This window comes from Lolium rigidum, chromosome 6 (assembly GCF_022539505.1).
Source record: "Lolium rigidum isolate FL_2022 chromosome 6, APGP_CSIRO_Lrig_0.1, whole genome shotgun sequence".
Classification (NCBI taxonomy): Eukaryota; Viridiplantae; Streptophyta; class Magnoliopsida; order Poales; family Poaceae; genus Lolium; species Lolium rigidum.
In genome coordinates, this window is record NC_061513.1 from 297,035,854 (window position 1) to 297,107,942 (window position 72,089).

The 72,089-nt window shown below is 45.1% G+C and overlaps 1 protein-coding gene and 1 pseudogene across 1 annotated transcript; both read left to right on the forward strand.

Moving 5' to 3' along the window:
• The first annotated feature begins 19,592 nt into the window (after positions 1 to 19,592).
• LOC124666930 (LEAF RUST 10 DISEASE-RESISTANCE LOCUS RECEPTOR-LIKE PROTEIN KINASE-like 1.2) lies at positions 19,593 to 24,008 on the forward strand. Its single transcript, XM_047204261.1, has 4 exons — positions 19,593 to 20,401; positions 22,215 to 22,250; positions 22,410 to 22,673; positions 22,938 to 24,008. Exons 1-4 carry the CDS (start codon positions 19,651 to 19,653, stop codon positions 23,858 to 23,860), a joined length of 1,974 nt encoding a protein of 657 aa, XP_047060217.1. The 5' UTR covers positions 19,593 to 19,650; the 3' UTR covers positions 23,861 to 24,008.
• A 2,827-nt stretch (positions 24,009 to 26,835) lies between these two features.
• LOC124658849 lies at positions 26,836 to 43,032 on the forward strand (annotated as a pseudogene).
• Positions 43,033 to 72,089: the final 29,057 nt, after the last annotated feature.

Here is a 72,089-nt window from a genome sequence, read left to right on the forward strand (position 1 = left end):
AAAGATCTCTCATATTTTTGTTGCTTTCCATTATGCTTAACTAGTGAAATAAAAACATGCATGATATTAAGTAAAGTAAAACAAGTAACTAATTTTTTTTTTTTGTGTTTTTGATATAAGTGCAGCAAACAAAGTAGTAAATAAAATAAAGCAAGACAAAAACAAAGTAAAGAGGTTGGGAAGTGGAGACTCCCCTTGCAGCGTGTCTTGATCTCCCCGGCAACGGCGCCAGAAAAGAGCTTGATGGCGTGTATTTCACACGTTCGTTGGGCAACCCCAAGAGGAAGGTATGATGCGCACAGCAGCAAGTTTTCCCTCGAAAAGAAACCAAGGTTTATCGAACCGAGGAGGAGCCAAGAAGCACGTTGAAGGTTGATGGCGGCGGGATGTAGTGCGGCGCAACACCGGAGATTCCGGCGCCAACGTGGAACCCGCACAACACAACCGAAGTACTTTGCCCCAACGAAACAGATGAGGTTGTCAATCTCACCGGCTTGCTGTAACAAAGGATTAACCGTATTGTGTGGAAGATGATTGTTTGCAGAGAAAACGAGTAAAACAAGTATTGCAGACAGATTTGTATTTCAGGTATTAAAGAATGGACCGGGGTCCACAGTTCACTAGAGGTGTCTCTCCCATAAGATAAAAGCATGTTGGGTGAACAAATTACAGTCGGGCAATTGACAAATAGAGAGGGCATAACAATGCACATACATGACATGATAAGTATAGTGAGATTTAATTGGGCATTACGACAAAGTACATAGACCGCCATCCAACCGCATCTATGCCTAAAAAGTCCACCTTCGAGTTATCGTCCGAACCCCTCCAAGTATTAAGTTGCAAAGCAACGAGACAATTGCATTAAGTATGGTGCGTAATGTAATCAACAACTACATCCTCGGACATAGCGCCAATGTTTTATCCCTAGTGGCAACAACACAACACAACCTTAGAACTTTTCGTCATCTGTCCCAGTGTCAATGCGAGCATGAACCCACTATCGAGCATAAGTACTCCCTCTTGGAGTTAAAAGTAAAAACTTGGCCGAGCCTCTACTAGAAACGGAGAGCATGCAAGATCATAAACAACACATGTATAATAACTTGATAATTAACATGGCATAGTATTCTCTATCCATCGGATCCCGACAAACACAACATATAGAATTACAGATAGATGATCTTGATCATGTTAGGCAGCTCACAAGATCCGACAATGATAGCACAATGGGGAGAAGACAACCATCTAGCTACCGCTATGGACCCATAGTCCAGGGGTAGACTACTCACTCATCACTCCGGAGGCAACCATGGCGGTGTAGAGTCCTCCGGGAGATGATTCCCCTCTCCGGCAGGGTGCCGGAGGCGATCTCCAGGATCCCCCGAGATGGGATCGGCGGCGACGGCGTCTCAGTAAGGTTTTCCGTATCGTGGCTCTCGGTACTGGGGGTTTCGTCACGGAGGCTTTAAGTAGGCGGAAGGGTAGGTCAAGAGGCGGCACGGGGGCCCCACACCACAGGGCCGCGCGGCCAAGGGGGCCGCGCCGCCCTATAGTGTGGCCCCTCCGTGGCCCCTCTTCGTCTCTCCTTCGGACTTCCGGAAGCTTCGTGAGAAAATAGGCCCCCGGGCTTTTATTTCGTCCAATTCGAGAATATTTCGTTACTAGGATTTCTGAAACCAAAAACAGCAGAAAACGAGCAAGCGGCACTTCGGCATCTTGTTAATAGGTTAGTTCCAGAAAATGCACGAATATGACATAAAGTGTGCATAAAACATGTAGGTATCATCAATAATATGGCATAGAACATAAGAAATTATCGATACGTCGGAGACGTATCAGGTGCCGAAAGGAAGTGATGTTTTTTATGGAGTGGCTCAAACCCCCGTCGAGTATGGCGGAGGTCGGCGACTGGGCTGTGCGCCAGTGGGGGAAAGTTGGGAGGTGTCGAACAGCAGTTGCAGAGGAGGACCAAGTAAGTTTTGTGCCTTCCGCTTCCACGATTATTGTAACAATGTTTAGATGATACACTTTATGCATCCAGATTATGAAATTTTTAGGCTCTGAATTAGAGCCCAAATCCCCTCCGGCATTATAGGAACTTTCAGTCTTCGAGGTCTTTGTAATAATGGCAGTTTCCTGCCTCTGGCATTAGACCCAGTTCCTTTTAGCAGCTGAAACTTGGAAGAAAAAACTCATCACACACCCTGACAAATTTTATTTTGTTTTCCGCCGTAACTTATGGATGCCGGCGTGCGGATTCTCCTGCCTCTAGGCCATGGATACATGGAATATGTTCGGGCGGCCCTAGCTGGCGCTTGGCCGCCAGGTTTTTATCGAGCGATCGGTTTTCGACAGCTTAAGTAGAAGGCATGCAAGGGATGGACCACCTTTTCTTCTCTCTCCTCACGTCACGTGCATTCCTAATTAATGTGGCTAATCACCGCATGCAAATTTAGGGTCACCCATCGAATATATGTAGCAGAAACCATTGTTTAAAATGATTTATCTTTCAAACGACAACTCCAAATTAAGATTCACTTTCACCAATAAACCCGTCTCGACGAGATCTTCAAAACTAGCACCCATTTTAATATCTTTCGACAAACTTTTTTTCTGGCTAAAAGTTATCAAACCTCTCTATTCGAATAATCAACCCCTCCGTACTTGAGTGATCAACGGTAAATGTATAAAATTATCAACCTCGTGCAGGGTATTGAGGGAAAGTTCTGCATGCAAGCACAAATAGACGAATCCGCTGATGTCAGCGGAATCATTTCCAAATTTCAAATTTCAAAATGTTTTAACTTTCAAACGACAACTCTAAATTAAGATCCGTTTTCACCAATAAATCTGTCTCGACGAGATCTTCAAAACTAGCACCCATGTTAATATGTTTAGAGAAACTTTTTTTTCTGGCTAAAAGTTATCAAGCCTCTCTATTTGAATAATCAACCCCTCGGTACTGGAGTGATCAACGGTAAATGTATAAAATTATCAACCTGGTGCAGGGTATTAAGGGAAAGTTCCGCATGCAAGCACAAATAGACGAATCTGCTGATGTCAGCGGAATCTTTTCAAAATTTGAAAATTTAAAATGTTTTAACTTTCAAACGACAACTCCAAATTAAAATCCGCTTTCATCAATAAATCCGTCTCGACGAGATCTTCAACACTAACACACATGTTAATATGTTTCGAGAAACTTTTTTTCTGGCTAAAAGTTATCAAGCCTCTCTATTTGAATAATCAACCCCTCCATACTTGAGTGATCAACGGTAAATGTATAAAATTATCAACCTGGTGCAGGGTATTGAGTGAAAGTTTTGCATGCATGCACAAAAAGACGAATCTGCTAATGTCAGCGGAATCTTTTCCAAATTTGAAAATTCAAAACGTTTTAACTTTCAAATGACAACTCCAAATTAAGATTCGCTTTCACCAATAAATCCGTCTCAACGAGACCTTCAAAACTAGCACCCATGTTGATATGTTTCGAGAAACTTTTTTCGGGCTAAAAGTTATCAAGCCTCTCTGTTTTGAATAATCAACCCTTCCGCACTTGAGTGATCAAACGGTAAATATAAAATTATCAACCCCAAATTTAATTTTATTTTAAACATTTTAGCGAATATTTTTTAGTTTAGAAGGTATCAACCCGATGTCCTGTTATTTATCAACAGTAAAAATAATAACTACCAACCCTAAAAATCTAACTTCATTTTGAATATTTTGGAGACTCTTTTTAGTTCACAAGTTATCAACCCGGTGCTCCGTTATTTATCAATGGTAATTATAAAAAAACTACCAACCCTAAAAAGTATTTCATTTCGATATTTAGCGAACATTTTTTTATTTTACAAGCTATCAACCTGGTGCCTCATTATTTATCAACTGTAAAAATAAATAAATAATAACCCTAAAAATTATTTCATTTGGAATATTTTAGCGACTCTCTTTTAGTTTACAAGCAATCAACCCGGTGACCCGCTATTTATCAATGGTAAATATAAATAAATATCAACCCTAAATTTTTTATTTAATTTAAAATATGTAGCGACTCTTTTTTTGTTTACAAGTTATCAACCCGGTGCCCCATTATTTATCAACGGTAAATATAAATACCTAGCAACCCTAAAAAGTAAATTTCATTTAGAAATTTTAGCAACTTTTGTTAACTTACAACTTAAAAACGGTACTTAATTTGAGTAGCAAGTGGTAGTTCATTTGAGTTGCAAGTGGATCTTTGATACGTCTCCGACGTATCGATAATTTCTTATGTTCTATGCCATATTATTGATGATACCTACATGTTTTATGCACACTTTATGTCATATTCGTGCATTTTCTGGAACTAACCTATTAACAAGATGCCGAAGTGCCGCTTCCTGTTTTCTCGCTGTTTTTGGTTTCGTAAATCCTAGTAACAAAATATTCTCGAAATCGGACGAAATCAAGACCCGTGTTCCTATTTTCACCGGAAGCATCCGGAACACCCGGGAAGGACCGGAGGGGGACATCGGGCCCCAGACCATAGGCCGGCGCGGCCCAGGCCCTGGCCGCGCCGCCATATGGTGTGGCCACCCCTTCGACCCTCCTGCGCTGCCTCTTCGCCTACTTAAAGCCTCCGTCGCAAAACCCCTGAGACGAAAAACCACGATACGGAAAACCTTCCAGAGCCGCCGCCATCGCGAAGCCAAGATCTGGGGGACAGGAGTCTCTGTTCCGGCACCCTGCCGGTGCGGGGAAGTGCCCCCGGAAGGCTTCCCCATCGACACCGCTGCCATCTCCACCGCCATCTTCATCACCGCTGCTGCTCCCATGAGGAGGGAGTAGTTCTCCATCGAGGCTCGGGGCTGTACCGGTAGCTATGTGGTTCATCTCTCTCCTATGTGCTTCAATACAATAATCTCATGAGCTGCCTTACATGATTGAGATTCATATGATGATGCTTGTAATCTAGATGTCACTATGTTAGTCAAGTGAGTTTTACTTATGTGATCTCCGGAGACTCCTTGTCCCACGTGTGTAAAGGTGACAGTGTGTGCACCGTGTGGGTCTCTTAGGCTATATTTCACAGAATACTTATTCACTGTTGAATGGCATAGTGAAGTGCTTATTTATATCTCTTTATGATTGCAATGTGTTTTGTATCACAATTTATCTATGTGCTACTCTAGCAATGTTATTAAAGTAGTTTTATTCCTCCTGCACGTGTGCAAAGGTGACAGTGTGTGCACCGTGTTAGTACTTGGTTTATGCTATGATCATGATCTCTTGTAGATTGGGAAGTTAACTATTGCTATGATAATATTGATGTGATCTATTCCTCCTACATATGCATGAAGGTGACAAGTGTGCATGCTATGTTAGTACTTGGTTTAGTCTTTTGATCTATCTTACACTAAAGGTTACTAAAATATGAGCATTATTGTGGAGCTTGTTAACTCCGGCATTGAGGGTTCGTGTAATCCTACGCAATGTGTTCATCATCCAACAAGAGTGTAGAGTATGCATTTATCTATTCTCGTTATGTGATCAATGTTGAGAGTGTCCACTAGTGAAAGTCTAATCCCTAGGCCTTGTTCCTAAATATCGCTATCGCTCGCTTGTTTACCTGTTTTACTCGCGTTACTACTTCGCTGCGTTACTACCGCTTGTTTACTCGTCCCGGGCAAAGCACTTTTCCGGTGCCGTTGCTACTACTTATTCATACCACCCGTATTTCACTATCTCTTCGCCGAACTAGTGCACCTATTAGGTGTGTTGGGGACACAAGAGACTTCTTGCTTTGTGGTTGCGGGGTTGCATGAGAGGCATATCTTTGACCTCTTCCTCCCCGAGTTCGATAAACCTTGGGTGATCCACTTAAGGGAAACTTGCTGCTCTTCTACAAACCTCTCGCTCTTGGAGGCCCAACACTCGTCTACAAGAATAGAAGCTCCCGTAGACATCAAGCTATTTTCTCGGCGCCGTTGCTCAGGAGGAAAGGTAAAAAGGCACTCATACTCCGGTTCCGTGTAGCAGTACTTTTCCGGCGCCATTGTGTTTGTGCTCGAAGCTATTTCCTTTAGATCCTGCAATTGCATCTTTTTGTTTCTTGTTTACACTAGTTTGGCATAATGGACAACAATGAGCTTCTTATTCTATTTCCTGATTTAAAACATGGATTGTTTGATGCGAAAATTAAAAAACCTATGGAATCTTATTTGCATGTCGGTAGTAATATTAGTATGAACGCTTTGAACACCATTGTTGATAATAATGTAGAAAGTTCTAAGCTTGGGGAAGCTGGTTTTTATGATCTTTTTAGTCCCCCAAGCATTGAGGAGAAAATTTACTTTGATGATACTTTGCCTCCTACACTTGATGAGAATAATAATGATAGCTACTTTGTTGAATTTGCTCCCGCTATTACTAATAAAATTGACTATGCCTATGTGGAGAGTAATAATTTTATGCATGAGACTCATGATAAGAATGCTTTATGTGATAGTTATATTGTTGAGTTTACTCATGATGCTACTGAAAGTTATTATGAGAGAGGAAAATATGGTTGTAGAAATTTTCATGTTACTAAAACACCTCTCTATGTGCTGAAATTTTTGATGCTACACTTGTTTTATCTTCCTATGCTTGTTACTTTGCTCTTCATGAACTTGTTTATTTACAAGATTCCTATGCATAGGAAGCATGTTAGACTTAAATGTGTTTTGAATTTGCCTCTTGATGCTCTCTTTTGCTTCAACTACTATTTCTTGCGAGTGCATCATTAAAACTGCTGAGCCCATCTTAATGGCTATAAAGAAAGAACTTCTTGGGAGATAACCCATGTGTTTATTTTGCTACAGTACTTTGTTTTATATTTGTGTCTTGGAAGTTGTTTACTACTGTAGCAACCTCTCCTTATCTTAGTTTTATGTTTTGTTGTGCCAAGTAAAGTCTTTGATAGTAAAGTAAATACTAGATTTGGATTACTCGCGCAGTTCCGCATTTCTTTGTCTGTCACGAATCTGGGTCTAATTCTCTGTAGGTAACTCAGAAAATTATGCCAATTTACGTGAGTGATCCTCAGATATGTACGCAAATTTCATTCAATTTGGGCATTTTCATTTGAGCAAGCTGGTGCCCTTTTAAAATTCGTCTTTACGGACTGTTCTGTTTTGACAGATTCTGCCTTTTATTTCGCATTGCTTCTTTCGCTGTGTTGGGTGGATTTCTTTGTTCCATTACCTTCCAAGTAGCTTTGAGCAATGTCCGAAGTGTTAAGAATGATTGTGTCACCTCCGAACATGTGATTTTTGATTATGCACTAACCATCTAATGAGTTTGTTTCGAGTTTGGTGTGGAGGAAGTTTTCAAGGGTCAAGAGAGGAGGATGATATACTATGATCAAGGAGAGTGAAAGCTCTAAGCTTGGGGATGCCCCGGTGGTTCACCCTCGCATATTCTAAGAAGACTCAAGCGTCTAAGCTTGGGGATGCCCAAGGCATCCCCTTCTTCATCGATAAATTATCGAGTTCCTTCTCTTGAAACTATATTTTTATTCGGCCACATCTTATGTACTTTACTTGGAGCGTCTCGTGTGCTTTTGTTTTTGTTTTTGTTTGAATAAATGCTTGTGTGGGAGAGAGACACGCTCCGCTGGTTCATATGAACACATGTGTTCTTCGCTTTATCTTTTAGTGTTCATGGCGAAGGTTAAAATTGCTTCGTTCATTTTTATATGGTTGGAAACGGAAAATGCTACATGTAGTAATTGGTAGAATGTCTTGAATAATTTGATACTTGGCAATTGTTGTGCTCATGTTTAAGCTCTTGCATCATATACTTTGCACCTATTAATGAAGAAATACATAGAGCTTGCTAAAATTTGGTTTGCATAATTGGTCTCTCTAAAGTCTAGATAATTTCTAGTATTGAGTTTGAACAACAAGGAAGACGGTGTAGAGTCTTATAATGTTTACAATATGTCTTTTATGTGAGTTTTGCTGCACCGGTTCATCCTTGTGTTTGTTTCAAATAACCTTGCTAGCCTAAACCTTGTATCGAGAGGGAATACTTCTCATGCATCCAAAATCCTTGAGCCAACCACTATGCCATTTGTGTCCACCATATCTACCTACTACATGGTATTTCTCCGCCATTCCAAAGTAAATTGCTTGAGTGCTACCTTTAAATAATTCAAAATTTATCACCTCTTATTTGTGTCAATGTTTTATAGCTCATGAGGAAGTATGTGGTGTTTTATCTTTCGATCTTGTCATTTACTTTTGACTGACTTTCACAATGGACTAGTGGCACATCCGCTTATCCAATAATTTTGCAAAAAGAGCTGGCAATGGGGTTCCCAGTCCCAATTAATTAACTTTCATTGATAATTCTCTTCGCATGTTTTGCTCTGATTCATCGATAAGCAACTTAATTTTGCAAATAGACACTCCTCCATGGTATGTGAATGTTGGAAGGCACCCGAGGATTCGGTTAGCCATGGCTTGTGTAAGCAAAAGGTTGGGAGGAGTGTCATCCATAAATAAAGAAAAACTAAACTAAAGTACATGTGTAAACAAAAGAGAAGAGGGATGATCTACCTTGCTGGTAGAGATAACGTCCTTCATGGGAGCCGCTCTTGAAAGTCTCGGTTGATGAGGTAGTTAGAGTGCCCACTACCATTCGTTGACAACAACAAACACCTCTCAAAATTTTACTTTTATGCTCTCTTTATATTTTCAAAACCAAAGCTCTAGCACAAATATAGCAATCGATGCTTTCCTCTTTGAAGGACCATTCTTTTTACTTTTATGTTGAGTCAGTTCACCTATTTCTCTCCACCTCAAAAGCAAACACTTGTGTGAACTGTGCATTGATTCCTACATACTTGCATATTGCACTTGTTATATTACTCTATGTTGACAATTATCCATGAGATATGCATGTTACAAGTTGAAAGCAACCGCTGAAACTTAATCTTCCATTGTGTTGCTTCAATGTCTTTACTTTAAATTATTGCTTTATGAGTTAACTCTTATGCAAGACTTATTGATGCTTGTCTTGAAGTACTATTCATGAAAAGTCTTTGCTTTATTATTCACTTGTTTACTCATGTCATTACCATTGTTTTGATCGCTGCATTCACTACATATGTTTACAAATAGTATGATCAAGGTTATGATGGCATATCACTTCAGAAATTATCTTTGTTATCGTTTTACCTGCTCGGGACGAGCGTAACTAAGCTTGGGGATGCTTGATACGTCTCCGACGTATCGATAATTTCTTATGTTCTATGCCATATTATTGATGATACCTACATGTTTTATGCACACTTTATGTCATATTCGTGCATTTTCTCGGAACTAACCTATTAACAAGATGCCGAAGTGCCAGTTCTCGTTTTCGCTGTTTTTGGTTTCAGAAATCCTAGTAACAAAATATTCTCTGAATCGGACGAAATCAAGACCCAGTGTTCCTATTTTCACCGGAAGCATCCGAACACCCGGAAGGACCGGAGGGGGGCACCGGGCCCCAGCACCATAGGCCGGCGCGGCCCGGGCCCCGGCCGCGCCGCCATATGGTGTGGCCACCCCTTCGACCCTCCCGCGCCGCCTCTTCGCCTACTTAAAGCCTCCGTCGCGAAACCCCCGAGACGAAAAACCACGATACGGAAAACCTTCCGGAGCCGCCGCCATCGCGAAGCCAAGATCCGGGGACAGGAGTCTCCGTTCCGGCACCCTGCCGGAGCGGGGAAGTGCCCCCGAAGGCTTCCCCATCGACACCGCTGCCATCTCCACCGCCATCTTCATCACCGCTGTCTGCTCCCATGAGGAGGGAGTAGTTCTCCATCGAGGCTCGGGGTCTGTACCGGTAGCTATGTGGTTCATCTCTCTCCTATGTGCTTCAATACAATAATCTCATGAGCTTCCTTACATGATTGAGATTCATATGATGATGCTTGTAATCTAGATGTCACTATGTTAATCAAGTGAGTTTTACTTATGTGATCTCCGGAGACTCCTTGTCCCACGTGTGTAAAGGTGACAGTGTGTGCACCGTGTGGGTCTCTTAGGCTATATTTCACGTAATACTTATTCACCGTTGAATGGCATAGTGAAGTGCTTATTTATATCTCTTTATGATTGCAATGTGTTTTGTATCACAATTTATCTATGTGCTACTCTAGCAATGTTATTAAAGTAGTTTTATTCCTCCCGCACGTGTGCAAAGGTGACAAGTGTGTGCACCGTGTTAGTACTTGGTTTATGCTATGATCATGATCTCTTGTAGATTGCGAAGTTAACTATTGCTATGATAATATTGATGTGATCTATTCCTCCTACATATGCATGAAGGTGACAAGTGTGCATGCTATGTTAGTACTTGGTTTAGTCTTTTGATCTATCTTACACTAAAGGTTACTAAAATATGAGCATTATTGTGGAGCTTGTTAACTCCGGCATTGAGGGTTCGTGTAATCCTACGCAATGTGTTCATCATCCAACAAGAGTGTAGAGTATGCATTTATCTATTCTGTTATGTGATCAATATTGAGAGTGTCCACTAGTGAAAGTCTAATCCCTAGGCCTTGTTCCTAAATACTGCTATCGCTGCTTGTTTACTGTTTTATCGCGTTACTACTGCTGCGTTACTACTCGCTGCGTTACTACCGCTTGTTTATCGTCCCGGGCAAAGCACTTTTCTCGGTGCCGTTGCTACTACTTATTCATACCACCCGTATTTCACTATCTCTTCGCCGAACTAGTGCACCTATTAGGTGTGTTGGGGACACAAGAGACTTCTTGCTTTGTGGTTGCAGGGGTTGCATGAGAGGGATATCTTTGACCTCTTCCTCCCTGAGTTCGATAAACCTTGGGTGATCCACTTAAGGGAAACTTGCTGCTGTTCTACAAACCTCTGCTCTTGGAGGCCCAACACTGTCTACAAGAATAGAAGCTCCCGTAGACATCAATCTTCCCACCCGTTATTTTCCCCCTTAAAAACCACTGGGCCGAAAAAGGGAATTAAAAAAATTAATCCAAAAAAACATGAATTACCGTACGAAATAACAACATAAAGGGAATTGCAAAAAAAAAGAATTGCCAAAAGGGAATTGCAAATAAAGAGAATTGAAAGTATGCGTCGTGCTGAAAAAATGAGCGAGATGCTCTGTGCATGCATGCAGCAACTTGTGAGAGCTAGCCTCGTGCTGAAAAGTTGGCTCATTAAATGCAAACCTATGAGATACTTTATGCATGCATGCAGTGTGAACGCTCTTGATTGTATGCAACTTGCAAGTGGGAACGTGAGCTGTTAGTGTGAACACAAAGCTACATGTGAACGTAATTAAACACTACAAGACAAAAAGGGAATTGATTTCGCGCATGGCGCGAGCGCTGCCGCGCCAAGGAAAGTGATCGCTCCAGCGATCGATTGCCAGGGAGGGAATTTGATATAATTGGGTGGAAAGAGCTAGCAAACATGGCGGAATATAAAACAACGGAATGGAAAGGAATGGTATGTTCGGTTTACAAGGAAAATTCTAAGATTAGCATGTATTACTATCACCCATGCTACTATATACGTGTACATATCGCACCATAATTTAGAAAATAGAACCATTGAGTGAGCTAGTCAAGCAACTTGTTAACCAATTCATTGGTCTGATCATCACCACAACCGGTTCGAGAGCAATAAGTTAAAGGTTTAATTACTTAATTAATATTTAGTCTAGTTATAATGATGTTGACCTTCAATTCTACATGTGTCACCAATTTAGTAGCATATCAGAAAAAGAATGCAACCTAAGTGGTACCGGCCGCCATGTGCCTACTGTAGTTTAGAATATTTAGGCTCCATTGGTTTGCAGGTTAGAAAACATAGGAACCGAAAAATCCATAAGAATCGGGAAAGATAGTAGCTATAAACAGGAGGAATACAAAACAAAGTAATTGTTAGAAACAAGCGTTCGGTACTACTCCATATTGATGTAACTTTTTATTCTAATACAGTACGATTTTTCACTACTAGACACTTAACAACTAGACAGACAATGATCATTGTTTAGTGTTCATGATTGATGTTCCTCTTCGCATGTGTATCAGAGGGCCCTACCTACGTAGCAGGATATATAGCATATTTTTGCCTCAATTCTCCACGAAAAAGTCAGATCCTGGTGTATGTTTCACTTCCTCTAAAAAGTACAGGCTTCCAAAATTTCCTAAGGAATAAACCGGATTATTCCTTTGAAACGAACACTGCCAAATGGTAAGATTACTAAGGAATTGAAATATGTAAAATTCCTTCACTTCTCGCAGCATCTCATGGTTATGTTATTTTCGTGTTTGTGTGCTTGAAAATGTTTGTCTATAAACACCTTAACTATCAAACTTCTATGAAACTTCATGACTATGAAACTTCATACTTAATTATCCACATCTATAATACCTAAATAGGAGGAACCCACTAAGTTGAATTCTCTCAACATGCAAGCATGCCACATCAGCGGCCCCACAATGTCATACAACTAGCATGGGGGAGTATCAGGTGAAAATAGGCCACTTACTGCAAATCTGAAAATTTTGGTTCTGAACCACTAGATCATGTACCAACGACCGGATGTTACTCCACCTCCCAACACTACATATTTATGCAGAAAAGCCCTCGTGCTAAGATACATTCCGCAGAGTTCACCGCTGCATCTGTTCATCAACAGCACATCTAGTTCACATATCAGGGAATTTGTTCCGTGGACGGATGGAGCAAAGAACAATAGCATACACCACGAAATCTAAATAAAATTCATGTTTTCTTTTGCCTGTCCCAGTCTGTAGAAAAGCCGAACGTAGGTGAGCTTCAGTTCACCATTGCAAAATAAAATTCGAATCTCAAGATTCATCACCAAAGGAAACCGACAATTTGGATTTGTATAAAATTGAATCTGGAACCAACGTATACAATCAAGAACTTTAACAGGAATGGATCATAGAAATTAATTTCATTCAGGATTGTGTCAAATTGAATCTGGAACAAACATTCACGACCTCCAGAGACGATTCCTCTTACCAGACGAAAGATTCAGATCCAAGATCGAAAAAAAATCAACCGATCTCCTTCCCCAGAACCGACACGGAGGCCAACCGCCGGAGCTGCGCATGGCAGATGCAGGGATGTTGTTCTCCTGGCGACGGATCAGAACACAAGGTGATTGTAGGTGAGAGAGAACTGTAGGTTGTTGCTATGAGAGGATTGGAGGGTGAGAAGGTGACATAATTTTAGGGGCCTTTTACAAAACAGGCAAGGTGGAACGGAGGTGCGAAATCTAGCTGTTGGTACATGATCCAACGGTCCTGGTCGCGATTTTCAGATTTGCAGAATCTGCCCGTTTTCATGTGATACGTTCCCCAACTAGCATCCATATGGCATCCCATGCATGCACTAATCGGCAGATGTCATTTATTATGTTTCTTTAATTTTCTGTCCTTTTATCTTCATCTTCAGTTTCTACTAGCTCGGTGAGAGATAATTCTACAAATGGACAGCCATGAGAATTTAATTGAGGTGCCGGTCTACTTTTCCTCTTCTCTGCCTTTATCTACCTTGTGCTCATCTACCAGTTTTAAGATTCAGCCATGGATATCGCCCACTTCATCTCCAGCCAGCCAAAATCGATTTTTTCTTACATGTCACTTATCTCTACCTCAACCAGAGTGCCGACTCCAACCCTTGCTCCCACTGCCCATTTCATCTTGCGTGGGTTTTTTTTTGTCTACCCGTTTCTTCAGGTCTGTGCCAGCAATTACTCATGAGATCTATTGCTTTGATTTTGCAGCTCTTCCTTTTTGCGGCTCTTTGTTGACGTACGGTCGGCCGGTGGCCGAGCTACACGGATGATTCCGGAGTGGTACGATGCTTGCCGCGCGCGGCGTGGAGGGGCACCTCCGTCCTATCTTCTTGGTCGTCCGCACCAAGCACCGTGCGCAGTGGTGTTCATCGTTGGTGTCGGCGGACGGCGCTGGATTGAGAGGGTTAGGAGGAAGACGGGGCGATGACCGGAACATGCCCATGCCGGACTTATCGTGTATTGGTGTCGCATCGATCAAGGTTGTGTGGTTATCTCAGCCTGTATGTAATGGTCATCCAATTCTCTAAGCATTGAGTTCCTAGAGTGAGATTCAGGTATTTCCCGTTCTGTTATCTGTTAGTTAAGGTTTAGGATTCGGTGCTAACAAGTTTGCCAATGTTTATGCTCTCATTTTTTGAGATACCAGTGGGGGTGAGGAAGAGGCTAGACTTCTATCGATCACGTTTCTTTTGGCAAAGTGATGGGCATAAGCAAAAATATAGGTTATCTAGATGGAACATTATATGCCGACCGAAGGACCAGGGGGGTTTAGGGATTGAAGTTTTACAGTTAAAAAATAGATGTCTCCTTAGTAAATGGTTGTTTAAATTAATGAACGAAGATGGGGTATGGCAGGAATTATTGCGAAACAAGTACCTAAATTCTAAAACCTTGTCACAAAGTTACAGCTAAACCCTTTGATTCACCCTTTTGGAAAGGTTTGATGAAAGTTAAAGAAGAGTTTTTCAGCCGGGATCGTTTAAAGTTGGACATGGCAAAGATACTATGTTTTGGGAAGATACGTGGTTAGGTGACGTTCCTTTAGCTCAGAAATATCCGACTCTTTATAATATAGTTGACCGAAAACAAGTTTCGGTGGCGGATGTCCTACAAAATCAACCACTCCGTGATAACATTTCGGAGAACTCTAACACCCAACAAGTGGGCGCTTTGGTTAGAGCTAGTGCATCGTTTAATGTATGTTCAATTATCCGATGATAAGGATGTTTTCGTTTGGAATCTTACAAATTCGGGTGCTTTTATCGTCAAATCAATGTACCTTGATTTGTTAGACGATGACACAAAGTACCTCAAAAAGTATATTTGGAAGATAAAAGTGCCACTAAAAATCAAGATTTTTATGTGGTTCTTGCATCATAAAGTTATTTTAACAAAAGATAATCTCGCTAAGCGTAAATGGCAAGGCTGTAAGAAATGCGCTTTTTGTGACAAAGATGAATCTATCCAGCACTTGTTTTTTGAATGTCCCTTAGCTAAAATCATATGGCGCATTATTTTTATGACTTTCAGTTTGCCCCCCAAAAAACATTACAAATCTCTTTGGTAATTGGTTAAGCGGTATTGCCAAGAAGGATTTGGTTCAAATTAGGGTGGGAGTCTGCGCTATTCTTTGGGCTATTTGGAATATGCGCAATGATACTGTTTTTAACAAACCGACAAAACAACCTTTCTTGCAGGTTCTCCCTATGGTTATTCACTGGATCCGTACGTGGTCTTATCTCCAGTCCGAGGAGCAGCGGGATGTCATGGAGTATGGGTGCAACCGACTGGAGACGGTAGCACGGGATTTCTTCAGCCGGTGTGGGTGGCGGCTTGATCATAGGATCACTTTGTGATGCCGCTTTGTCTTTTGCTTTTTTTTTCTTGCGTTGGTTGATTTTCAGATCAACTTGACATGAGACTTGAGTTGTAATAAGGTTAAAACTGGACTTGAATAAGGTAATAAAGCAGCCCGTATGCATCTTTTTGATGCAGAGGCTGGGGCACATCCCCCATTTCGAAAAAAAAAGGATTTGCACGTCTCATATTGGGCTCTAGGTTGTGATTCTAGAAAGAGGGAAAGTTAATTTGTTTAGCATTTGATAGATAGATCTGGTATCCACATGTGTGTTCAGTTTGTAGCAGCAACGGAACCATGGAATACATAATGAAATAATGGATGCTGCACTGGTCTCACGTCACATATGTTCTGTTCCAGTTTTAGGCTTCTAATGCTATGGGGTGTGTCTGAATTGGGAGCACAAGACATTAAAAGAGTCTGCATACAGTCGGATGCATCAAAATGAATATATACAGGTAATGCGACCATATTATTTATTTATTTATAAAGTACAACGTGCAACATGAGCATAGTATTTTGTGTTAAGTCTCATTTTGTGAACATCATTACAAACCAACAATGATAACTACTTGGTGTTGCTAGAAACATGCGAAGATCCCACTTGGCCCCTAGCATTGCAGGTGGAAAATAGTATGTAATTAAGCGTCAACTTCACATTCTCAGAAGTATATGCAACGTGCATTCCGTTCTCAAATGTAGATTTCGTTTAGCTTTATGTGCATCAGTATTTCTCCGTGCGAAAGAGCATGTTTGATGGGCTAAACTATTTCCAACAATCATTATCATTTTCTTATTGACTATTGGTGTGATTTTACAATATCTGTTAGAATAGACTTAGGACCTCGGCTCTAAAGAACAAATTCTCCCGAAAATTATTTCCAAATGTTCCTTTTTGCGAGCGAAGTGTCTACTACCACTTTCCGCGACAACGTGCGGGATATCATCTAGTTATGATTATTGATGATTACTCAGATATATAACAAGAGATTAACATTTATATCTATTTGACCATCCTAATGTCTTTGCTTATGTTGTTCGTTGCATTTATTGCAAACTTTGGGAAATGTGAATATAAAAAGGCTAGACATGAACTTTCAAAGTTCATTCCGAACTTGTTAAATAAGCCCGCATTATGCGGCTAAACTATGTTGGAGATTGTTTTTTTATGTAACTAAGACATGCATACTTATGTATTTTTTATCCTTAGATTAGAAAAAAGGTGCCGAAGCCATATTTATTAAATGATTAGGGCACTTCCATGAATTTCTGAAAAATGCTACGAGTAAATATGATTAAATATCTCTTATACTGGCTTGAGTGGAGACAGAAGTGCAAGTGGTGAAGTATCTAGAGTTCTCTCCAGTCGATGAGCTAAATCTCGTTCCTTCTGTTTTTCACCCTCTTCTACATTGTGGACCACTATGTTGTGTGTTGTTCGTGGGTCATAATTTTTTTTCCGTCATGCCCGATTCCTAGGCTGCTCTAGAATGGCACGAATGGCGATGACGAGGTGCCCAGATTGCCCCCGTACCGCGCCCCTGATACGGCGTGTCACCATGTCCGACACGCACGGCAATCTTGGACGTGAGTAGTACGACAGCAAGCCAGAGCTGGGGAAGGTCAGATCTTGGTTATACCTCTCCCAATTTCTTTTTGTTGTGTCCAATTTCTGCTTTTTGTGCCGATTTGGGAATTAGGGTTCATATTTCCTATTTGGGAATTAGGGTTCATCATTCTGATTTGGGAATTAGTTCCAGGATCTTCGCAGTTGCAAGCATTTTGAGTGGTTGGACGAGTACATCGATAGGATTCGAGGTGAAGGCGCATCCCTGGGGCTGATCTTGGACAAATCTGTATCTGCCACCCCCTCCGGGCTTGCTTCAACTATTGGGAATGGGGAAGAATTTAAGGCAGCTGAGTTGAATGAGCTGAAGCAGATGAACAAGCAGATAAAGAAACCCATTGAGTAGAGGCATGGAAGGGTTCCAAGACTTGCAGCGCTTGCTCCATAGGTAATTTCAATCATTAATGACGCGCTATATCTTTCGTGAGATATCAATTAATTATCCACTCATTTAATCATTCTTTTACCTGACAGGGTCTGGAGAGTTTTCAACAAAAAATTTAAGGGTGGTAACTTCGCAGAGAAGCTAACATTTACTCCTGTACCGTGCGCCCAGCAGCCACAGGGGACGAATCTATGTGGATACTACGTTTGCGAGTCCATTCGCATATTAACCACTGAGAAGCACAACGATAATAGATTCAACGTAAGCAATAACATTCATAACTTTAATTTATTATCGTCAATATTTCGTTATCAAGATTGATATAGTCATATTCATCCCGTTTTTTCCTATATAGGTCGACTTCATGCGGGAGAAGCTCCAACCACACGAACACCTACAAGAAATTACGGAGGAAGTGGCGGGACTTCTGATGAGAGAAGTAATAGACAACAACGGCTTGTTTAATCCAAATAGGCACATCAAATGATCCCCATGTAATAGTTAGAATAGACGACGGGCTTTAGTCCCGGTAGTCGTGAGCTCCATGTATATGAAAGGGGAATCTACGAATAGACTTTTGCTTCCAATATTTGTTTGCTCGATCTATATATAATGAACGTGTACAATTTGTAGTACCGTACAAATATATGCAACTTTTATTTTAAAATGAAAAAATGAAATAGAAAGGGGGTGGTGGCCGGGGGTGGGGGGTGCTGCACCCCTCAAACCCTAAAGCAGCAGCGTTCTGCGCGCGCCACGTAGATGGCCTTTTGTCGCGGGCTGTATTACCAACCGCGACAAAAGGGGTGTCCCCAGCGCGCCCCGCGCCTGCCACGTGGTCGACCTTATGTCGCGGGTGATATGCGACCCGCGACAAAAGGTTGGGCCTTTTGTCGCGCCTCCGTTGTCGCGGTTGGCCGCCCACGACAAAAGGACCCGCGACATTAGGCATGTTTTCCACTAGTGGCTAGCACGGCTTACCAGATGGTTTTCACGGCCAAGACGAGGTTCGGGTGCGCTTAACCAATCTGGGAATCCAAGGCCCCTATGAGATGCAGATTTTTCATGTGTTTAGTGGTGCATGACATTACCTCAACGCCGATAATTTAGCTCGGAGAGGCTGGCCTCATAATCCTAATTGACCACTGTGCCAATCTGCCGACGAAGACTGCACCCATATATTTGTCCATTACCGCTTTACTCGGTAGATTTGGCGCCAGATCCTCACTTGGTCCTGAGCAACCTTTCCCATCCATGGTGATGCATTCAGGTGCACTGAAGACTAGTGGCTCTATGCAAGGCAAAAGTCGCCGATGAAATTCCGTGGCGACTTTGATAACGTCGGCACGCAAGGATTTTTCAGCAAGAGAAGCCCAGTGGATCGCGTTTCAACCTCATCAACCTCATCGTGGAGGATAATCCAATTTTGGAGAGCAGTCGGCTGCATCATTGCTTTTTGAAGCTACCTGAAACTTTGGTTTGTTCAGTTTGCTAGGGAGCCTTCAGTGAAAGTGCTTTTGCTTCAGATAGCTAGGTAGCTTTCAGGACTGTGACCTTGCCATAGTCAGATGTGTCTTTCTTGTTTTGTTTTTATTTTCCGGCTACCGCTGCCGCGTGGCCATGATTTGACAAGTTTGTACGAATTCCTCCTTTTTCTAACACAATGAAGTTCGGTGTTTATCCTTTCGATAGCGCGATATTTTAAGGATGTAACTATTTCTCAGTCGACTCGTTCTCAGTCAGATAATATTATTGAATCTCTGTTGCAAGTCATGTTGCAATTCATGACTAACTCGAATCACGATGCAAATCAAATGATGTAAGACTTGACTGAGCACGACGCTATCTAGCAACTCCCATATTTTAAATTTTGGAAAACACCCCAAAAAACTGGAAAAGAAACAAAAAAAAAACCTTTGGCTAAACCGGCATTGGGCGATATATAGGATTTTCCAGTCTGCAAATGGGCAACATGTTGCGGGAAAACGACTGCAGGTAACGCCGTTGCTGCCACGAAGATTCGATGGAGACTTGCGGGCGTTACCAAACCCAGAAACGATGCCATTCAAAGGCTTCCCACACAAGTGACCAGTCCACGGTCGAGTCTACGCACGAGCGCGCGCAGATGCAAACGACATCCATCTCTTTCCTCCTTCCACACGATGCCCATGCTTTGGCTGCTTCTCCTCCAGCTCGCCTCCGTTCTGCGCTCAGCCAGCGGCAGCGGCAACACGAGCTGCACGGAGGAGTCATGCGGCGACCTGACCATCAGGTTCCCCTTCTCCCTCGCCGGCGCGCAGCCGCTCTACTGCGGTTACCCGGTCTTCGACCTCACCTGCGACGCCGGTCGTGGCCAGGCGTACCTGAGCAGGACGTTCAGGGAGCGCCTCTTCCACGTCGCCGACATATCCTACGCAAGCAACACCATGGTGGCCGCCATCGCCGGCAACGGCGGCTGCCCCGTCCCCGACTTCAACGTGTCAGGCAGCCTCGCCCTCTTCCCGTTCACGATCAGCGCGGCCAACAATCGCCTCGTGTTCTTCTACGACTGCCAGGTGCCGCCCGAGTTCCGGCTGCCGCTGCTGCCGCGGCTGTGTGGCAACCGCACGGTAGGAGCTTACATTTCCGGTTCTTGGGGCGAAGGGGACACGCTGCCGCGGGGTATCCCGGCGAACTGCAGCTCGGTGAGCGTTCCAGTGCGTGGCGGAATGGAGCCGGTTAATCTGCTGTACTATGAGCTGCTGATGGCCGACGGGTTCCTCCTGGACCTGCCGCCGCAGCTAGGAGACTGCGATGGCTGCAGACGGGTGAGCGGGGAGTGCAGGTTGAATCGACTACTCTCCTTCATGTGCGTCTGCCCCGACGGGAAGCTCTGCCCCAGTTTTGCCCAATCCAACTCAACTACTCATCCAGGTATAACACGCAGCGTTTTCTCTCTGTTACCTTGCATAGATTGTTCTGACAATCAGTAGTAACACATTTGTCATTTTCCATTCCACCATGCATGTCACTTCTTTTGTCTGAGAAATGGAAATGGTGGTCAAAGTGTTAATTTGGGTCTTGCATTTTGAACTAGTTTGGTCACAGAGAATTGGTCTATGTCTGTGGTTCCTAGAGCTAACCTCGGTATGCAGTACAAATCTGTGGTCTAAGGGATGGCAACCAGTCATGCTATCCTTATCAAGTGGGCATCAATTGGCTTGCACATATCGTTCTCTTATGCGACCATTCAACCTTCTGTCGAGATAGTCCAACGTATGCGTGGTCCTCCTAACATGTAATGTCCCATGCTGCCTTCGAGCATAGGCTATCCATCTATAACTATCGGAGTCCCTCCACATTTTGGATAAATTATGTGTTTTTTAATACCTGACACTTTTAATACAGGGAATAGTGTAAATACTTTGCCCGCTAAAAGCATTTGTCAGAACATTATTAAAAAGTACGGTACTGATGTATAAATAGATAAATGTGGTCGATACATTTACCTAAATTCATGTAACTAGCACATGGTTTAATCATGAGACATAATTTAGTTATTTTATATTTTTTGATATGATCTAGCCAAATTTTGTATAAACTAAGGTATTCAAACAGTGTAGTGTCTAAAAACGTAATTTTTTTTTGATAAGTTATGGTTGTTGAATATTTTCATTGGTAGAGATTGTAAAGGTATAATGATATTTAGGATGCTTGTTATGTTGTTAATTTTTCTACTATAATTCTAATAAAGTAAGTTGAAATTATGTGTTGAGACACGGGTTACTTCGGATAATTATATTGATCTGCTTTTGATTAACATATGATGGAACCTAAAGTTAATACAAGAAATCCAAACTTACAGTTTTCGCAACATAAAAAATAGTAATGCAAACAGATAAGTCAAGTAGGCTGCAGAGAGAAAGACAAGGTTTGTCTATATGCATGATGTCAACTTCCCCTTTGACTGTCAAATGCCATCTCACACTATCGAAATAATGGTTATAGTTGAACATAAACGGTTCCACTCTATCCTGCTGTCAAGTTGAGTTAAATGATCTAAAAAAAGAAGTTAGGAGTCAAATGCAAGGCGGAAAATAATTCTCCTAGATGATGACCGCTGAACATCTTAACACACATTTAGTCCAAGCACATGTTTTGTTCTTGTCATAATATTAAGCATGTAACACAACCATCTGTCAAGAACTATCATTCTCTATTTAGTATTGGGGTTTGGTGTTTATTGTGATGGTTTTTCCATAGGTGGGTTGGCATATTTTTAACTTTTCATGCATATGTTAAGGGGTAGTTCTGGAATATTTGGACCTATGAGGCTATGACATATTGACTCATATTTGGTTAGTAACCAAAAGTTTGGTTCGCAATGTAAAGTTGCTCACCTACTTCACAATCCCCACACTACTTTGCAAAAGTTTGGCAAACAAACGGCCAAGAAATCGTTAGCCATTTTTTTAGCTAGCCAATTGTTGGCAGCAATTGGTAGGGCATGCAACGGAACGAACCAGACATACCCTTAATACAGATTTGGCCTTTGAACTGTTCATTGTTTTTATCTTCCTTTGTATCACATCATATGCTAAGGGATAGTTCTGGATGTCTACATCCTTACTTTGTGCAGAAGAAATGAGTAAAAATATTTCCTTGATTGAAGAATAAGAAGATCGTGAAAATTTTAATATAAGCTCTCGAATCCTGATCATGTTCCATTTGAAATTTTCACATGCAGATAGAGGAAATTTTAAGCTCAAGATCATTGGGACAGGTAATGAAGGTTTTACTACCATAACAAAATAGTTTGGTTCTTCGTACTCAGCTAGTTAACCATATTTAAGTATTGTGTAAGATGTGCCACATCAACTGGCAACAATCATAATTTGCTCTAATCACTTCTCGGCATATATTGAACCACTTTCATAAATAGGAATCGCAACGGCTCTGCTTAGTCTCGTTGTACTGAGCATTGTCTGCATGGTCCACAATGTCCGAAGGAAGAGAAAGCGATCTACTTCACTTGATGGTCTCACCATCGATGGAGGCTCGCCGCTAGCATCACCCAAGAAGGAGTTCACCCTCGCAGGTTCACTGCTTACCCATATCTTCACCTACGAGGAGCTTGACAAGGCCACTGACGGCTTTAGCAACACACGTGTGCTTGGGTCCGGTGGTTTTGGGACAGTCTACAAAGGTAAATAGTCACTTGCTACATATATATTTTCGAAAGCCCCAACCTGCATCGGAACGATAAACACAACCTTATTTTTATTGCATAGTCATAAAAGTATCGAGTATTACATCTTAAGGAGCGATCAAAGTGACGGCTATGCATCTTGAAAGCGTTTAAAATGCAGCCATCCACCTAGCCCATACAACCAACATCAAACGGTTCATCATTGTCCAGAGGAAGATAATAATAGTAACAATAATGTCATAACGCTGTGTGTTTTGGCAGGGATTCTCCGGGACGGCAGCGTGGTGGCGGTAAAGCGCCTGTACAAGAACAGTTACAAGAGTGTGGAGCAGTTCGAAAACGAGGTGGATATCCTCTCGCGGCTGCGCCACCCCAACCTGGTCGCGTTCTATGGCTGCAACTCCTCCTCCCAGGGCAGCTGCTGCCGCGACCTCCTCCTCGCCTATGAGTTCGTCCCTAATGGCACCCTCGCTGACCATCTCCACTGCGGCGGTGAGGCGCCCCTCCTCGCATGGCCAACCCGCCTCAATATCGCCGTCGAGGTGGCTGGTGCGCTGGCCTATCTTCATGCGCGCCAGGTCCTGCACCGTGATGTCAAGACCAGCAACATCCTCCTCGACGAAGAGTTCCATGTGAAGCTGGCTGACTTCGGGCTGTCCCGGCTGTTCGCTGCCGATGCCACCCACGTCTCGACGGCGCCGCAGGGCACGCCGGGATACGTCGACCCAGCGTACCACCACAGGTACCAGCTCACCGACAAGAGCGACGTGTACAGTTTCGGCGTGGTGCTCGTGGAACTCATCTCCTCCAAGCCGGCGGTGGACATGACCAGGGCCGGCGCCGACGTGAACCTGGCCAGCATGGCCGTGCGCATGATACAGTGCTGCGAGATAGACCGGCTGGTGGACCCACGGCTCGGGTACGGGTCGGCGAGCGAGACGATGAAGACGGTGGACCTCGTGGCCGAGGTAGCATTCCGGTGCCTGCAGCCGGAGCAGGACGTGCGGCCGTGCATCAGTGAGGTGTTGGACGTGCTCAGAGAGGCGCACCAGAGGATGATGGAGAAGGAAGGCTGCGCCAATAGGGATGACATAGTGTTGCTGAAGAAGAGCAGGGACGCCTCGCCTGACTCCGTCATGCACCAGTGGATCAGTCCAGCCACGACCTTTAATCACAGCACCTGACACTAGCTGTTCACCAAGTTAATTATTGGACGTATGTTGATCTATGCATCTAATTTACTGGGAACTACATATGTACTTAGCAGCCACAAAAATTAAAATTGGTATGAAGTTGCTGGCACATTCGAAGAATTATATTGTCCAAAGTAAAGTTTTCCAAGTCTAACGGCATCTCCACCGGTGTCCCCTATAACGGTTGGCAACTGCGAGTTGGACAAACGTTTTGGGGACACCGGTACAATCTACCGCGGGTTGGGTCAGCTGCACAGACATGTGACCCAATAATATCAGCCAATTTTTTTATTTCTGAAACAACGACATATTTTTGCTGAAACAGTGTAGTGTCTAAAAACGTATTTTTTTTGATAATTTATGGTTGTTGAATATTTTCAGTGGTAGAGATTGTAAAGGTATAACGATATTTAGAATGCTTGTTATGTTGTTAATTTTTCTACTATAATTCTAATAAAGTAAGTTGAAATTATGTGTTGAGACACGGGTTACTTCGGATAATTATATTGATTTGCTTTTGATTAACATATGATGGAACCTAAAGTTAATACAAGAAATCCAAACATATATTTTTCGCAACATAAAAAATAGTAATGCCAACAGATAAGTCAAGTAGGCTGCTGAGAGAAAGACAAGGTGTGTCTATATGCATGATGTCGACATCCCCTTTGACTGTCAAATGCCATCTCACACTATCGAAATAATGGTTATAGTTGAACATAAACGGTTCCACTCTATCCTGCTGTCAAGTTCAGAGTCAAAGGATCTAAAAAAAGTTCAGAGTCAAATGCAAGGCGGAAAATAATTCTCCTAGATGATGACCGCTGAACATCTTAACACACATTTAGTCCAAGCACATGTGTTGTTCTTGTCATAATATTAAGCATGTAACACAACCATCTGTCAGAGGGACCGGACGAGGTGTGTTGGGCGCTAGAGACTTCGGGTAGCTATTCCAAACTTTTTCGGAGGGGAGGGGGGGTGACTCACTTCAATGAGGTGTGGTCTGCGGGTGTCCCTCCAAAAATCCAAGGTCTTCCTCTGGCAGCTCATCAGGGGTCGGCTGCTGGCGGGTGATAAACTTGTCAAGAGGAATGGCCCGGGTGATGGGAAGTGTACTCTTTGAGGGAAGGAGGAGGACTGCGAGCACATCTTCTTTACCTTCCCTTTAGCTAAGTTCATGTGGGCGGGAGTTAGGAAACTCTTGTCCAATGACTGGAACCCGACAAGGGCCGGGAATCATAGCCATTGTCCATGGTCTTTCGGGGTTCCTTAAGAGAGTAGCTTGGTTTATCTTTGCAGTCCAGTGTTGGACTCTTTGGAATATTAGGAATAAACTAGCTATTGGGGGCACTATGATCGCCAACCTGGCTGACGTAATTTTCAAAATGTCTATCTGCATGCATGCAGAGCTGGAGGGTCAGAGGGACAGAGACCTGCTGGACGTGGCGCTGGACAAGGTTAGGAGACTCTACGCGAGGACGAGGACTTGAGGGCGTCGGGCTACTTCTTAGGGTTCCTTTAGTAGCTCTTATCTTGGTGTACTTGGCTCACAGGAGCAGACTGTTGTGGGTGTGTTTGTATGGTACCAGCTTATGTGGTGTGCTGTGGTGTTGAGTTGGGTTATATATTCTAAATATTGGTTCGCATTGCCATTGGGGCTTTATCTATAAATCCTGGCTTTAGGCCTTTTGTTTAACTAGCATCTAGTTTGCAAGTTAGCATTGATATGTCACGGCAGGCTGACTTTTTGTTCGGGTGATGAAGAATAGAAAAGAGGCACTAATGTACTGATCCCTTAACTTATTCTCTTGGGATGTGATACCTTTGTGTGCATCATGGATACATTACTTGCTATGCCGACTATTGCATACCTGGTCCATGGCCGTCAATGCCAAGATCAAAGACATTGCTATTTAGTTCTGTAAAACGAAAATGTTAACATTAGTTCCATGTTGAAGTTCTATGGCAACAACCCCCGCAAAAAATATGGAAACAGCTTTATACTGACCCTTGAATTTCTGTCACATGGAGAACATGATTACCATGGTTACCCCATTACATGGTTACTGGGTTCTGCTGAACACACTTGAAAAGTTTGAACAGGACATGTACACGAGCATAGCCTAGCACTGTGCCAACTAGGCGCAGTATTCTCTGTCACTTCTCCATGATCACCACAGCAACCAATTTCAAATCCTACACTGCTGGTTCTTGATTTTCACATTTGCCCTGGTGCCATACTGATGCTTGCCGTCGAGGCGGCTGAGGAGAAAGAGGAAGTCTGCCCGGTCATGTGTTGCAGCAACCTCAGCATCTACGACCCATTCAGGCTCACTCTGAGGATGAAAGATCGTGAGATTCCCGAGACTTCGAGGTCATTTAACTTACCAACAGTTCTCCATTTCTACGGAGCTCATTTCCAAGATTTGCACTTCTATAACAATTTATATATCTTGTGAAGACACTTGAAGATGGCTCTGGAAACTGAGGGAAATATAGGACAGGAACATACCATGGTGCTATGGTCTGTGAGGCATACTCAGCCAATCTTTAGTCCGCTGTCTGCAATCACATCACATCACCCATGCTTCATTTGTCAAAACTTATCCCTTGGTTCTGCTGAACAACTGTATTGATTTTCTTTCGAAAATTCATTCTTCAACCAGTCAATTTCCTTGGCTTCGAATTCACATACCTGTTGAACTCACAAGATAAGACAGCAAACCAGTGGCCAAACATGCCGGCCCCAGCTCCACGCACCTGCTGGAGCGAGCAATGCCACACTTAATCAAAGAATTCAATACTACGGGCCCTGGCACAAGGGGTCCAGATCATCAACATCTTCTATGGCAACAACACAAACTTAATATGGATCAGGACATTTGGATGTGGACTCTCTGTAGTGGATGTGGGAAAAGTTATAGCGTTGATAGAACTAGTCAAACTCACTGCCTGAGGCCACTCATATCTCCTCCCTCATCTTCCTCCAGTCACTTGAGAAATCCTTTCCAGTTACCAAATCTGTCTCCTCAAATCAGATAATTGGTATGTATCCGAACTCATTGCTTGCCATCTTGCTCTTGCTGTTCCTCATCCAGCGCACACGTGCGGACTGCAAGACGGTAGCATGCGGGAACCTCACAGTGAAGTACCCATTCTGGCTCGGCACGCCCAGCCAACCCCCGCCTGAGGTGTCTTGCGGCCAGCCAGCCTTCGAGCTCTTGTGTACTGGCAACGGCACCAGCAGCACAGCTTCCTTGAGGGGCTCAGCCATCCGCGTCCTCAGCATCGACTACGCCGCCAGCAGCTTCATTGCGTCCCATGGCAGGGTCGCAGTGGGCAACGATGGTGTGTGCCGCACAGACTTCAACATGTCTTCCAGCCTATCCCTCAGCCCATTCAAGATCAGCCCCAGCAACCGGGCCATGTGCTTCCTCTACAACTGCAACGGGACGGAACCACGCGGGCAAGGGTACATGAACATCACCGCTGGCTGCGGTAGATCCATCTTGGCTTACCTTGCGGGGAGCTACGACCGGGACAGGCCACCGGCAATACTGGCTGGGAGCTGCACGTTCGCATATTTGCCGGTGCTCAGGTCCGAAGCGGAGACCATGACAGCAGCAAACTACAGTCGACTCCTCAAGAGTGGGTTTATCCTGGAGTGGTCAGCCACTAGTGTCGGGGACTGCTCTGCTTGCATCGCAAGCGGCGGCCAGTGCAGGTACATCAATGAGTTTGCGGCGTTCGCGTGCCTCTGCCCCAGTAACAGAAAAAATGGGTCAACGTGCTCTGGTAAGCCTCCAAACTCTTGCACCTGTAAAACTCAAATTTAGAAACCTAGCTGAAAACTTGAAAACATGTAACAGACCCAAAACGAGTAGTGCACATATAAGAAAATCTACAAACAAAATTACATATGTGCTGATGTGGAAAGAAACAACCTACATGCACTGGGGTATTTATTTTTTCCTCACTGTCCCCCGCATGCAAGTACAATTATCTGTCCTAAATATATGTTTATTATAAAAGCATTGAAATGGCCTAGCGACAAACTGGATACATTTCTTCATCCATACCAATCAAGTATTTAGAAAGCACTGGCAAATGCAGCAACAAGACACACTAGTGAGTAGTGACCAATTGACCATTGGCGGGCACCAAATTTTGTCCTTTGAAACTGACTAATATGTGAGTGAGAATACTCCACTTAGAACAGCAAGGTACCTACATGCAATTCCCATTTACTCCGACCACAGCAAATTCTCACCCACTCGAGTTTCCAAACTTCCATTACAATGCTGTTCCAGAGCAAGAAGCTGTTTCATGGTCCTGCAGCCGCCATGTGTTGCTCAGTCGCCATAGAGCAAACTCAGTCAATCGAAGTCCACCATCAGCGATCACAACCGGCCGCACCTCATTGTTTACGCTGTTTCTGACCTTCGTGGGGCTTTCTATGAACCTTCGCCATCTTTTCAATATACCGAGAGACAAGCTTTGCGTTTTTACTCAAAAAAAATTCTGTAAAATAAAAATATTATCATTAGCGCCTTGTCAGAGTATTATGGTAACAATCCAAAAGAAACATGAAAAGGAAATAGCTCACTGAAAATTGAAGTGGCGAACATATGGCTACAACTTGTGTCACACGCCAACAGTTTAAAGTAAACAGATGCTTGTATTGCTGGACACATGAGCGGGAAAAGAGCTAGTTTGAGAAATTATATTTTTTTTTATAATGGGCGTTTTATTACTCATATAGACCCGACCTCTGCATAGCTAAGATGCACACAGCTGTTCAAAGAGTCTCGAAATTCTGGAGTGCTAAAAAAGGCAAATTAGAGCAAATGTAAAACGCCTAAGGTGAAGTCGGAGGCCCAATTCGTAGATTATGCTACCACCCATGTAGGGAAAAAGTATCTCTCGTCGTGTCCTCCAATCATGTACATACCTCCGTAAACAGGTCGTGGTTCTCCACCTTCTGCAGCGCAGACCACGGACGGAGAGTAGCAGTACATCTGTAGATAACCTGCAAGAGAGAACAATTCTTATCATTAAAAAGTTTGTCATTTCTACATAGCCATAGCGACCATATAATGGCAAGTGCCTCCACCCTAATAAACGTTCTAAATTTTCGCTCAATCCCGTGAAGCCAATTATCGAAGATGTTGACCACACTAGTCGGGGGATATAGATCCGAAGCTACTTGGATGCATAACCATATAGATCTGACAAAGCGACATTGGAAGAACAAGTATTTAATCGTCTCATCTTGTTGACAAAAAATACGCTGTGTACTCCCATGCCAATTACATTTCACAAGATTATCTTTGGTTAGGAGGATTACTCCTCGACGTAAATACCAGCCAAAAATCTTAATTTTGAGTGGTATCTTCATCTTCCAAATCTTCTTGTTTTTATCAACTGGTATTTCCGATTGGATAATTGCATTGTACAAAGAACTTACAGAGAATTTTCCATTGGATTTGTAAGTTCCAACGAAATTCATCTTGCCCTTCCAACTGTATGGGTTCCAAACGCAACAGTAAGGCGTTCTATGCAAGAAGTCTCGGACCGATTAAATCTCGTCTTAACATCACATTCGGAGGTGAGGTTGACATTACTAATGCAATGGTATCCCTTTTGCGACGAACAATGTTGTATAACATTAGATATTGTTCACAGAGAGGCCTATTCCCTAGCCATGTATCCTCCCAGAACGTCGGTCTGAAAACGGTCTGGTCTGAAAACGCAAGTTGCTGTGTCCCCGTAGATGACAGGGATGATGGCGTAGTCGATGTAGAAGCCCCTGCCATCACGAAAGTACCGACCGCTCCCACCGGAGCTCGTGGCGGGTCTGTTGTAGCCTCCGCCGAAGGTGGCCGTAGCCCGACCTTGGGTCTGGGCCGGCCCCTCCCGCGTCGCTGCAGCTGCAAGCGCGTCTCCCTGCTACAGCTCCCGCCTCCCGTGCAGCATCAACTGCAGCAGCTGCTACCCTCGCTCGCGTCGCGGCAATAGCGTCGACAGCCGTAAAAGACTCCTCCGCATGCATCGCTGCAGTAGCCGCAGCAGCCTCGCCGGCCTCCTGCCAAGCCGCGGATAGGACCACCCCAGAGAAGTGCACCTCCGCCTGCGCCGACGAGCTCAGCGCCGAGGTCGGCATAGACAAAGTCATCGCTGCGGACGCAGCCAAACTTCCAGACGATGGTGATATGGGTGGCGAGGAAGGCGAAGTAAAGGACGTAGTAGGTCGCGTACGCCCCTGCATGAAGCTTCACACTCGAGACGGTGAAGTTGGACAGGCACCCTCCACCGATGGTAACGGAGCTATCAACGAAGGGGACGTAACTCGCACCCTCGCAACGATTTCCTTTCCCCTCGGAGTGGATGGCGAGTGATTATATGGTGTCACCGCCCTCTGCAAGACCGGAGCCGCCGCGGCACTCGTGCCCCCAGTAGCCTATGGCGCGGTATCAACGTCCATGGCCCCTTCCTACGGAGCCCCCGGCGCCTGCTCATGGGCCATATCGTCTCCAAACCCATCTGGACTGTCCTCATCACCTTCTTCCTTCTAGAAGAATGGTCGAAACCCAGGATCTGGAATATACTACGATGGTTGCCTTCGGAATCTCAACCTATATCCATTGAGCTTAAGCGAGGCAACTACCTCTAGGCAAGGGACATTGTCTTTATCCATATCCTTCTGGAGAGTCGAAAGGTCGCGCATAGCAATCAGAATACGAACAACGCCTTGACTTCTGAGGGAAACAAGGCCCACATCCAGAGTAGAGCCAATAAGAGAACCAACTGCCCATAAACCATGAAAATGCCGAACTGTATGCGGGACACCATCAACTTGAATCCAAGCTGGCTCCATCACGAAAAGCAGGGTGACATCCTCTCTTCTCCAAGAAGAAACCGCCACTTGCTATTTTGCATTCGGGACCCCCATCTGCATACCGTCAATCCTCGCCAAGTCGTCGGCAGAAGGAATAGCAACAAGATATGAGTTCGCCCCATGCGCAATCGCTTCCCACTTCCAATTAGCGTGACCAGGACACATGCGTGCCACCAAACTCTAAACGCTGAAGGAGGTACCATCTCTCCATATACTTGACCAACGCAGTCGGTGCTCCCGAGGGTAACAGGTGTGACATGTGAACAGAGTCGGGTAGGTGCAAGTTAAGCGTCGCATCATTGCCGCACCCCACAAGATAGCCAACAGGTTTAGGGAGCTTCAAAATAGGGCACCGCACTGTGGGATGAGTTGCATTATCACAAACCAGGCATTAATGAACCACCTTACAATCCTTTGTGGCGTGAGACTTCCAACAGCGACCCCACTTCCTCGCCTTAGCGGCCTGAACCCCACAACAGGGGCCACTGAGACCGGTGGCGGAGGATCCACCGACCCAAACAGAGGCACCATCGGTTGGCTACGGCACCATCGGCTGCGCCGCGGCAACACCATCCCCTACCGGCTGAGCAGGTGCAGCCGGTGTCTTCTTCTTCCTCTTCTTCGACGCCGCTACGGGACATTGTTGTTGATTATGAGGAGCTGAAGTAGCCGGCTATACTAGATAATTATAGAACTGCCCATGCCCTTCTTGGTGCTGCATGGGTCCCCCCAGCGGTCGAAACTGGGTATTGTTGCTGCTGTGGCGGCCGAAATTGCACCGGTGGTTGGAAGCCTTGCGGCTGCATCGGCGGCATAAGAGCCCTCTACGGCCAACCTTGGAAACCTTGGAAACCTTGGACGAGGAGCGACTGTCGCAGAACCAGCCGGGGCGGATGTGGCCGGAGGCGGCCGTGGCGGGACACCCGCCATGGATGGAGGTGTCGGTGCAGGGCGGCGCGGACCACAACGGCGAAGGAGAGGCGCGACTCTGTGGTTGTGGCGGCCGAAGACGATGGCGAGAAGGCGACGTTCGGCTCGACGTACGGAGGCGGAGCAATGGCAATGGCGGCATGGGACTTGGAACGATCGTTGATCATGGACTCGTGATCGGATGTAAGGTGGCGTTTTTCGAAGGCCATAATTGCCTTTCTGAAAGATCGAGATGTCGCCTAGAGCGGGGGTGAATAGGCAATTAAAAACTCTTACGGATTTGTCTTGTAAGAATGCGGAATTAAACTATTGTTTAGTTTACAAGCACAAATCCTAAATATGCTAAGCTCAACTAAGTGTAACAATAACAACTAGAGCTAAGCAAGATAGGCACAAGATATATGTAGCACAAGTGATAGCAAGATATATGTACTTCAAGCACGATGGCTATCACAAGGAAAGAGAGCTCGGGTATAGAAATAACCGAGGCACGCGGAGACGAGGATGTATTCCCGTGTTCCCTTCCTTTGCAAGAAGGTACGTCACGTTTGGAGGAGTGGAGGTCCACGAAGGATTCCCCGCGCCACGAAGGCTCACCCTATTCTCCGAACCACACCCACGAAGGATATTGGCCCTTTCCATATGGTTAGCTTTTCCTCCGCTCCGGAGATGGCAAGCTCCACAACCACTTCACAAGCTCCACGAAGGAGAAGCCCGGGCCTCTTCACAATCTTCTTGAAGAGATCACCGGAGCACCAACCGCCAAGCCAACTAGCAGGTCTCCCTCCAAGAGTAACAAGCTCACGGTCTCTCACTCGAACTAATCGTGGTGGAGAGCTCAACACTATGCAATTATGCAAAGCAAGAACACTAGAGGTGTTCAAGTCCTTCGCACTCAAATCCCACCCAAACAACAAATGCTAGGATGGGATTGGAGAGGAAGAACAATGGGGAAAGTCAACAAAAGACTCCAAGATCTAGATCCCAAGAGTTCCCCTCACTTAGAGGAGAAATGGATTGGTGGAAGTGTAGATCTAGATCTCCTCTCTTAAATCCCTCAAGAATGAGCAAGAATCATGGGGGGAGACAAGAGAGAGAGAGCAAGTTCTTCAAAGGCAACAAAGGAGGAGAGAGAATAGAAGAACTAAGTAAGCCCAAGGTGGAAGAAGGGCTATTTATAGCCCAAGAGCAAATAAAACCGTTGGGGGAAAGACAGAAAAAACTATAGGAAAAACGGGCAGAAATTCGGCCCAGCCGGTTGCCAGGCCAGCCGACCTGAAATGGAGCTGAGGAGGCCGGTGGCCCGTCCGGTTGGGCCGGCCCAGCAGCCGGGCGGAGCGGCGCACGCGCTGTGCGGGAGATAGCCAAGGGCGCGCGGGGGCGTCGCGGGCAGCAGGCCGCGTTGTGGGCCGCGCGGGGGAAAGGCGGCCCAGCGAGGAGTTCAGTCGAGCCGAGGGGCGCGCCGGGCAGGCCGGTCGTGGACCGGGCCTGCGGCCGGTCATGGGCCAGAGGCCACTGGACCCGGCCCGGAAGGCACCAGTGCCAACCCCGGCGCGGACCGGGTGAGCCGATGGCTGGTCCGGTCTGGCCGGCCGGTCGGCTGGCCCCTTTTTTACTTTTTCTTTTTATTCTTTTTCCCTTTTTTTTTTCTTTAATAACGAATGCTCCCGAACTCCGATTCGAGTGAAACCAATTTTGTTTGGAAGATAACAACAAATGCTATCCAATAGAAAGTGCAAACACAAGAATATGTAGGAGGGGATTTTATCATGAATATAAAACCTTTTATCATGAATAATCGGTAAAATCACCCAACCTCGAAAACGCAATAGAAGATGCATGCGGATTCCGTTTTCGATAAACTTGGGCTTGTTGTAAAGCTAGCAACAAGCTCAAGAACCTCACACAGAGAAACACCAAGAAGCAATAGGGATATGCAAAGTATGCAAAGGATTGAGCTCCCTAAGACGATGTGATCAAGTTACCCAACCGAAAGCCCCTCTTAATAGTGCGGCTATCTATCCTATAATCCGGTCTCCCATCAACCACCTTGAGACCGGTAAAAGGAAAACCTATCAAGGTCATACCTTTGCCTTGCGCATCCCGCTTGATCTTAATGATAACTCTTCAAGCTCTACACTAGCCGGAATGCCTTACTTGATCATCGTTACTTCGTGAAGACCCGCAAATGCTCCCCCATACACTATGATGGGAAGGCTCCATTGATGCATATCTTCACATGTCCAATATCACCAAATGGACGGCAAGCTTCAAGCATGTGATCCACTTAGGATGCTCATCTTGAACTTGCCCGACTTCATCTTGTATCTTCCCATACTCTATCATACTATCTTGAGGTGTATAAAGAATTCTTCACTTGGAATCAAGCTCTCAAGATCTTGGTCATTCATTGCTTATCACATAGGATAGAGCATGGCTAATATTGAGTTCCACATAAGAACTCCATCTTCATTTCTAGTTTTTGATCATATCACATATATATCTTCAAATCGATGATCTTGATGCCAATACACAAGGTATATCTTTATCTTCATAGCATCCATACTTGAATCCAACACATGGAGTACAAGTAGTACCTATGAAATATTCCTTCATATAAACTCAATGAAAACATTAGTCCATAGGAGTTGTCATTAATTACCAAAACCACACATAGGGGCAATATACCCTTACACTTTCCCAAACTGGCCCACCGATCCGGCCTGCCCGCACGTCCGAAAAATCCGCATGACCCCGCCTCCGCCTGCCACGATGGAAACCGCGGCTCCACCGACATCGCGCCCGCAGATGGTTGGCGAGGGCGATCCACCTCCATTGCCGCCGAAGGAGGCCGCTCGGCAGCGGGGGTCAAGTTCCCGAACGACCGCATGATCGCCTTTTCGTAGAACTCGCCTAGCACCGGCACCGGCGTGACGCGACGACGCGACAACGACCCCTTCCACGGCAAGATCACTTGCTTCCGCGCCAGACGCATGCCCCTAGGAGAGGCAGCACGCATCTGCGCACCTTTGACAGCCACGCCCGGCGGCGGCGAAACGGACCTTGCGCGCTCCGACCTGCAAAACGGAACACTTACCTCCGGCGGCGATCTCGGCCACGATCGGGATTCCACCATGGGGAAGACGGTCCTCGACCAGAACTCCGCTTCCACCTCTGCCTCCTTCCGCTTCGGCTCCATCCCGAACGGTGTGGCAAACGGCTCGACCTCCAGCCCTAGCCACACCACGTCCTCGACGAGCTCCCGGGCCTCCTCTTCTGCCCTCTCATCGTGAACCAATCGCGGAGGGCCCCTGGAGCGGTCCGCCGTTGGCCGTGGACGGGGAAGGAACCCTGCCGCCGGTGGCCTTGGGCGGAGGGGAAGCCCTTCCACTCATTCCGCCAGAGCCTGGACCGTTTCCGTTCATCTTAGAAATTGTATGTGTACTACTTCAAGTTCCAGTGTCAGAACAGTTTTCGAGTGGCTTCAAGAGAGTTTCTGCGTGGCTCAGGTGTTCAAATATCATCCCAGTAGATGGATGAACATTATCAGGCCACACGAAGACCTTTCCAACCCTACATTCCTGACCAGTCTCATCGAATGACTAAATTGCTCAGTCTAGACTGAGTCAACAAGACAGCAACCTGTCTTGACCCTCAGAATCAAACTAGAGTACAACCCAAAGCAACCATACAACCAACCTTCTTAGTAACCATCTTGTTTCTTCGTCCTTAACTCCTTACTGCAACAACTTGTCATGTTCCACACCTTTCTGCTCCTATGGATCTTAGTATCTCTTTTTGTCATGTTCCACACCTTTCTGCTCCTATGGATCTTAGTATCTCTTTTACAACTCTCAAGAACGAGCATGGCACAAAAAAACAATGTGCATGTGGCAATCTGACCAACTTGTCCAAGAGCAAGGAACAGAGAGGGCATGTGGTTTGATAGATTACAAGGTTTACTGTTACAAAAATAGACCCTTCCAGAGGAGCACTATCCAAGATGGGTTTGGAATCCTCAACATCTTCTACAAGAACCATACCTTCTTTTTTCGAGAAAACAAAAGGGACCTTTGTGTTTTAGTTCATTGGAAAGATAGTGCTTTATTTTGCTTACAATCCTCCTAGGAGATATCAGGTATATTACAAACAGGAAAAACGAAACTAGTGCACATCGCAGGTCATCGACAGGACAGGCCTAAGTTCTCTCGAGGATATCAACAACATGGAGGACCTCAACCGCAGCCAAGTTCCAATCACCAAGACATCCTTCAAATGGCTTTCTACCATTCAGTATCAGTCATGCCAACATGGATCTGCTATTCTATGATTCCACGATAACTCAGTAGTGCCGCAGCTGAAACATGGACTTGTTCCAATGCAAGGTGGAAACAACTCGTTTGTTCATCTCGGTCAAGTGCCCTACAATGCTTCTCGTAACTACGCATTGTACTTTATAGATGGTTGCAAGACCACACCCTCGTTCCAGTACTGGGGGCATCAGCAACGACAATGAATGCAAGTGACTACAAACAATTAATCATCAATGCGAAGAAACTTCATAGATAAGCTTTAAAAGTTCAGGTAAAATATAGGTACATAGGGATGTCAGTTTTGTGGAACCAAAAAAAAATTATTATATAAAATGTTATGGATGAACTTTGTCATTTTTTTAGTTGAATTTCTACAAAACATTACCTGAATCAACACATAGATGGAGTATTCTTTCGGAAGAAAAGGGCATGGCTACTGCTCCATTTTTTTTTATATGAAACAGCAGAGTAACTTTGTTTCAGTGCAACAATACATCTTCATGTGACTAACATCACCAGCCAAATGTTATCCTGGTCAGCTTTCAACGGAAGGTATGCTTAGCAGCTATTAGTATGTAAAGTTATATTGCACAATATACATGCACGCAATGCAAAGAAACTTCATAAATAAGCTTAACAAAGTTCAGGTAAATATAGGTACAGAGAGATAGCAGTTTTGCGGAACAAATCTTTTTGTATTATATAAAATGTGGTGGACGAACTTCAAATTTCTGCAAAACATTTTCTGGAATCAACACATATATGGACTATTCTTTTGGAAGAAAAGGGCATGGCTACTGCTCCATTTTCTTAAAATGAAACAGCAGAGTAACAGCTTTTCAGCGCAACAGTACATTTTCAGATGACTAACATCACCAACCAAAAAAAAACGAGGTAAACAAATGGAACCTCAAAACTGACACACCCATGCCAGGCTCCGATGGAAAAAGACAATAGGTGTTCATCAACTATGGTAGAACCGGGGATCCTAAGTTAAAGCAGGCAACTCAGTAGTATCATTGACTTCCTTTGCTTGATCACAACTCCAGTCCTCATCTGGACTATATTCAGTTATAGTTATTACAAAATAAAGGTATCCAGATTGCTTTTGTATTAATTGGACGAACATGCTTACTGATCCTGGTTCAATAACTTAACAAGCAGTAACCCAGCTGAAAGCCGCCCTTAGCCCCTTAATTAATACTACATCATAAATCATATGCCAAAGAATCGACAAACAAGATAGAACGAAAATCATCGTACTACTGTGAATCATTGAATGTTTACAGTCAAGATTCAGAATATAAAAATCTTGTCATGAATCAACATTTATGGATTTACATAACTTCAGTGAATAAGAAAAAACGTCAGCAATACTGAACGTGGTATTAATCATTTAATTCTAAGTGTTCCACACAGTCAGTTTCTCTTTTTGATGTTTTCTTTTCATGTTTCTCGTTTTGTGATTTGACACTCATTCACTTACCATCATAATTTCACTGCAGATGGTAGACAGAACAAGAAACTGATTTTGATAGGTATGTTTATTGTTGTCTCTTCTCAGAAAATACATGATGTTTCAAAAACGGATAGCTTATGCGGTATCAAAATTACTAATATGCTTCTCATTTTTCTTTGTTTGCAGCTACTCTGTCTGTTACAATCAGCATCATTTTTGCATTTCTTGTTTGGGGGATGTACAGCCAGAAGCAAAAGCTAAGTCTATTCATCTTTCCAAAGCAGACAAATAACAAATCAAGCATGGAAGAAATGTTAAGAAGATATGGACCTTTGGCTCCGAAAAGGTACAGGTACTCAGATCTTAAGAAAATGACTAGCTCTTTCAAGAACAAACTTGGAGAAGGTGGATATGGCACAGTATACAGAGGTAGCCTACGAGATGGTTGTGTTGTTGCTGTCAAGCTCCTACAAGGTTCCAAGGGCAATATAGAAGAGTTTCTGAATGAGGTAATAAGCATCTGTAGGACATCACATGTTAACATTGTCAGCCTACTCGGTTTTTGTTTAGAAGGACCTAAGCGAGCCCTTGTTTATGAGTACATGGCCAATGGCTCATTGGACAAGTATATTTACTCGGAGAGTTCAGATCTGATTGTTGGATGGGAAAAGTTACAGCAAATAGCTGTTGGAATTGCACGAGGATTGGAATATTTGCATCAAGGATGTAGCACTCGCATTATCCATTTTGATATCAAGCCTCAAAATATCCTTGTCGATGAAGACTTTTGTCCCAAAATTGCAGATTTTGGTTTAGCAAAATTGTGTTACCTCAAGGATAGCATCCTCTCTATCGCCGAAGCAAGGGGTACCATTGGATTCATAGCTCCAGAAGTATTCTCTAGAGGCTTTGGTGTCGTTTCGACGAAGTCAGATGTTTATAGCTATGGAATGCTGCTCCTAGAAATGGTAGGAGGAAGGACCAATAGAGAAAAAAAGAATACCGAGAACTCAAGTGATGCGTATTTTCCAAACTGGATCTATGACAATATAGTTGTGAAGTCATATCTGACCTTGAAGAGGCCAAGAGAAAGATGACCTTAGTTGGCCTATGGTGCATACAAACTAACCCTAGGCACCGTCCTTCGATGAGCAAGGTGATCGATATGTTGGAAAAGGACATCAACCAATTGGAGATGCCTCCGAAGCCGTTCCTTTCATGTCCATCAATCCCGTCAAGTTTGTTGCCTCATACAAGTTCTGATTATTCATAAGATTCTCCGTGTTCCCTACTCTGTTACCAATGTACCAGCCCCAAAGGAGCATGAAGTGGAAAATTGTAAATTCGAGTTGTTGCTGCATTTACCATTATGATATTCTACTGACTCACCAGTGGGTAAAAGAAATATGAATTTCCCAATGTTACATCTTTTCTCTGAGAATGGCCGAGGCAAATCAAAGCCATTTGAGAGTATTGTATGTGATACGAACCAGAAGTCCAGAACAGAACAACTGGGTAGGAATTGTTTGGGTGGTTGATGAATCTGGTGTTCTTTGACAAATCATCCCAAAAAATCGTGGAAGCTACAAATCTGTAATTAGATTGCTTAAGGTTAGCACTCAATACTCAATACACACTAGTTCTTACAGATGTATAAATTGTTTGATTAGTCAAATCATGCATCAACACAATAAATACCTTTGTAGATCTGTAGACTTTCGATGCAATGGTCGATGTATAGGAGTTCCCAACAGTCATTGGTTTCAATAGTGTTAGTATGTCCAAGAAAGGTGAGAAGGATTCCAATAATGAGAGAGAGAGAGAGAGAGAGAGAGTCAGGTTATGACTAGAAGGCCAGGAGATCTCTCTCACTATTGGAATCTTTCTCACCTTCTTTGGACATACTAACACCTCTGAAACCAATGATTGTTGCGAACTCATACACCAACCATTGCATTGAAAGTCTTACACATCTAGAGAGGTATTCGGTGTGTCGATGACTGATTTGACTAATCAACTAATCTATGCATGTCTAGAAACTAGCGTGTATTGAGTGTTGAGTTTTAACCTTAATTAATTTGCTTAGAGATTGGTAGGTTCCGTGTGTTTTGGGATGAGGCGTCAAAGAACCATCGAAACAGAGCTACGCCACCCGAGCCATCGAGGAGGCTAACGCGGTCATTCTGGAGCGTGTCACCGAGATCTCCCGCAAGCGGGCACCGAAGGAGGAGGTGACTGAAGCCATAGAGGACCATCGAGCTCAACGCTCAGACCCTCGTTGAGGTCGCCGCCGACGAAGTAGCGTGGGTCGCTCAGTCAGGCGTGCATTGCTGATGGGCCAGCGCCGCACGAAGCTCCGCCCTCACCGGCAGCGGTCGAGCACGGGCAGCTGCGCGAAGCAAGGGCGTGTATACATGTTTGCAGACTAGGCGGAGAGGCAGGCGCGGCCGCAACAAACCAAGGGGAAGAACGACAACAAGTTTAATAGTTTTTCATTCAACTTTATAATATATAATTAAATTCACTGTCCAAGTTGAGTGTTTGGGGAACACCGTTGGGGGATGAATAGAAAAGGGTGATACCTTTGTGAATCATCGATAGGAGCAGTTACTCCGCCCATCTTGCCAAGTTTCTTACCAATCTCCACTCTGACTCCTCGGCTCCCTAGTTTCGTCGTATGTGTGGCTAGGATGGCTCGGAAGACTTGGGCGACCACGACCACCTTGATACCCCCATATGGAAGAGTATTGTTGTGGGTATTTGATCCTTCCATTCTGCATCCTAAGTCCTCGTCCGCAGCGGTAACTCCATCATCTTCTGGTTTGAATCTTTGGCTCTGCCCCACTCCAACTCCAGGAACGGTTTCCCAACCTCCTCTCCAATTCTGCTCATCCTAACATTAACGTTGTCACGGCCCTCTCCTCTGGCCTTCGCAACTCGCTCGGGCCGCGCCTTACATTTGTCACTGCGGCTAACCTTTGTGTCCTGTCCTCCGAGACGAACCTGATGGACACTCACCGCGATGTTCCAGATTTACGTGATTGTCGTCTCACTAACGAAAAAGTTTTCAAACAAAAGTTTCTATGTCAACTCTTTCAGGCACCTAGAGATCAATGATGTAGCGACTAAGGTTTGGAGAAAAGCGACCCCTTTAGAGTGCAAGATCTTCTGCTGGCTGGCTAGGAAACAGTGGCTGGCTAGGAAACAGTGTCTTCCCGCCATCAGCTTTGCACATCTGCTATGCCTCTCCTGCCCCAGGATGAAGACACGAACCATCTGATGCTCATGTGCCCCCGGGCCACGGAAGTATGGGCTTTCTTCCACCATGACTTTGACCCCCAAGCGTATGCTAGCTTCACCGACTTTTTGCTCTCGCGCTACCGCAGTTTCAAAGAATCCACCATCAACTTATTCATTCTTGGTGTAATGGTTATGATCCCCCCTGAACCTCCACACTTCTGTTCAGCTCCTCTGTCCTCTAAAATATGCTTGTAATGAACCCCCTGTATACCTTTGAGTGATTTATAAAACTGTTCAGGCTGGCTCAAGCCCGCCTTAGCCATGGTCAAAAAAACTACGCACTTGCTTTGCCATCTATTGGAACAGCGGTCCATGGTCGTGGTTGCAACTTGTCTCACACGGCCGACAAGTGAAACCGCAGCTACTGTCGCTGGGCATGTGACCAGGAACGGAGGTAGTTTCAAGCACTTGTACGTGTATCAGGCCACATGAAGACCTTTCCAACCCTTCGTTCCCATTAGCTGACCAGTCTCACCCAATGACTAAATTGCTCAGTCTAGACTGAGTCAACCAGATAGTAACCTGTGCTGGACCTCAGTATCAAACTAGATCAAAGCACAAGAAAACCACACAACCTACCTTCAACATCTTGTCTGTTCCTCCTTACTGCAGCTATTTGCGATGTTCCACAACTTTCTGTTCTTATGGATCTTAGCATCTTCTTTACAAGACTCAAGAACAACGAGCATGGCGCAAGTAACAGCAAGCTGCCCACCCAAGACCTGCGGCAACCTGACCATCTCGGATCCGTTCTGGCTTGTCCAAGAGCAAGGAACGGAGAGGGCATGTGGTTTGATAGACTACCAGGTTTACTGCTACAAAAACAGCCCCTTCCTGAGGAGCACCATCCACGATGGGTTTGGAATCCTCAACATCTTCTATGAAAACCATACCTTCCTTACCGCTGATATTAACAAAATGGAGGACTTCAACCGCTGCCAAGTTCCAATCACCAACACATCCTTCAAGATCGGCTTTTTGCCATTCAATATCAGCCATGCCAACAGAGATCTGCTATTCTTCTATGATTGCACAGATGACTCAGTGGTGCCGCAGCTGAAACATGGACTTATTCCAATGCAATGTGGCAACAACTCGTTTGTTCGTCTCGGACAAGGGCCCTACAGTGGCTCTCATGACTACGCAGAGTACTTCGTAGATGGCTGCAAAGCCACCCTCGTGCCAGTACTGGGGTCATCAACAACGAGAATAAATGCAAGTGACTACAAGCAATTGATCAGCGATGGTTTTCTGTTATCATGGCCGGTGGTACCTGGTCAGCTTTCAAGGGAAGGTATAGTTACAAACTCGTACTACATAAATAGTTATATTTGCTAACATATACATGAAACACAAAGGAACTTCATAAATAAGTTTTACAAAATTCAGTTACATATAGGTACCCCAAAGATGAGTGTGGGAACCAAACATTGATATTTTTTAATAGATAAAATGTTATATGAATGAACTACTGTTTATTCCAGCTGAATTCCTTTAGAAGATGTTTACAAGAACAACAGATATATGTACTATCTTTTCAGAAGGGCATGGCACTGTGTCTTCATCTCCTTGATATGGAGCAGCAGAGTAACAGCATTTCCGTGCAACAATACACCTTCATGCGACTAACCTCACTAACCAAAAAAGGAGCTAAGCAAATGGAACCTCAAAAATTGACATACCTGAGCCAGGTTTCCAACTACTAGGACAACATACATTCAACAACTATGGTAGAACCAGGACTCCTAGGTTAAAGCAGCCATCTCTCATTGGTCTAATTGACTTTCTTAGCTTGATCGCCACTCAAGTCCATATATGGCTATAATCAGTTATTGTTACTTTAATATAAAGGTATCCAGATTTTTTTTGTATAAATTGGACAAACGTGCTTACTCATCTTGGTTCAAGAACTTAACAAAGAGTAATCCTCTGAAAGTCAGCTCTCAGCCCATGAAATCGAGACAACATAGATCACATGAAAAATGAATCGACAAACAAAAAAGCACCAAAATCATCCTGGTACTGTGAATCATTTAGTGTTTACAATGTAGATTTACCATATAAAAATCCTATCATGCATCAATATTCATCAAGATGCATATAATTGAATAAGAATAAATCCCAGCTATACTGAAAATGTTATTAATCATTTTTTGTGTGGTTCATTTTCATGTTTCTCATTTGGTAATTTGAGACACGTCACCTCACCATCCTAATTTCGTTGCAGGTGGTAGGCACAACATCAAGTTGATCTTGATAGGCATGTCTATTGTTGTCTCTTCTCAGAAATGATGTTTCAATTTTCTTGTCGACTTTATTCAAAAAGGAATAGCTTATGCAGTATCAAACATATACCAATATGCCCTCTCACTGTTGTTCATTATTCTTTTGTTTGCAGCTTCTCTGTCTGCTACAATCAGCTTAATTTTTGCATGTCTTGTTTGGGGGATGTACAGCCAGAAGCAAAAGCTAAGTCTATTCATCCTTCCAAAGCAGACTGCGAACAAATCAAGCATGGAAGAAATGATAAGAAGATATGGACCTTTGGCTCCGAAAAGGTACAGTTACTCGGAGCTGAAGAAAATGACTAGCTCTTTCAAGAATAAACTTGGTGAAGGTGGATATGGCACAGTATTTAGAGGTAGCCTACAAGATGGTTGTGCGGTTGCCGTCAAGCTCCTCAAAGGTTCTAAAGGCAATGTAGATGAGTTTCTAAACGAGGTAATCAGCATCGGTAGGACATCACACGTTAACATTGTCGGTCTACTTGGTTTTTGTTTAGAAGGACCTAAGCGAGCCCTTGTTTACGAGTACATGGCCAATGGTTCACTGGAGAAGTATATTTACTTGGAGAATTCTGATCTGCTCATTGAATGGGAAAAGTTACAGCAAATAGCAGTTGGAATTGCACGAGGATTGGAATATTTGCATCAATGCTGTAGCGCACGCATCATCCATTTTGATATCAAGCCTCAAAATATCCTTCTAAATCAAGATTTTTGCCCCAAAATTGCAGATTTTGGTTTAGCAAAACTGTGTCACCTCAAGGATAGCATCCTCTCTACTGCTGAAGCAAGAGGTACCATTGGATTCATTGCTCCAGAAGTATTCTCTAGAGGTTTTGGTGTCGTTTCCACAAAGTCAGATGTTTATAGCTATGGAATGATGCTCCTAGAAATGGTAGGAGGAAGGGTAAATAAAGAAAGAGAGAATACTGAGAACTCAAGTGATGCGTATTTTCCAAACTGGATTTATGACAATATAGCAGAACAGGTGCAAAGTTGTGAAGTCATCTGTGACCTTGAAGAGGACATGCGAAAGATGACCTTAGTTGGCTTGTGGTGCATACAAACTAACCCCGGGCACCGTCCTTCGATGAGCAAAGTGATCGATATGTTGGAAAAGAACATCAATGAATTGGCGATGCCGCCAAAGCCGTTCCTTTCACGTCCCTCGATCCCGTCATATTTGTCGTGTCATACAAGTCATGATAACTCGTAACATGCTCTGCATCCCCTCCTCTGTTAGGGTAGCATGAAATGAGAATGGACAAATGTAAATTAGTGGCGTTGCTGCATTTACCATTATGATATTCGAATGTGTGAGTAGTGTGTAACATATGAAGTTTCAAATGTTACATCGTGTCTCCAAGAGTGGCTGAGGCAAAAATTGATAATGGAAGTCATTTAATCAGATTATTGTATTTGATAATGACACCAAAACAGCAATAATAGAATAAGAACTGTTTGGGTGATTAATGAGTTTGGTGCTGCAACTTCCAAAATATACCAAATCATATGTCGGAGGCACACACCTACCAGGATCGATCCATACACACACAAACACACAAGTGGCTATTCTTGAAAACTACTGTAGAATTTTCCATCAAACTCAGTAAGGGTATCGTTGAGAGTCTAAACAAGACCATACAAAATTCAGGAATTTGGATGCATCATTGTCAAAGTGTATCCAACTAAACATCGGCACAATATATGACTAGATTCAAGCTCCCCTTATCCATCTAAAATTAGCAGAGCAAGCAAATCAACCGTAGGAGCAGAAGGTGCACACTTACTTGGTCCCTGATTGCTCTTCGCGACCACTGAAATCAACAACCTCGTCGGCAACACCTACCCTACTCCTTCCTCGGGCGCAGATCGCCCCGCCGCGACCCCGCATTTCACCGCCACCGAGGATAGCGTTGCGCGGGTCTTCCTTGCGCGGGTCACGGCGGCAACCGCAGGATGCAGCGGCGCCGGCACGGGAACGGCGGCGACGGCGGGGTAACGCTGGTCAGATTTGTGTTCTGGGCCTCCTCTGTTCCCTGCTAGCCCAAGCTATCGAGACTTGGGCGTATGGCCCTGTGTCTAGTTGTAGTTCGGCCTTTAATATACGGTATATACCCTTTTTTTCCCGAAAAACCAAATCTGAACTGGGGTGTAGATGCTCCTGGTTTAATAAAAAAAATTAAAACAAATAGTAAAATAATTTTAAAAAATCTAATATTTTTGGACAATGAACATGAACAAGTGTTCTAACTGCACACCAAAAATTTCCGAGAAAAGACATCTATAGTGGTTTGTGCAAAAAAGCTAAAATACGGTGCTGTTTAGAACGTCTAGATTTGTTTCTTATATCACTTCAATTTGTCTTTTTTTGCACAGATCACTACGTAAGTCTTTTTCTGGAGATTTTTGGTGTAAAGTTAGAACAAGTGTTCATGTTCATTTTCCAAAAAATTCAGATTTTTTAAATTTTTTTTGCTATTTGTTTCGAATTTTTTATTAAATCAATAGCATCTACACCTGGATTCAGAAATGCCTTGTCCTTTTTTTCCCCAATTTTTATGATGAAAGTTTTTACTTTTTTTTTTGAGAAAAGTTTTTACATATTGTTTCTGCAACATTAGAGCATCCCAAATGCGGGCTCTTAGGCGCTAAGGTGAATATTCTACTCCCTCCGAATCCAAATAAATTGTTTCCGCTTTATCTAGATACAAATGTAGCTAGATGCGTTTATTGACACATACATATGTAACTAGATAAAGTAGTCAACTAACTAATTTAAATCGAATGAAGTAACAGTTATGGGATATTTCCTGCTGAGTGCAGGATTCATACTGATAAGTGATTTTCTCAATATTGATAATACCAATTAAACACCGTTTTACTAGTATGTCACATCTCAGAATTTGGAGTTACAAAATGAGAGGAAACAGATGTGTGCATTGCGTTCATGCATAGAAAATCCGGGAAATTTTCGCGCTTTCAAATAAACATGTTACAGTAACTGAAGTTCACTTGAGTTGATGGAATTGAAGTAGACCATCAAGTCAAGCGCCATAAACCTCAATATGACCTTTGCTAAAACCTTATTTTGGGTAGACATATTGCACAACACCTTAAATAAGGATCAAATACCATAATTTCTAAAGGATCATAATATGGTATTCCTGGCTACCACACATGGATATTTATTCCATTACAAGTCAAAGAACAAGAACATGGAGAAATTATTCTTAACTTTTCTTTTCCATGTCTTTAACTAAATCAATACTTTTACCGTGGTCATCATGGCACATTTTCAATTCTAACATTGGAAAGCATGTCAAGAACAATCACACAAGTTCTTTATCAAATCTTGACTATTCCAATCTTGTATATCCATCTTTATCTTCACTATTCCAATCTTCCATTTGGAGTAGAAAAGGTAGTTGATAGGTCCATGGAGGCCATTTTACATTCTAACAACTTAACATCTATCATTTGTATCTTTTGGAGTAGAAAAGGGCTGTTGCGCAGGCACCCCACCCCACCCCAACCCTAACCTCTCCCGTACCCCACCCTCCGCCGCCGCCGCCGGTAGTGCCGCCGGGGCAAAGTCCCTCGGGGCGTGGCGGCGGCGGGGGCCCTTCCTCGTCGCTGCGTGGAGAACGGCGGCCGGATCCCACCTCCTCGATGCATGGCGGAGCAGGCGCGCGTGGGATGGGCGACGACGGCGACGGCCCTCCTCCCGTCGGCTGTCCCCTAGCGGACCGGCCGACGCGGTTGGGATGGGCGGCGCTGCGGTCTCCCTCCTCCCGTCGGCTTCCCGCAGCACTCCGGCAGGGGCTGGTGGTGGGCGGCGGCCAGGCCCTCGGTCTGCGCCATGCCATCCACCCCCGCCTCTCGTCGGTGCGTGGAGGCGATCTCGGGTTTCTTCCGCGACACGAGGGCGCCCGTGGCAGCAGCCTTGGGTTCGACGGAGGAGGTGGCCTCTTCTTCGCCGGAGAGGGTCGGCCTGCGGTTGGTGGTGGTGGATTTTTGATCTATCACCGCCATCCGGCGGTGAGATGGAGGAGCATGGAAGCCAGCGATGGTGTCGCCGGTAGAGGGTTGGGTTGGCCAGCCCGGGATGGTCGCCGACGTGGGGGTCCGACCTGAATAAAGGCGGCGGTCCTAGGGCCTCTCTTGCGTTAAGAGGAGGACCTACCGGGGGCCTGGACTCGTGATCTGGCCGGAGGTTTGAGTTCCGGAAGGCTCCGCCGGCGAATGTAACAGTGCTTTGCCTGGAGTTTGCTGGATCGGAGGTATTCGGTCGTGCGCACCCATGCGTTTATTCCGACCATTTGGTTCTGGAGGGAGCGGCACGAAGCTCTTTTTCTGTGTTGACATCAAGTGACTATGGATCCATGATGAAAGTCGGAAGAAGAGAATTTCATGAAGGCTAGAGGGGAGGACTAGCTAAGGGAGGTTCAAGTCTCCGCGCTGTTGAGGGGCTTGCTTGGTGTCCGGGCTTCACAGCAGCGGTATGAAAGTAGGGGCGACAACACAAGTGCAGCGCAGAGTCCTACCTTTCAGGGTGAAAACCCAAGGTCTGGCGTTAACTGGTTGTGCCTGGCAGTGACCTTGGTAGATGCATTGTTTTGAGAGCGGGGACTATCTTCAGGGTGAAAACCTAAGATCTTTGATCGGGCGACGACGGTGTTTGAGCACTGTTCCCTTCTTGGAGGCGTCGTTTTTTGGAGAGTCTGTAATTCAGGTGTTGTCATGGCGGTGGATGTATTGCTGTTGTTAGGCCCGAGATACTGTAGCGGGACTTTTGTTTCTTAGTTTTCTTTTCCTATTTTGGCTGTGTGCATTCATAGTGCCATTAGGGTGGCGCGTTGTTGCAGAGGCTGGGTGTAATTGGTATCTCTTGATATTAATATATTCCCTTTATCGAAAAAGATTACATAGATGATGAAGCGCCAATAATTAATGAAGAAGAAATACATGGTGGGTGAACATAATACCACAGCTGATGAGCACATCCCTACCTCACTACCACCTCCGTCATTACCAACTGAAGGTGAACATGCTGTGAAGCTCAAGTCCAATGAAGTCAGGATTGGACCAATGACACGCGCTCGTGCGAAGCTACTTAAACAACAGGTGAACTTGTTCCTAAACGATACCTTGATTGATGAGAACTTTATACTACCTAAGTCCTATTACTACCTAAGCTATTGAGGAGACAAGCATCGCACGAGGAGGAGAAGAGCAATGATACGTCCCCGACGTATCCATAATTTCTGTCGTTCCATGTTTGTTTTATGACAATACTTACATGTTTTGCTTGCACTTTATAATGTTTTTATGCGTTTTTCGGAACTAACCTATTAACAAGATGCCACAGTGCCAGTTCCTGTTTTCTGCTGTTTTTGGTTCCAGAAAGGCTGTTCGGGCAATATTCTCGGAATTGGACGAAATCAACGCCAAACCTCCTATTTTCTCCGGAGGCTCCAGAACACCGAAGAAGAGTCGGAGAGGGGCCAGGGGGCCACCACACCACATGGCGGCGCGGGCCAGGCCTAGGCCACGCCGACCTAGGGTGTGGCGGCCCCAGGTGCCCCCCTGCGCCGCCTCTTCGCCTATAAAAGCCCTTTCGACCTAAAAATGCAGTACCAATTGACGAAACTCCAGAAAGACTCCAGGGGCGCCGCCACCGTCGCGAAACTCCAATTCGGGGGACAGAACTCTGTCCCGGCACCCTGCCGGGACGGGGAAGTGCCCCGGAAGCCATCTCCATCAACGCCATCGCCTCCATCATGCTCCGTGAGTAGTTCCCCCATGGACTACGGGTTCTAGCTGTAGCTAGTTGGTATTCTCTCCCCTATGTACTTCAATACAATGATCTCATGAGCTGCCTTACATGATTGAGATTCATCTGATGTAATCGGTGTTGTGTTTGTCGGGATCCGATGGATTGTTACATTACAATTGTCTATCTACAAAGTTTATGAAGTTATTGTTGCTGCAATCTTGTTATGCTTAATGCTTGTCACTAGGGCCCGAGTGCCATGATCTTAGATTTGAGCTCTATACTTATTGCTTAGATTGTATCTACAAGTTGTATGCACATGTCACTGTCCGGAACCAATGGCCCCGAAGTGACGAATCGGGACAACCGGAGGGATGGCGGTGATGTGAGGGACACATGTTTTCACGGAGTGTTAATGCTTTGCTCCGGTACTCGTTAAAAGGAGTACCTTAATATCCGAGTAGTTTCCCTTGAGGCCCGGCTGCCACCGGCTGGTAGGACAAAAGATGTTGTGCAAGTTTCTCATTGCGAGCACGTACGACTATTATTGGAAAACATGCCTACATGATTAATGATCTTGATATTCTTTCTTAATGCTATTTCAATCCTATCAATTGCCCGACTGTAATTTGTTCACCCAACACTTGTTATTGGAGAGTTGCCACTAGTGTAGATAGCTGGGAACCCCGGTCCATCTTTCATCATCATATACTCATTCTACATGTCAACTGTTTTCCGGTGCCATTGCTCTCATATTACTATTACTCGCTGCTGTGTTACTCGTTACTATTGCTCTCATATCACTCGCTACTTTCACATCACCCCTGTTGCTAGTGCTTTTCCAGGTGCAACTGAATTGACAACTCAGTTGTTAAGGCTTATAAGTATTCTTTACCTCCCCTTGTGTCGAATCAATAAATTTGGGTTTTACTTCCCTCGAAGACTGTTGCGATCCCCTATACTTGTGGGTCATCAAGCAACTGGACGTGAAGATGGACGTGGAGCTGGACAAGGAGCTGGACATGAAGATATCTCATGGACGCGCGAGGGAGGAGCGGGAGGCATGCGCGAGAGGAGAAGAAGAAGTCCAGGCCGGCCCAGCACCCGGTCAGACCGGCCGCTACGCCGGCGCGTGATGCGTGCAGTTGACACACGTCCGTTGGGAACCCCAAGAGGAAGGTGTGATGCAGACAGTAGCAAGTTTTCCCTCAGAAAGAAACCAAGGTTTATCGAACCAGGAGGAGCCAAGAAGCACGTTGAAGGTTGATGGTGGCGGAATGTAATGCGGCGCAACACCGGGGATTCCGGCGCCAACGTGGAACCTGCACAACGCAACCAAAGTACTTTGCCCCAACGAAACAAGTGAGGTTGTCAATCTCACCGGCTTGCCGTAACAAAGGATTAACCGTATTGTGTGGAAGATGATTGTTTGCGAGAAAACGAGTAAAGAACAATTGCGATAGATTGTATGCGATGTAAAGAATATGACCGGGGTCCACAGTTCACTAGAGGTGTCTCTCCCATAAGATATAAGCATGTTGGGTGAACAAATTACAGTCGGGCAATTGACAAATAGAGAGGGCATAACAATGCACATACATGATATGATAAATATAGTGAGATTTAATTGGGCATTACGACAAAGTACATAGACCGCTATCCGGCATGCATCTATGCCTAAAAAGTCCACCTTCAGGTTATCATCCGAACCCCTTCCAGTATTAAGTTGCAAACAACAGACAATTGCATTAAGTATGGTGCGTAATGTAATCAATAACTACATCCTTAGACATAGCATCAATGTTTTATCCCTAGTGGCAACAAGCACATCCACAACCTTAGAACTTTCCGTCATCTGTCCCGGATTTAATGGAGGCATGAACCCACTATCGAGCATAAATACTCCCTCTTGGAGTTAAGAGCAAAAACTTGGCCGAGCCTCTACTAATAACGGAGAGCATGCAAGATCATAAACAACACATAGGTAATAGATTGATAATTAACATAACATAGTATTCTCTATCCATCGGATCCCGACAAACACAACATATAGTATTACGGATAGATGATCTTGATCATGTTAGGCAGCTCACAAGATCCAACAATGAAGCACATAAGGAGAAGACGACCATCTAGCTACTGCTATGGACCCATAGTCCAGGGGTGAACTACTCAGTCATCACTCCGGAGGCGATCATGGCGATGAAGAGTCCTCCGGGAGATGATTCCCCTCTCCGGCAGGGTGCCGGAGGCGATCTCCTGGATCCCCCGAGATGGGATTGGCGGCGGCGGCGTCTCAGTAAGGTTTTCCGTATCGTGGCTCTCGGTACAGAGGGTTTCGCGACGAAGGCTATTTGTAGGCGGAAGGGCAGGTCAAGAGGCGACGCGAGGGGCCCACACGACAGGGCCGCGCGGCCAGGGCCCAGGCCGCACCGCCCTGGCGTGTCACCGCCTCGTCGCCCCACTTCGTTACGTCTTCGGTCTTCTGGAAGCTTCGTGGCAAAATAGGCCCCTGGGCGTTGATTTCGTCCAATTCCGAGAATATTTCCTTACTAGGATTTCTGAAACCAAAAACAGCAGAAAACAACAACTGGCTCTTCGGCATCTTGTTAATAGGTTAGTGCCGGAAAATGCATAAATACGACTTATAATGTGTATAAAACATGTAGATATCATCAATAATGTAGCATGGAACATAAGAAATTATCGATACGTCGGAGACGTATCAGCATCCCCAAGCTTAGTTCTCGCTCGTCCCGAGCAGGTAAACGATAACAAAGATAATTTCTGGAGTGACATGCCATCATAACCTTGATCATACTATTCTAAGCATATGTAATGAATGCAGCGATCAAAACAATGGTAATGACATGAGTAAACAAATGAATCATAAAGCAAAGACTTTTCATGAATAGTACTTCAAGACAAGCATCAATAAGTCTTGCATAAGAGTTAACTCATAAAGCAATAAATCAAAGTAAAGGTATTGAAGCAACACAAAGGAAGATTAAGTTTCAGCGGTTGCTTTCAACTTATAACATGTATATCTCATGGATAGTGTCAATGTAAGGTAATATAACAAGTGCAATATATGCAAGTATGTAGGAATCAATGCACAGTTCACACAAGTGTTTGCTTCTTGAGGTGGAGAGAGATAGGTGAACTGACTCAACATAAAAGTAAAAGAAAGGTCCTTCAAAGAGGAAAGCATCGATTGCTATATTTGTGCTAGAGCTTTTATTTTGAAAACATGAAACAATTTTGTCAACGGTAGTAATAAAGCATATGAATTATGTAAATTATATCTTACAAGTTGCAAGCCTCATGCATAGTATACTAATAATGCCCGCACCTTGTCCTAATTAGCTTGGACTACCGGATCATCGCAATACACATGTTTTAACCAAGTGTCACAAAGGGGTACCTCCATGCCGCTCGTACAAAGGTCTAAGGAGAAAGCTCGCATTTTGGATTTCTCGCTTTTGATTATTCTCAACTTAGACATCCATATCGGGACAACATGGACAACGAGATAATGGACTCCTCTTTAATGCATAAGCATGTGGCAACAATTAGTGTTCTCATATGAGATTGAGGATATATGTCCAAAACTGAAACTTCCACCATGATTCATGGCTTTAGTTAGCGGCCCAATGTTCTTCTCTAACAATATGCATGCTCTAACCATTAAAGTGGTAGATCTCTCTTACTTCAGACAAGACGGACATGCATAGCAACTCACATGATATTCAACAAAGAGTTGATAGCGTCCCCAGGAAACATGGTTATCGCACAACAAGCAACTTAATAAGAGATAAAATGCATAAGTACATATTCAATACCACAATAGTTTTTAGGCTATTTTGTCCCATGAGCTATATATTGTAAAGGCGAATGATGGAAATTTAAAGGTAGCACTCAAGCAATTTACTTTGGAATGGCGGAGAAATACCATGTAGTAGGTAGGTATGGTGGACACAAATGGCATAGTGGTTGGCTCAAGGATTTTGGATGCATGAGAAGTATTCCCTCTCGATACAAGGTTTAGGCTAGCAAGGTTATTTGAAACAAACACAAGGATGAACGGTGCAACAAAACTCACATAAAAAACATATTGTAAACATTATAAGACTCTACACCGTCTTCCTTGTTGTTCAAAACTCAATACTAGAAATTATCTAGACTTTAGAGAGACCAAATATGCAAACCAAATTTTAGCAAGCTCTATGTATTTCTTCATTAATGGGTGCAAAGTATATGATGCAAGAGCTTAAACATGAGCACAACAATTGCCAAGTATCACATTATCCAAGACATTTTAGAATTACTACATGTAGCATTTCCCGATTCCAACCATATAACATTTTAACGAAGAAGATTCAACCTTCGCCATGAATACTATGAGTAAAGCCTAAGGACATATTTGTCCATATGCAACAGCGGAGCGTGTCTCTCTCCCACACAATGAATGCTAGGATCCATTTTATTCAAACAAAAACAAAAACAAAAACAAACAGACGCTCCAAGCAAAGTACATAAGATGTGACTGAATAAAAATATAGTTTCGGGGGAGGAACCTGATAATGTTGTCGATGAAGAAGGGGATGCCTTGGGCATCCCCAAGCTTAGACGGTTGAGTCTTCTTAAAATATGCGAGGGTGAACCACGGGGGCATCCCCAAGCTTAGAGCTTTCACTCTCCTTGATCATATTGCATCATTTCCCTCTCTTGATCCTTGAAAACTTCCTCCACACCAAACTCGAAACAACTCATTAGAGGGTTAGTGCACAATAAAAATTAACATGTTCAGAGGTGACATAATCATTTTTAACACTTCTGGACATTGCATAAAGCTACTGGACATTAATGGATCAAAGAAATTCATCCAACATAGCAAAAGAGGCAATGCGAAATAAAAGGCAGAATCTGTCAAAACAGAATAGTTCGTAAAGACGAATTTTAAAATGGCACCAGACTTGCTCAAATGAAAATGCTCAAATTGAATGAAAATTGCGTACATATCTGAGGATCACGCACGTAAATTAGCATATTTTTCTGAGCTACCTACAGAGAGGCAGGTCGAAATTCGTGACAACAAAGAAATCAGTAATCGCGCAAGTAATCCAAATCTAGTATGAACCTTACTATCAAAGACTTTACTTGGCACAACAAAACACAAAACTAAGATAAGGAGAGGTTGCTACAGTAGTAAACAACTTCCAAGACTCAAATATAAAACAAAAATACTGTAGTAAAAACATGGGTTGTCTCCCATAAACGCTTTTCTTTAACGCCTTTCAGCTAGGCGCAGAAAGTGTAAATCAAGTATTATCAAGAGATGAAGCATCAACATCATAATTTGCTCTAATAATAGAATCATAAGGTAATTTCATTCTTTTTCTAGGGAAGTGTTCCATACCTTTCTTGAGAGGAAATTGATATTTAATATTACCTTCCTTCATATCAATAGTAGCACCAACGGTTCGAAGAAAAGGTCTTCCCAATATAATGGGGCAAGATGCATTGCATTCAATATCCAAGACAACAAAATCAATGGGGACAAGGTTATTGTTAACCATAATATGAACATTATCAACTCTCCCCAAATGTTTCTTTTTAGCATTATCGACGAGATTAACATCCAAATAACAATTTTTCAATGGTGGTAAGTCAAGCATATCATAGACTTTCTTAGGCATAACGAAATACTTGCACCAAGATCACATAAAGCATTACAATCAAAATCATTGACCCTCATTTTAATGATGGGCTCCCAACCATCTTCTAACTTCCTAGGAATAGAGGTTTCAAGTTTTAGTTTCTCTTCTCTAGCTTTTATGAGAGCATTTGTAATATGTTTTGTAAAGGCCAAATTTATAGCACTAGCATTAGGACTCTTAGCAAGTTTTTGTAAGAACTTTATAACTTCAGAGATGTGACAATCATCAAAATCTAAATCATTATGAGCTACAGCAATGGGATCATTGTCCCCAAGGTTGGAAAAAATTTCAGCAGCTTTATCACAGGCAGTTTCAGCAGTTTTAGCAATTTCAGGCAGTTTTGTACGCTTTGCACTAGGAGCAGAAACATTGCCAACACCAATTATTTTACCATTGGTAGTAGGAGGTGCAGCAACATGTGAGGAATAAACATTACTTGTGGTGGTAATAGTCCAAACTTTAGCTACATTATTCTCTTTAGCTAGTTTTTCATTTTCTTCTCTATCCCACCTAGCACGCAATTCAGCCATTAATCTTATATTCTCATTAATTCTAACTTGGATGGCATTTGTTGTAGTAGTAATCTTATTATCAATATCCTCAGGTGAAGAAGTAACAGGTACAGAGCTAGACATGATAACAAAAGTAAACTAAGTGCAAGTAACTAATTTTTTGTGTTTTTGATATAGAGAGCAAGACAGTAAATAAAGTAAAGCTAGCAACTAATTTTTTTGTGTTTTGTTTAAGTGCAGCAAACAAAGTAGTAAATAAAATAAAGCAAGACAAAAACAAAGTAAAGAGATTGGGAAGTGGAGACTCCCCTTGCAGGTGTGTCTTGATCTCCCGGCAACGGCGCCAGAAAAAGAGCTTGATGCGTGCAGTTGACACACATCCGTTGGGAACCCCAAGAGGAAGGTGTGATGCAGACAGTAGCAAGTTTTCCCTCAGAAAGAAACCAAAGTTTATCGAACCAGGAGGAGCCAAGAAGCACGTTGAAGGTTGATGGTGGCGGAATGTAATGCGGCGCAACACCAGGGATTCCGGCGCCAACGTGGAACCTGCACAACGCAACCAAAGTACTTTGCCCCAACGAAACAGTGAGGTTGTCAATCTCACCGGCTTGCTGTAACAAAGGATTAACCGTATTGTGTGGAAGATGATTGTTTGCGAGAAAACGAGTAAAGAACAATTGCAGTAGATTGTATGCGATGTAAAGAATAGGACCGGGGTCCACGGTTCACTAGAGGTGTCTCTCCCATAAGATATAAGCATGTTGGGTGAACAAATTACAGTCGGGCAATTGACAAATAGAGAGGGCATAACAATGCACATACATGATATGATAAATATAGTGAGATTTAATTGGGCATTACGACAAAGTACATAGACCGCTATCCGACATGCATCTATGCCTAAAAAGTCCACCTTCGGGTTATCATCCGAACCCCTTCCAGTATTAAGTTGCAAACAACGGACAATTGCATTAAGTATGGTGCGTAATGTAATCAATAACTACATCCTTAGACATAGCATCAATGTTTTATCCCTAGTGGCAACAAGCACATCCACAACCTTAGAACTTTCACGTCACTTGTCCCGGATTTAATGGAGGCATGAACCCACTATCGAGCATAAATACTCCCTCTTGGAGTTAAGAGCAAAAACTTGGCCAGAGCCTCTACTAATAACGGAGAGCATGCAAGATCATAAACAACACATAGGTAATAGATTGATAATTAACATAACATAGTATTCTCTATCCATCATAACATAGTATTCTCTATCCATCGGATCCCGACAAACACAACATATAGTATTACAGATAGATGATCTTGATCATGTTAGGCAGCTCACAAGATCCAACAATGAAGCACATAAGGAGAAGACGACCATCTAGCTACTGCTATGGACCCATAGTCCAGGGGTGAACTACTCACTCATCACTCCGGAGGCGATCATGGCGATGAAGAGTCCTCCGGGAGATGATTCCCCTCTCCGGCAGGGTGCCGGAGGCGATCTCCTGAATCCCCCGAGATGGGATTGGCGGCGGCGGCGTCTCAGTAAGGCTTTCCGTATCGTGGCTCTCGGTACATAGGGTTTCGCGACGAAGGCTATTTGTAGGCGGAAGGGCAGGTCAAGAGGCGACGCGAGGGGCCCACACGACAGGGCCGCGCGGCCAGGGCCTAGGCCGCGCCGCCCTGGCGTGTCGCCGCCTCGTCGCCCCACTTCGTTACGTCTTCGGTCTTCTGGAAGCTTCGTGGCAAAATAGGCCCCTGGGCGTTGATTTCGTCCAATTCCGAGAATATTTCCTTACTAGGATTTCTGAAACCAAAAACAGCGAGAAAACAACAAGCTGGCTCTTCGGCATCTTGTTAATAGGTTAGTGCCGGAAAATGCATAAATACGACATATAATGTGTATAAAACATGTAGATATCATCAATAATGTAGCATGGAACATAAGAAATTATCGATACGTCGGAGACGTATCAGCGCGCCCGGTCCCTGGCCCGGTCCAACCGGGCGGCAGACCGGATTCGGCCCGGTGTCAACCGGGCGTTCCGCTGACTGCAACCGGGCGGGGTACTAAGGCACACGTCCCGCCACCCGGACGTCATCCGGTCCCTGGCCCGGTCCAGACCGGACCGACCGGTCCCAGGCCCGGTCGACCGGCCCCCAGACCGGCCGTGTCCGAGTCTGTCTCGACCAGATCTATTCTGTGTCGGTTATTTTCGTACTTTTTCGACCTGAGGTCGTCCTGGACGCCTATATAAGTCCATAGGACGCCCCCAAAGTTGCTTTAGACCACGTTTAAGATAAACCCTAGTTCTTAGTTGTTTGCTCTGCAAAACTATTGAATTCCCTACACCATATTGCTTGATATTGTGTAGATCCTGTTAAAGTCTTGTGTGATCTGTTGTTCCACTGGGAATTAGACGGTTGCAACTTACCGCTTCGTGGTCAGCGGCTATGTGCGCAAGCGTGTGGAGTTGCGAATATCTTGCAGGGTTGAGAGTTGTTGCATTGGCAACAGGGACCAATCGAGAGATCTCGTTGCGTCATACAAGTTATCATCCACTACATCGTCGTGTTCCTCCGCTGCTATCACCCCGTGATCATCATCACCACCGTTGCTTACTAAGAAGATCGGGCCACCCCTTATCATCTTGGTATCACATTTCCAGTTTTCCTCGGCAATCCATCCACAATCCACCCCATAGTTGAGTTGTGAGTGTTTCCTATCCAGAAAAAGCCAAAAAAACATTAGGGTTAGGGTTTGCCATAGCTTTAGATTGCACTAATTTCGAGTTTTAGTTGCTTGTCATAGTTGTTTTTGCGTATCTTTTTCTTGCCTCTGGTATTATTAGGGTTTGAGTCTCTATTATTATCTAGTGTCATTTTTGTTACTCCGAGTCCACATAGCGTACAATGTGTTTGTTCCCAACCATAGACACAGCCTATCGATATAAAGTGACTAGGAACTTTCCCAGAAGAGACTAGTTTTACCACTCGACAAGCTGCTCATTAGGGTTTTGGTGCTTTGCATATCTTGTTGGCCGTGCTGTTAAGGAGTTGTGTCATATAAAAAAACAGAAAATTGAAAAGAATCAAAAAGAGCTACATAGCTGCGTTACAAAAAGAACATAGAAATAGAAAAGTGACATGCTAGTTGAATCAAGTGAAGGCCTAAGTTTACTTTGCTGCATCCGTAGTTGAGCAATCTTGTGCCTGTCTCGTTGAGCTTTGCTAGCGTCTCTCTAGTGCATTGCAACCTTTCCTACATATAGTTGCATTGCCACATTTATCGCCTTGTGTGAGTATCATTGGTTGTCTACGGTCAGCGCTAGAGCTTGTTATTGGTGCAAATAGGTAGCCTACCTACAGCCCCACATATATCCTGCTTGTCGTGTGATTGTTCTTATACCCTTGATATTCGCTTCGCTACATCCGTGCACTAGTTGTTACTACAAGTGGTAAGCCACACTAATTTACTTTGGAACGGTAAGATCTCCTTTTCTTATCAGTTTTTGAGTGAGTTGTGAGAGTACCACCACATATTTTTGATTTAGTGCACTAACCTACTAATCGTGTCTGCTAGTGATCATAAGCTTGTTAACCAGGAAAATAAGGATTCCGCAGATATCATCACATGGAGGGAGTTTGAAGCTCTTCGGAATGAGATGCGACGTGAATACCGCGCTCAGGACGATGTGCTTAATGGAAAGGTTGAAGCGATCAACCAAAAGTTGGATGCTACTAATGCGACCGTCACCACAATGGCTGATCAAGTGACGGATATACAACACAGTCTTGCAGATATGCGCCTAGCTATTGAGAATTTGACTGCACAACAACAACAAGACGATGACGACGATCCTGAGCTTCAAGATGACGCCCACGATGCTCGTGGTGCGCCACGTGGTAATCGCCCTCGTGGTTGGGCTCCCCTTGACCGCAATGGTCGTGGACAAGATGAGGAAGATGGTTTGGGAAAGCCTATGTTTTCCATACCCAAGTTTGAAGGAGGAGCTGATGTTGAAGAATATCTCACTTGGGAGCTCAAGATTGAGAAGTTATGGAATTTGCATCCACATTACACTGAAGATAGGAAGATCAAGCTTGCTGATACGTCTCAAACGTATCTATAATTTCTTATGTTCCATGCTAGTTTTATGACAATACTCACATGTTTTATATACACTTTACATCATTTTGATGCATTTTCCGGTACTAACCTATTAACAAGATGTCGAAGCGCCAGTTCCTGTTTTCTGCTATTTTTGGTTTCAGAAATCCTACAAAGGAAATATTCTCGGAATTGGACGAAACAAAATCCCACGGTCTTATTTTTCACGGAGCCTTCCAGAACACCGAAGAGGAGACGAAGAGGGGCCACGAGGCGGCCACCCCACATTGCGGCGCGGTGGGCCCCTGGCCGCACCGTCCTATGGGGTGGGCCCCTCGGGCGCCCCCGACTCTGCCCCTTCGCCTATTTATTCCTTCCGTCGCGAAAACCCTAGTACCGAGAGCCACGATACGAGAAAAGTTCCAGAGACGCCGCCGCCGTCAACCCCATCTTGGGGGTTCGAAGATCGCCTCCAGCACCTCGCCGGAGAGGGGAATCATCACCGGAGGGCTCTACATCACCATGCCCGCCTCCGGATTGATGCGTGAGTAGTTCATCCTTGGACTATGGGTCCATAGCAGTAGCTAGATGGTTGTCTTCTCCTCTTGTGCTATCATGTTTAGATCTTGTGAGCTGCCTATCATGATCAAGATCATCTATTTGTAATGCTACATGTTGTGTTTGTTGGGATCCGATGAATATGGAATACTATGTCAAGTTGATTATCGATCTATCATATATGTGTTATTTATGTTCTTGCATGCTCTCCGTTGCTAGTAGAGGCTCGGCCAAGTTGATACTTGTGACTCCAAGAGGGAGTATTTATGCTCGATAGTGGGTTCATGCCTCCATTGAATCCGGGACAGTGACAGAAAGTTCTAAGGTTGTGGATGTGCTGTTGCCACTAGGGATAAAACATCAATGCTTTGTCTAAGGATGTTTGTATTGTTTACATTACGCACAGTACTTAATGCAATTGTCCGTTGTTTGCAACTTAATACTGAAAGGGGTGCGGATGCTAACCCGAAGGTGGACTTTTTAGGCATAGATGCATGCTGGATAGCGGTCTATGTTCTTTGTCGTAATGCCCTAAGTAAATCTCATAGTAGTCATCATGATATGTATGTGCATTGTTATGCCCTCTCTATTTGTCAATTGCCCAACTGTAATTTATTCACCCAACATGCTATTTATCTTATTGGAGAGACACCACTAGTGAACTGTGGACCCCGGTCCATTCTTTTACATCTGAAATACAACCTACTGCAATCATTGTACTCTGTTGTTCTTTGCAAGCAAACATCATTCTCCACACCATACGTTTAATCCTTTGTTTACAGCAAGCCGGTGAGATTGACAACCTCACTGTTAAGTTGGGGCAAAGTATTTTGATTGTATTGTGCAAGTTCCACGTTGGCGCCGGAATCCCTGGTGTTGCGCCGCACTACACTCCTTCACCAACAACCTTCACGTGGCCTTCATCTCCTACTGGTTCGATAACCTTGGTTTCTTACTGAGGGAAAATTTGCTGCTGTACGCATCACACCTTCCTCTTGGGGTTCCCAAGCGACGTGTGCTTCACGCGTCATCACTTGCTTCTTCCGAATTTGATGGTTATGCATTGCGTTGGTGGGATGCATTTGTTCGTAACCGCGACGAAGATGGTGAGCAACCTATACGCACATGGCGTGCTATGAAGGAGGCAATGACTTCTCGCTTTGTGCCTACAAATTACTTGCGGAATATATTTGATAAGCTAACATTATTGAGGCAAGGTGTGAAAACTGTCGATGAATACTACATGGAGATGGAGATGCTTATGCAGTGTGGCCGTGTCCGTGAGTCTCTAGAGATGACAATGCAGCGTTTTCTCAACGGTTTGAAGTATGATATCAAAGGCATTGTTCGTCACTACAGTTACACCAATATGAATCAATTGTTACATCATGCAAGAGAAGCTGGATCACAGTTGGCTGAAGAAGCAAAGGTGAAAGGTCGTGCTACGGGAGCTGGGCGCTTCACACCCCGCGCGCCCTCATCTACGGCGCCGGCACCTTCGACGCGTTCCGTCCCTTACTCTACTCCGCCTAGCAAGCCGGTCTCCAATGTATATAATGCAAAGAAGTCCGAATCTGCTGCAAGTACGAGTGGTTCTAGCATGTCTACAGCGCGCAACCGTGATATGCTTTGTCATACATGTGGTGGCAATGGTCACTTCAAGAGAGATTGTCCTAACCGCAAAGTCATGATTATCAATGAGGACAATGAGTATGAGACTGGAGATGATGTTGATCCTAATGCTCCAGAAGATGATGACTATGACACTGATGGTGAAGATGCATATCCGTCTGATGTTCGCACCATTGTTGTGTCGCAGCGTGCTCTTAATGTGTTGCCTAGTGCATCTACTCAGCGCTGCAATTTGTTCCAAACCAAAGCTTTAGTTGGTCCTGACAAGGCTTGCAAGGTCATTATTGATGGCGGGAGTTGCTGCAATTTAGCAAGCAAGGAGTTGTGTACCAAGCTGAAGTTGAAGTATCTACCGCACCCGCATCCATATTATATTCAGTGGTTGAGCGACAATGGTGAGATGAAGGTAAACCACATGGTGCGTGTTGAGTTTGAGATTGGACCGTATAAGGATTGCATTGATTTTGATGTGGTTCCTATGACGGTGTGTCACCTACTATTGGGTCGGCCTTGGCTATATGACCGTTCTGTACAACACAATGGTCGTGCCAATACATATCACTTGGAGTACAAGGGCAAGAAAATTAACTTACAGCCTATGTCACCACAACAAATTGTCAATGAGTCTCGTCAGAAGATTGAAGTTAACTTGGAGGATGCTCCTTTAGATAGGCGAGAGAATTGTAATATTGTGAGTGATATAAAGAAAAGTGAGCGAGTGAAAATCCTTAGTTTCATTATCCACCAAAGAAGACATGAGAGAATTTAGTGAGGATCCTATGGCCATGCCTCTTGTGCTTTTGTACAGGGGTACGGTTTTGGTTTCTAATGACATGACCCCTCTTCCTCTTGGTGTTTCTAATGTTTTGCAGGAATTTGGTGACGTGTTTCCGGATGAGGTACCCGCAGGACTACCACCATTGCGAGGTATTGAGCATCAAATCGACTTGATTCCCGGAGCTTCGCTACCCAATCGGGCGCCATATAGAACAAATCCCGAAGAGACGAAGGAGATACAGAAGCAAGTACAAGCGCTACTCGACAATGGTTATATCCGCATAAGCCTTAGTCCTTGTGTTGTTCCTGTTATTCTAGTTCCTAAGAAAGATGGTACATGGCGTATGTGCGTAGATTGTGGAGCTATAAACAACATTACTATTCGATATCGTCACCCTATTCCCCGTTTAGAGGATATGCTAGATGAAATGAGTGGTGCTGCTGTGTTCTCTAAAATTGATTTGCGTAGTGGTTATCATCAAATTAGGATGAAAGAAGGGGATGAATGGAAAACAACTTTTAAACAAAATTTGATTTATATGAGTGGTTAGTAATGCCTTTTGGTTTGACTAATGCACCTAGCACTTTCATGAGACTGATGAACCATGTTTTGCGTGAATTTATTGGCAAGTTTGTAGTTGTGTACTTTGATGATATATTAATCTACAGCCGCAATGAATCTGATCATACTATACATATTCGACATATTTTGCAAATGTTGCGTGATAATAAACTCTATGGTAATCTTGAGAAGTGCACATTTTGCAAAGATAAGGTCATATTTCTTGGTTATGTTGTCTCTAAGCATGGAGTAGAAGTAGATGTGTCTAAAATTGAAGCTATTCAAAATTGGCCTACTTCCATGAATGTGAGTCAAGTAAGAAGTTTTCATGGTCTAGCTGGGTTTTATCGCAGATTTGTGCCCAACTTTAGTACTATTGATGCACCTTTGAATGATTTGACTAAAAAGAGTGTTGTTTTTGAGTGGGGCGCAGCCCAAGATCATGCTTTTGATGAACTTAAGAGATTGTTAACTTCTGCACCGTTACTTGCACTTCCTGATTTTAATAAGAAATTTGAGATTGAATGTGATGCTAGTGGTATTGGAATTGGTGGTGTGTTGATGCAAGAGGGTCGCCCAATTGCATATTTTTCTGAGAAACTTTCTGGTGCTAAGTTGAACTATCCTATATATGATAAAAAATTGTATGCTTTAATTAGAGTTCTTGAGGTTTGGCAACATTATTTGTGGCCAAAAGAATTTATCATACATTCTGATCATGAAGCTTTAAAGTATCTGAAAGCTCAATCTACTTTGCATAAGCGTCTAGCTAAGTGGGTTGAGTTCATTGAATCTTTTCCATACATTATTAAGCATAAGAAGAGAAAAGATAATATTGTTGCTGATGCTCTATCTAGGAAGAATATGCTATTAACTCAACTTGATGTTAAAATTCCTGGGTTAGAAGTACTATGTGATTTGTATGCTACCGATCATGATTTTGCTGAACCATATCGCTTGTGTGCTCTTGGTAAAGCATGTGATAAATATCACATACATGATGGGTTCTTGTTTAGAGCTAACAAACTATGTGTTCCAGAATCGTCTGTGTGTTTGCTCTTATTGCAGGAATCACATGCTGGAGGTTTGATGGGTCACTTTGGGTGTGAGAAGACGCTACTCATGCTAGCTAACCACTTTTATTGGCCAAAGATGAGGCGGGATGTGGACAGGTATGTGAAGAGGTGCATTACTTGCAACAAGTCCAAGTCCAAGCTGAAGCCTCACGGTTTGTATACTCCGTTACCGACACCTACTACACCTTGGGAGGATATTAGTATGGATTTTGTGTTGGGTTTGCCGCGTACTAAGAGAGGCCATGATTCTATATTTGTGGTAGTGGACATATTTTCTAAAATGTCACACTTTATTGCCTGCCACAAAAGCGACGATGTGTCGCATATTGCTAACCTGTTTTTCAGGGAGATTGTTCGACTACATGGAGTCCCGATGACTATTGTTTCTGATCGTGATGTGAAGTTCATGAGCTACTTCTGGAAGACGCTGTGGAGAAAGCTGGGGACGAAGCTACTGTTCAGTACTACTTGTCATCCCCAAATTGATGGTCAAACTGAAGTGGTGAATAGAACCTTGTCACAACTATTGAGATCCATGATCAAGAAGAACCTGAAGGAGTGGGAAGAGTGTTTGCTGCATGTGGAGTTTGCTTACAACAGGGCGGTACATTCTACCACGGAGCTATGTCCTTTTGAGGTGGTGTATGGTTTCAAACCCATTACTCCGCTTGATTTGTTGCCTTTGCCCATACATGAGAGAGTCAATATGGAGGCATCCAAGAGGGCAGATTTTGTGAAGAAGATTCATGTGAAGACTAAAGAGTTGATCGAGAAGAAAGGAAAGAGCAATGCTACAAGGATGAATAAGAAGCGTAAGGAGATGTTGTTCAAGCCTGGTGATATGGTCTGGGTACATTTTCGTAAGGATAGGTTCCCGAAGCTGCGGAAGTCTAAGTTGAAGCCTCGTGGTGCTGGTCCTTACAAAGTGCTTGCCAAGATCAATGATAATGCATACTCGATAGATCTTCCAATTGATGAGTTTGGTGTCAGTAATTCTTTAAATGTTGCTGATTTGACACCATATGACGGAGAAGACCTTGGAGCGTCGAGGTCGACGCCTTTTCAAGGGGGGGGGGAGATGATGAGGACATCCCTACCTCACTACCACCTCCGTCATTACCAACTGAAGATGAACCTGCTAACAAAATTGCCGGTGTCTCGCCGGCTCTCCTCTGCCGTCGTCGACGGTAGCGTTCCCGGCGCATCGTCCACCATCCCCGCCCTTTTTTCTGCTGTTCAGGAGGGTCGCCGCGTGCGGATCCAAGGCGGAAGCAGAGCCCGCGACCTCCGGTGGACTGGAGGCCGTGCTCGCCGCCCTGCTCGGCGCGTCCAGCGTGCCTGGAGGCCGTGCTCGCCTCGCTCGAGCCGAAGGCCATCTCCCGCGGCAGGGGAGGTGGGGGCGCGTAGGGAGCGGGTGGCGGCGGCCTAGGGCTATCGCAGCTGACCCGGCGGCTATCTCCCGCGGCAGGAGAGGAGGGGGGCATTGGAGTCGAGACCCCTAGGCATTCGGAGCGGGGGCTGACGCGACGTGTGCTGGGGCAGCAGCGGCGGTGCGGATGGGCTGGAAGTCGTAGCTGGCATCATCACCTCGTCTGCGCCAGTGCCGCCCCCGCGCACGTGGAGGTCGTCGTGGCCACCGCCACCACCGACGGAGGGAGGCACTGACGCAACGCCCGCTGCCGCAAGGCCGAGGATCTGCTTGTCCATGAACTGCTCGGCCGCGGCCTTGGTGTGGGCGAAGGCGGCGCGGACACCTCCGCGGCCATCTCCGGCGTGGGTTGCGCGTCGATGGCGGGTGGCGGCGGCCTGGGGCTGTCCCAGCTGACCCGGCGGCATCGTCGTGCTCCGGGGAGCTTCCGGTGGCGGTGAGGAGGCCGGCCACGGTGGCGGACGTGGACGCCGATGACCTGCGCGGACTCCGTCTGCATCGTTTGGTCTCTTGTTTGCTTTTCCTTCGTTTGGGGCGTTTTTTATGGGACTACCAGTGTGTGAACACAATAAAATTCTGCCGGCACTCTGCTCGGACGACCCCAATAGGTAGCTGTCGGCGCATCTGTTGGCGTTTATTTGGGGAGTATCAGTGGAGATGGTCTTATGCAACGTTAGGGCATGTACAATGGTAGAGAAGGCATATCTTCCCTTACCCCGCCACATCAGCTAGATAAGACATTAGATATAAGTCATACAACGCATTATCTCTTACTACCATCTCTAGCAATTAATATTAATAATTAAATTTTAGTAGCAAATGTGTTGCTAAGGGAAGACATATGTGACATAATGGAGAAAATAGTCTTCCTTTATTTCGTAAGAGATGATCCCTTAGCTAAGAAAAAACAGACTTCTTCTCTCTCCTCTAACTAATCAAAAATCTAACGTGGCATCTCCAAGTGAAGGCTGACATTACTCTATTGTAGCCCTTAGGTGTCATGGTCGGCGATTCCATGGAACCGCACATGTGGAGAAACTTAAGGAAACTCAATCTCGTGAGTCTGCACGCAGAGCAAGGTAACTGATAACCGTGCAGCTGCTAGGCAGCTTGCTTAGAGATCTCTAGTATATATTTTTATTTTCTACTTTTTTTTTTGTTTTGGTCTAAAATATTGCTCAATCAGATGCAAATCGGTCCGTATCGCAAAACGCAATGTGGTAAGAGCATCTCCACTCGTCCCCCCGAACAGGCCCCCGGCGAGCGTTTTTTCCATCCGGACGGCGAAATTCGGCCCAGTCGCGCCCCCGGTTCCTCGTTTTCGTCCGGATTTGGGCCTAAATCCATCCGGCGATCCCACGACATCCCCGGCCCCCCGGGGAGCGCTCGGGGACTCCGGACGAGTGAAAAGCGCGCGAAACGGCGAGGAAACTTCCCGCGCGTCCGGTGGCCCCAACTTGTCGGCGAGAGAAGCCGATCGTCGTCCTCATCGCATCGTCTTCCGCGCGCCGTAAAAGCCTGCCGCCGGTCCGCATTCGCCGGCCACGCGGCGAGTTAATGTCGTCGTCTTCCGCGCACGCATCGTCTTCCGCGCGCACTAAAGGCTGCCGCCGGTCCAGCTCGCCGCGGACGCGTCGCAATCCACGCGGCATTTAATCCCCGCGCCAGCCACGCCTATATACGCCGGTCCGATCACCGCGAGGCGTACCCCGTGCTCCACTCTCCTTCCACTCTCCCCCTACTCCCAAGATGGCGTTCTACGGCGACGACGGCGCAGCCAACAACGGCTTCCCCCGCCGGTCGCTGCACACGTGGGAGGGGCACCTCCTCCACCAGGCGGGGTACCCCTGCCCGCCGGACACGAGGCCTCCCGGAGGCGGCTGGCGGCTAAGTGCTGGCGGCGTTCCGATCCCGCCGCCGCCGCAGGGCCATGCCCTCGACGTCGCCATCGAGGAGGCGAGGATGACGATGACCGACGAGGAGCGCGCCGACCCGCGCCACCACCCCGACAACTACACGCGGTGGAACTCCTACTTCCTCCGGCGGTGGGAGCGGGAGCCGGCGGCCTACGACGGCCCGCCGCCTCCACCTGCGCGCAACAACGCCGTGGGCCGCCGACGGTGGTGGAGCGCGCCGGGCCGGACACTCGAGGCCGTCCTCGAGCACATCGAGGGCGGCAACTTCCCGGTGCTCACGATGCCCCCTCCATCGGCATCGAGGGCATCGGCGAGCCGCCGTCGGGGAAACGTCTGGCAGCCACGGCGCATGGCTGCCCGCTCGTCGTCTTCCGGATCGGCGCCGAGGTCATCCTTGGCGCCGGTGAAGAGGGAGGAGGCGACGTCGCCTTCGACGCCGGTGCGCGTCAAGAAGGAGCCGGCGTCTCCGCCGGCGACCGAAGGGCGCAGCAGCCGGCGCCCTCGTCATCCGAGAACAGCCTTCCGAGCCGCGAACGGCCGGAAGAAGAAGACGAAGAAAGAGGCCGCCGCAAGCCAGCTCGCCGAGGAGGAGGCGAAGCGCGCGGAGGACGCCGCGATGGCGGAGGCGATCGCCGGGTCGCCGCACGACATGGAGGAGGAGAAGCGCGCGGACGACGCCGCACCGGACCGGGCCGGGCGCGGCCCGGGAGCGCCGGGAGGAGGAGCAGCGGCGGCGGCGGCCGCTGGACCTCGGCCGCCGCACGCCAACTCGCCGCCCGCGCCACTCCAACCGCCAACGACGACTTCGCGCGGTACCGCCGTCCCGCGACACCTCCATCCGGCGTCGCTGTCCCCGTCGTCGACCTCGAGTCCTCCTCCGACGACCGGTACAAGCCATCCCCGGGGTGGGGAGACGCCGGCCGGGCGGCGGCAGCCGGGCGGCGCAGCCGAAGGCCAACGACGACGGCTCCGACGACGACGGCGACGGCGACTACACGGTGTTCTACCGCCATTTCGGCATGTAGAGCGCCGTGTTTTATAATTAGCGTTTGCATTCCCCTAGCCGAATTCGAAATATAGTCGAATTCGGCCTCTATGTATGAACTCCTCCCGTTTTAGTCTAAATATCATTAAATTTAGTCTATATTCACCCGAATTTAGCCGTAGTTTGTCAAGTTTCCGTTTTTTAAATTCGCATCGTCGACTTCGCCTGGGCACGCGGCTGGGAAACTACTACTCCCCACGCCAAATCTTCCTCCAATCCGGACGAAAATTTCGCCGGATTTGGGCGTGGGGAGCGCCAACGAGTGGGGATGCTCTAATACCCATCGCGGTTCGTGAACTCCGTATATATAAGCGGGAGTGAGGGGTTGGATGATGTAATATGCCATCGGTTTCAGCCTCTTCCTCCTTCGCTGCCGCCGACACCACTTCTCTGACTGCTGGCACCACCACCCGCCAAAACAAAGTTGCCACCGCTGACCACTTCCTCTCCTTCCCCAATGGCCGGATAAAATTCAGCGCGTGAAAGCCCCACAAATCCGCCATGTAGCCATGACATTGGATCGGCGACCCGCACTACGGAGACATCGGCCAAGCGTGCGGCACGCATCTTCGACCAAGCGGGTCGGCGAGGCACGCTCTCAAGCCGCAACCCGCGCTTCCCCGCGTGGTTCGGCCTCCTCCCAAGCACAAGTAGCAACGAGACGGGGCCATCGTCTGCACCAGCGCGGGTTCAAGTTTCGATGGCGCGGGGGCTCCCTCCGCTCCCGCCGATCGAGCTCGACCAGAGCCCGGACGAGGCGTGGGATGACGACGCTCGGGAGGAGCGTCACCTCGCGATGGCGCGCCGCAACTCCCTCGCCACTGTCATCACCGACGTGTGGGAGAAGGAGACGCGCGATGATGAGTTGGCGCTCGAAATCCGAAGGGCGAAGTGCGCGTTCATCTGCTCGGAGATGGTGCGCCACGGGTACGTCATCGTCAACTACTCCGACCGACAACTCTTCCGACTTCTCCGACGCTGACACCGAAGACGACGACTCCGATATCGAGGCCGCGTGAAGCTCCGCTCCTTTCGTCGTTGCCGACAAAGAATCCCAAGTCCCGGTGATATAGATGAATCTCGGGCTAGCTAGCTAGAAATCGCGTTTAGGATAACTTATTTTGCAAATCTTTGTAAATTATCCTCGGATGAACTACTTTGAAATTTTGGCGTCAAATTTAAGAAATCGTGTCTAGGTTGTGATAAAACACAAAAATCATATCGTTAGAAAGTAAAACATTAAAGTTTTTTAATGATATATGTTTTGTAATATGTATCTTGTATTACATTGGTTAAATCTAGTACCTAGAGATACCCACAAGACCTATAAACCCGGACAGAGGTAGTAACTAAGTGCAATGCATGTCTCGCTGGACTTCTGGGAAGGACCGTCTTTTACCGCAACCCGTGTGCCTATTTTGCCGGTGCATTTCACCGAACACTGACTAACTTCGGTGAAATATTTTTAAATGTTAAAAAAGGTGTTTTAAAATTCTATGTAAGGCCACCTCGTATTTTTCGAGCCAATACTTTATTCAATAGTTTGACCAATAAAATATAAGTTATTTGACACCAAAAATATAATGTTGGAAACATCTTTCAAATATGAATCCAATGGTATACTTTTGGTGACATATAAGCTATATTTTGTTGATCAAATTGTTATTCAAAATTTTAATATGTAACGGCCTTATATTTTGGGACGGAGGGAGTACTTTTCTGTTGTTGTGAACCCATAGTTAAAATGCTACTATGATTTTTGTGCCAATGGTACATAGGGATTTCTTTATTGTTGCATACACTATTTCGGTAATGTTGGATGACTTGGTTAGGATACCCTGTTATTCTTGTTGCAACGAATAGACATGTTTTTATGTTTTGATGCAAACAAATGGAATTAATTGCATGCACTTTTGCTGTTTGATACATTGCTGTGTACAAAGTGGTACAAAAGTTTTTGCTACACTGTGCAAGTTGTTATAGATTCCCAGGGAAATGCTGCTACACCATGTTGCATACGTCATTGATTTTTGATACACAAAATTATCATTATTTTTGTGAAACCACAAGTAAAATGTTGCAACCTTTGTAGGAACATGACACAAAAAGATTAGTCATGCTTTCGTGAGTGCTACATGGGGGATTTTATAACCAATCATCTCACGTGATAGAGAAAGCTTCATGTGGGCCAGAGTGGCAAATAAACATAATGTGAATGGAACACCGTTGGTTAAGTATTGGGTTGGCACACTCAAATACTCAATAGATAACGTCTCTTTCGTTTAGCACTAAATGCGACGTGAGCTTTGAATAGAAAATTCGTGAAGTTCTTTTTAGAGCAACTACATATTTTATTAATAAGGTAACTACTGCGAAAAAAAACATGTATGCTCAAAACTTTGTAGTGCTTTCTCTGGCGTCGCCGCCAAATTCCAAGACGGGTGCTATTTGATTGGCGCAGTGCCTGAATATGTTGTAGCGTCTCCCGTGCATTAAACGGCTCCGTTCGGCTGATCCCTGCGCGGAATCAGCCGGTTGATGGCTGGGGTCCGACGAAAATTTATCCTAAAACCAGTCAACAAGCTATTCATTTGTGGACGAAGATAGCCCAGCGCCGTCACTCTCTAGCAGACTATTCTCTCTCCTACCTCCCAGGCGGCCAAGTCCAGCAACCCAACCACTAGCAAAAATTTCCAAATCTTATGCTTCCATGCCTCCCAGCCGCTGCTGGTTCTTCTGGGCCTGGTGGCTACCGTTGATGCTCGCCGTCACAGCGGCTGATCAGCAGGTACAAGGCTGCTCCGGCTTGGTCAAGAGATGCGGCAACCTCAACAGTATGGATAGAGGAATCACCTACAGCACTTAGTTCTCTACATGTGTAGTACATAACAACATTTTTGTTCTGCTGACAATATAAATGAGAATCAATTGGTATCCAAAATGGATCGGGCCGCTGGAAATGCACTTAGTTTGGGCACCTCAAGGGTGTGGTGCCCCACCTGATCCCGGGGGGATCACCCACCTCTAATATGCGGACGACACCTTAATTCTGATTGAACCTTCCGATACTGGTTGGCCAACCTTAAGCTCATGCTTCTCTGCTTTGAGAATATGTCAGGCCTTAAGATCAACTTCGCTAAGAGCGAAGTCGTCGTGACAGGGGTCTCCGACCTGGAACGTCAGAGAGTGGCTGACGCTCTTAACTGCAAGCTGGGGAGCTTGCCGTTACACTACCTCGGCCTACCTGTCAGCGATCGCCCCCTCTCAGTGGCTGACTGGAACTTCCTCACTGAGAAGGTTGGCCACAGGGTGGAGCCTTGGCAGGGTCTGTTCCTTGCATCAGCCGGCAGACTGGAGCTCACCAACTCCTGCCTCTCCAGCCTTCCGCTGTTCGCAATGGGTCTCTATTTGCTGCATGACACGACTCATGCGGTAATGGACAAGCATCGTTCCCGCTTCTTTTGGGAGGGAGTGGGTCCCAAACGGAAGTACCATATGGTGGACTGGACCACGGTGTGCAAACCACGAGAGTTTGGAGGATTGGGGATCCTCAACACCAAGTGCATGAACATCGCCCTAATGTTAAAATGGATCTGGAAGATCTATCAGAACGAGGAAGGCTGATGGCGTGTATTTCACACGTTCGTTGGGCAACCCCAAGAGGAAGGTATGATGCGCACAGCAGCAAGTTTTCCCTCAGAAAGAAACCAAGGTTTATCGAACCAGGAGGAGCCAAGAAGCACGTTGAAGGTTGACGGCGGCGGGATGTAGTGCGACGCAACACCAGAGATTCCGGCGCCAACGTGGAACCTGCACAACACAACCAAAGTACTTTGCCCCAACGAAACAGTGAAGTTGTCAATCTCACCGGCTTGCTGTAACAAAGGATTAACCGTATTGTGTGGAAGATGATTG

Coding starts and splice junctions, on each gene's coding strand:
- LOC124666930 (XM_047204261.1), top strand. CDS start 19,651: ATGCCCATGCTTTGGCTGCTTCTCCTCCAGCTCGCCTCCGTTCTGCGC. Junction 20,402..22,214: donor CAACTCAACTACTCATCCAG/GTATAACACGCA, acceptor TTTCACATGCAG/ATAGAGGAAATTTTAAGCTC. Junction 22,251..22,409: donor GCTCAAGATCATTGGGACAG/GTAATGAAGGTT, acceptor TTTCATAAATAG/GAATCGCAACGGCTCTGCTT.